We start from the raw sequence: 72,089 nt of genomic DNA, 5'->3' as shown, positions 1-72,089 counted from the left end.
TCAAGCTAGAAAGATCAAGAAAAGAAGAACCGTTCGAGACTTAGACGTTTTCGATTATTGAGAAAGAACAATAAAATGATGCACAGAGAGTCTTGCGCTTGTTCCAAGACGGAACTGGATATGTTTACCATGCCCCCCACCATGATGACGATGCAGGAATCCCAGTGGGTGGAATTTCATCCCGTCTCCTTATTGACCGATTCCGCTCCCATCGAGTTTGAAATCAAAGGACAGCCCGAAGATTACATCGATCTGAATAGCAGTTACCTATACTTAAAAGTGAAAGTGATGGAATCACCCAACGATAACCTAGCCGATGATGATGCAGTAGCTCCCGTCAACAATTTCATGCATTCCTTGTTCAGCGAAGTGGACTTGTACTTGAATAGCAAACTAGTCAGCAGCAGCATGGATACTTACCCTTACCGAGCCTACCTGGAAAATCTCTTGACGTACGGAAAAGAAGCCAAGAACACTCATCTGGATGCTTGCGTGGTATGGAAACCTGACCAAGTGAATAGGTTCAACGCCGTTACAATTGCTGGGGATGCTCAAAATTTATCGGGATTTGTAGAACGACGAAAGAAAATTGCTGAAAGTCGTAGTTTAGAACTGATCGATCGCTTGCATTTGGACATGTGGTTACAAGGAAAGTATTTGCTGAACGGGGTGGATGTCCGCCTGAGACTGAATCGCAGCAGTGCCGCTTTCCATTTGATGGCTGCTCGTGATGCCACTTACAAAACCGTCATTCAAGAAGCCAGACTTTACGTGCGTCGTGTGGAAGTGTTGCCTAAAGTGGGAAACGACATCAGTCAGACGTTGAGCAGAACGACCGCCAAGTACCGATCCGACGCGTGGAAGTGAAAACCTTCACCATTCCTGCTGGACAGCGATCCATGATCGAAGATCATCTGTTCCAAGGACAGTTACCCAAGCGTTTGATTGTTGGTATCGTCAGGAATTCAGCCTTCAACGGAGCCTACAACGAAAATCCTTTTGATTTTCAACATTACAATGTGTCCAAGATCGAAGTCAGTCGCGACGTCAAGACCTTGTGTACCCGACCTTTTGAGCCTAACTTTGGTGCAGCGAAGAATTACTTGAGATCGTACTTGTCCCTGTACGAAGCTACCGGACAGTTAGGAACCAACACCAGTCACGGCATTACGTACGACGATTACGCAGGAGGCTATGCTTTGTGGGCTTTCGATTTCACTCCTGACCAAGGCAGCGACGAGGGACATTTCCACCCTATAAAATCTGGCCAGATTCGTGTGGAAATTCAGTTTGCGAGTGCACTGGAAGCAGGGAACACAGTGAACGTCCTCCTGTATGCAGAATTCGATAATACGATAGAAATCAACAGTTTGAGAGAAGTTATTCTAGATTACTAGAAGCCATGGAAGACTGTTATCCCTCTTTACCTAGTGGAGAAACTTTGGAGATGGAATGTGAGGAGACCATGGAAAAAGAAGAAGTGATCATGATGAAGTCAAGATGGCCAGAACAAGAAGCCCATTTAGTCTCCTGTTTTGCCAAACACTTGGTCGAAAAAATGACGGAATTGATCAAGAAAGAGTGCTATGGATGTCAAAACGCTCATCCCAGTCAAATTCAACACGATAAATGCCTGATGTTAAGTCAAGAAGAAAAATTGGACGAATATCTGGACGAAGCTTGGAGTCTCATCTCGGACGAAGGCGTGGTACATCAGTGGTATAAAGACTTGCGTGAACATTCTTGTCCACCATTAACCACTGAAGAGATCCATCGTATCGAAGCTCTCCTGAATCAGAGTGAGGAGCCGAAACGAAGAAACGGTTATTTGTCAGACATTTTCAAGCAAAAAGTCAGGATCGAATTGACGACTTATTATTATCTGTGAAGAAGAAAACAACACACAAATGGACACCTGGGAACTTTATTACCTTTTGAACCACAGTTCGTATACGGCTTCTTGGAATCCTGTCGTCTGTGCTAAAGATGAACTCCCTCATCGCAAACCTAAAGACCATCAAGCTTACGTGATCAACACGGACGACAGTCATCTACCAGGAACCCACTGGGTAGCCGTCTACTTTCCTCAAGAAGGATGTGTGGAATATTTCGATTCGTACGGATTGCCCCCTTTGGAAGACGATATTATTGACTTTATGAGAAGAAATGCTCAGACCACCCGATTCAATAATGTGAAATTACAAGGCACAGATTCCTTGGTGTGTGGACAGTACTGTGTGTATTTTCTGCATCATCGCAGCCTTGGCTATTCCTTAGAACATTTAGTGACTCATTTTGATCCTCGTTCTTCTTCTAGAAACGATGTGAAAGTAGATCGATGGTTTTGTGACCATTATGCTTATCTTTTGTCTCAAGCTAGGAAACGTAGTGTCCATCAATGGCCTAATGATTTCCAACAGTGGAAATCACAATTTCATTCACAACGTTGTCAGCCCTGTTTAAAGTAGACTGTCAATTGAAAAAAATTGTTTGATGTTATAATGTTGGATTATTGTTAAAAAAATGTTAGAGTCGTTGTTGGTTAGTGTTAAGTGACTTTTGAATAAAAAAATGTTGTGTTTTGAAAAAAATGCCTTTGTCTTTTGTTTAGCTATAAGAATGTTGGATTAATGCTTTTTAATTTTTTACTATCCCTCTCATGACACTCACTGAACGTTGCGGCTCGAAAACCGTGAAGGGGATGTTTTCCTTCACGTCCGCGCTTTGACTTTAAGAACCGGGGAAGTTTCTTTCTAACCATCCATTGTCGACTCATCCTCCTACGAAGATGTGCTCCAAACTAGCTAAGCTCAACGAAGCCTACGTGAATTTGCATAGGGTCAGACACAGTCTGATACCGAAGCCAGAAGAAATAGAGAATGTGAGAATGCTAAAAGTCACTGAAGACCTGATAGAAGAGCTCTTCAGAGAAGAAGTGAACAGGGAAAAAGAAGAATGGACAGAGAAGTACAGACTTCAGAGACAGCAGCAACAACAGCAGCAACAGCAGCAGCAACAACAACAACAACAACAGCAGCAGCAACCTGAACCTGACAGAGGCTTTGTCGATTGTCGTATCGACACCAAAGAGTTCTTCTTCTCTTTCCGAAGAAGCAGACCTATCGCCAGAAAGTCTATCCTCAGAGGACATCGCATTCTTAGAAACTAAAAAAAGATTGCCATAGCAAACAAAAAAACAAAAAACAGCCCTTTTCAGGGCTACCCCAATACTCTAGAAAAGAAATAACCATCAATTTGCCTATGTGTGTAGGTAGAGTAGTGTGAATATAAACACTAACTCTTTTTTAAAAAATGTGAGGGTATGTGTTTGTGTATAAGATTGTGTGTTGGCAAGTGCTCACGTACGTTGGTGTGGATAGTAGATCAAAATGATTTTTTTGGTGTTTGAGGTGTGGGAGAGTAGATTTGGGGTTGGATTGCTTTGCGTATGTGGATAGTCTATTGAAGTGGTTAATGAAAAAATTTTTTAGAATATTAATGGGTACTATAAAAAAGTGAGTGAGTGTTTCTTTTAGGTCCGCGCGTTGTTTTTTCGGTCATGATCTAGGTAAGATCAATTTTATGTTTTTAGGGGGATGTTTTCCTTCACGTCCGCACTTTCAGTATAAATTGAAACTCGTTCGGCAGTCCAGCTACCCTTGTTGATTGATCAACACCAGAATGAACACGAGACTGGCGAAACTGTTGGAACTTCATGTGCATCTGGAATATGCCAGGCGCCTGTTGAACGAACTGGCCGCGGAGGCCATTGTGGAAGAGGGCAGGATGAGAGAGGAGGAGGAAAGAAGAAACAAAGAAGAGGAGGAGAGAAGATACAAAGAAGAGGAGAGAAGATACAAAGAAGAGGAGGAGAGAAGATACAAAGAAGAGGAGGAAAAGGAGAGAAAAAGAAATTTCAGAATCCCAGAGAGCGAAAATTGGGATTCTGAAGCCACATATCCTGCCTCTGCTCTCTCCCCCAAAAAAGTAAAAAGCAACTGGGGGACAAGATGTGTATGCGGCGCCAGGCCTGGAAGGTGCCACCATTAACCAGGTGTCCATGAAGTTCCAAACAAAAAAACAACCCTTTTCAGGGCTACCCCAATACTCTAGAAAAGAAATAACGATCCATTTGCCAATGTGTGAGTGTGTGTGTGTGTAGGTAGAGTAGTGTGAATATAAACACTAACTCTTTTTTTATAGTGCGAGTGCATGTGTTAGTGTGTTAGTGTTAGTAACTCTTCAAGGAAGATGGTGTGAATAGTAGATTATGGGTTCCTTTATTGTTTCTTAGCGTATGTGGAGAGTATAGTTTGGGTTTTATGATATGAAATGAGAAAGTAGGGGATGTTTTCCTTCACGTCCGCGCGTTGTTCGGTCATGATCTAGGTAAGATCAATTTTATGTTTCTAGGGGGATGTTTTCCATCACGTCCGCGCTTTCAGTATAAGAACCCACCACGTTCGTCGTTGGAACCATTCTACGGAATAAAGACAAGGAAGATGGTAGCTGTAACAGAATTGTTTAACCAGTTGAAGGACATTTGGTATTGGATGGTGGATGGAGCTTATGCTGTGGAAAGGATTGAACGAGAATGGAAGCATGAAGTTACCCGAGATTTTGTCAGAAGACAAGTGACCAACCTGAAATTAGCTATGGATCTGGTGAAAGAGATGATAGAAGAAGAAGTAAAAAGACTAAGAGGCTTTATAGATCCAGAGTATGTAAAGATTGGTCACTTAAAGGAAGCCATGGATAATGTGATAGAAGTAATGTGCTTTTTGGAAGACGTAATGGAATGGACAGAGTGGTCCTTTGTCAAAAAAGGCCTAGACCAGCTTAAGAAATCGGAACAACTTATGAGAAAAGTAATGGAGGAAGAAGTAAAGAAGATCAAAGACAAATGGAATAAAGAACGAAAGGATAAGGAAAACTTAAAGAAAAAAGAGGCCTTTGACAAACTCAACAACAATTGGATCAAGATACAAGAGAAGTTCAGGGCTATGGGTCACCCAGACTGGTTACCTGAAAAAGAAAAGAGGAAGAACAAAGGAATTTGGGGAAAGATTAGGGGCTGGATGAGGAAATGGAGGAAATAGAAGAAGAAGCAGAAGAAAGCCAAAGGCCCTTTTCAGGGCCAGCCATATTTCTCGAAAAGAGAATGACTTTTCAATTGCCTACCCCTTTTTTAAATTTTTTTAAATAAAAAAAAAATCCCATATTCAATTCCCCTTGTCCCTAAACAATCCCAAACTCTATTCCCCATGTTAAATTCCCCTTGTACGTAAAGTGACCCACGATTTATTCCCATGTTAATTCCCATTGTACGTAATCTGACCCACGATTTTTTGCCATGTTAAATTTCCATTGTACGTAATCTGACCCAGGGGTCTCTGTAATGCTAATTTCCATTGTACGTAATGTATCCCTATTTACTACTACTAATGGATAATAAAAAATGCCAGTGATGTGTTAGCCACCTGTGCAATTGGGTCAAATCGAAACAAGTTGTACAATTTTATTACGTCCTAACAATCGGAATAATTCTAATACATAGTGTACAATGTAAATGCCCTACACATTGTTAAAAACTAATATGTCTGAGCGACATATAAAAGGTTAGGCCATCAAAGGTTTGAATTTTGAAGTGGTGGATTGAAAGATCAAGTTAGTGTACATACTATGTTCATCGAAACGGAATACCAAGCCAAAATGGTTCCCTGGATAAGAGGCAATATTGGTAGCCCTTAGAAGGCTTTTCAAGCAAAAGTTCCCCAATTTTCTTCTGCTTCTTTACATTTCACCGCAGTTCTTTTTCTTCTCAGGTAATTTCGTGGAGTAAATGGTTGCTGTGTAGCGTAGAAATGTAGTTAGCTCCTTCTACTAGCTGCTGGACTGGGTAGTTCCTGAATGCCCCTTTATAGAATTGTGTGAGGATTCTGACACCATAGTGCCACTCGATTAGTTAAGTGGGATACCCTGGCGACAATGGGAATTAGCATTACAGACCCCCCTGGGACCATATAGCGACAATGGGAAATTTAACATTACGAAAGCCCCTGGGACTATATAGCGACAAGGGAAATTAACATGGGAAATATATTTTGGGACTATATAGCGACTAGGGAAATTAACATGGGAATATATTTTGGGACTGCATAGCGACAAGGGAAATTAACATGGGAATATATTTTGGGACTGTATAGCGACAAGGGGAAATTAACATGGGATTTATTTTTTTAAAAATAAAAAATTAAATAAAAATAAAAATAAAAAATGGGGTAGGCAATTGAAAGTAGATCTCTTTTCGAGAAATTGGAGTGGCCCTGAAAAGGGCCTTTGGGTTTCTTCTTCTTCTAACTCCTCAACTTCTTTATCCATCCCCTTATTTTTTCCATCATTCCTTTCTTCTTCTTCTTCTTTTCATTTTCCGGTATCGAGTCCGGGTGACCCATGGCTCGCAACTTCTGTTGGATTTTCATCCAGTTAGCGTTCAGTTTCTCTAGTTCTTCCTTTTTCTTTCTATTTTCTTCTTCTTTTCTATCTTTTGCCCACCTGTCCTTTATTTTCTCACTTTTTCATCTATCACCTTTCTCATATTTTCTTCCCCTTTTTTCAATCTTTCAACACTCCTTTTGACAAAGGGCCACTCTGACCTTTTTTTTTATCTCTTCCAAAAACCTTCTTACTTCTTCTACCTTCTCCATTGCCTCTTTTAATGTCCCCAATCTGACATAAGGGGGATTTATTAGCCCTCTCAATCTCTTCACTTCTTCTTCAATTAATCCCTCTATCATCTCCCTGGCTAATTTTAGTTCGTTCACGTAGTGCACACTTGTTCTTAACCTCCAATCTCTTTCAATCCTTTCAACTCCATATTCACCATCCACCATCCAAAAATAAACATGCCTTAAATCATTAAACAGTTGGGACACTTTCATCTTCTTTTTTTATTCCTTAGAATGGTGCGAACGATTTTGTTGTTTGTTGTTGACTTGAATTATAGTGGTGTTCGCACACGGTGCACTTATTGATTACTCCTGAGGGGAGGAATGGTGCCGCACCCCTCAGGCATTTATGTACTCATAGAGTACTTTTTGATTGGGCCGTTAGTTTGTGGACAGTAGTGATGTGCCCAAACAAACTAGTTGTAAGGCCAAGTCATGAGTAGGAATACTGCAAACCCACACTCATGTATTTCAGCTGCATTGCATTGAGCCGCCCCAGGTGTCAACCCAAGCAGTATGTAACGCCAGCTGCCATTGGTCGGCAGCTATGACGTCACATTAGGACACCTGGTCTTGTGGCAAGTGGAAATCGTTCCACATCTTGCCACTTCTATACGAAATCCGAGCGTGGTAAAGGAGGAAAGGTGCTCGACAAGCCAGCCATGGACATTGTGTACTTCCTGAAACGCTAGCCCGTACTTATTTCAAATCAAGTCCAGTTGTACTAATGGACATAAAAATACCAAGAATGTGTTTTTTAAAATTTTTGTGTACATAGTGTACTTACAATATCCCAAAAATTAAACCAATCGGCTAAGTCAAAGTGACTTGTAAAGATTAGAATCATGCATAATATACATAATCAGTAAAAAATTTTGACGGCGGTACCCAAGCATGAAATGTGCTGGGGATGCCAGTATTAGTGCCATTCTGGTCAAAGTCAGTCAGGCTATAAATTATAAATCAATGATTCAACTGACAAACAAATAGGGATGTATGGTCAGACTTTTGGCGCGTTTTCCTGGTTTCTTTCTTTTAGTTTCATTACTGCCACAATAACAAGCAAACATTTGTTTGGCCATCCAAAGCAAGCCGGTTATACCATTCATCAAAGAAGTCAGCACCATAACTAGTTAGATTCAGATGTAGTCGGTTTTACTGGCTTCTTTCTTTTGATTGGACGAGCTCATCAGCTTTGGCCAATCAAAATGTTCATTACACTAATTCACGATTTTTTTTAAAAGGACTGTTCAGCCAATTGAATTTTGGCTACATTGAACAAGTGCTCATTCTCTGTAGATAGTGTGCGAAAGTAACAAACGCTCGAAGATTCAAAATTTGTTCAGTCAATTTGCATCATCGGTTTTGTTTCACCTTCTGTTTAAAAATGTCAGGTCTTTGCTCTTTCAATGATATATGGCTTGAAGAAGAGAAAAACAAGGTACATGTATTGCTGAAAATAATAAAACTTGTAAACCAAAGGCGTTTTGTACATTGTGTAAAAAGACTATCAACTTGGCTTCGATGGAGAAGGAGCTCTTACAAGTCATGCCAAAGGTAAGATGAAAATTAGAACAAGTAACTAAATACTGTTATGATTTATGTGTGAGGCAGGAAGAGAAGTAGAGTCCCTATGTGATTTAATATTGACTCAGTATAGAAAATTAGTGGATGAAGTTATCCAATCGGACAATCATCCCTTGAAATGCTTCAATAGAACAGATGACAGCCTTGATGAAGTGTTTAATTCTGTCCTTTCCAAAAGAAAGGAATACATTGATCTTTGGAATGTTCTCCAGAAAATGTTGTTGCTGTCATATGGGCAACAGTGGTGAAGGATTTTCTGTCAACAAACAGGTAAATGTTGAGGACCTCAGCAGAGAAAGTCTCAGAGCTTAAAGGCTAATCATTGACACAATGAGAAAAGCAGGTGGACCTTTGGAAATCATCATTAGCAATGAAATGATGACATATGCCTCCTCTGCAAGACATTAGTACAATGCCTATTTGGATAAGAAGAAAGCAGAAGAGGAGAAAATCAGAAAAGGAAAGAAACAGGAGTGAGCCATGGATTAAATGGAAGAACTTAAAGACAAAAAGCTACATCTTGAAGCTGACATTGCCAGCCTACATGCTTTCTCAGTTCAGAAGGAAGAAAAAGCAGAGTTAAAAGGACTCGTTGTGCTAGTAACAGATTCAAGTGCTCTTAGGTAAAGAGCAAAGGAAAAAATGAAATTGGTGGTTTTTCTTTCCAAAATAATTCAAGAGAAAAAATAGCAACTATAATAATGCATTTAAAGCAGTGCTGATGTCTTATAAGAGAATAGTTTATTTTGTATTAAATCTGATGCATAAGTTACATATTTCTAAAATAACTTTGAATGTTAACCTATCTTCCAGATTATTATCAAGCCATTTTAGGAAATTAATTATACTTTGAATTTCATCATTGAACAGTATTGTAGCATTTTGCAATCATTGTTTTCTCATATAACCTGTATACAAAATGTTAGCGAAAAGATGTCTTTAAAATCTATGTTTATGGTCTTTGAAAGTTTGGGGAAAGTCTTTGAATTTATCAGAGTTCAATATGAACCCTGTGTAAACATTGATATTGATAGCAGGGGTAGCGATATTGAAGTTGACGATTTGGATGATTCTGATGATAACATTGGCTTAAATGATCGGTTAGAATTGATTCAAGTTGATGAAAGAGATGTTGCATGGCTTCATGCATTTGTCAACAGTGATTCAGAGAATGAAGCTGCTTTGAAGGCATTCAAGAAGAATGGGTACATGATGATTTTTCACCTCGGTTGCAGCCACGATTTAAATTGATAGAAGGGGCAACTGTTCAACACCTAGACGAAGTCAGTGCACAACATTACTTTGACTTACTTTGGGATAATTTGGAAAAAACTTGTTGATGAAACAAACCATTACGCTGAACAGGAGCATCGAGAAAATCCCCCCTGCTGCTGTATCATGCTCCGTTTTACCACAATGTAGTTAGAATTGGTTCTCAGGAATCAGGCACTGCAGTTGAAATTGGTAAAACAGGATAAAATGGGTTAACAGCTCAAATTATGGTCACATAATTAACAATAGAAGTTTGGTAATTGATCCTAATTAATTTGACCCTAATGTTGAAATGAATGATACTATGGGTGGTATTACACACATGTAGACAGATGTAGGACTACAAATAATCTGGACTTTCTACTCTCATTACATCATAATATAATACAGAAGAAAAACTGAGACCCAAATTGTTTACACCAATGATGAGTCCAATCAGCAAGAAAAAGGGCAAAAATGCAAATATCTCCTGGGCTGAATGAGTTAAAATGATTCTCTTGTATTAGTTTGATATTTGATCCCACTAGCAGCAAATAAAGAAAGCCTAAATTATAATAAAATTTTGTTTTCAAACTCTTTTTGTATTTATAAAATGATAAAAGATATTAAAGAGAACAAAAGTATTATATCAAATAATTTTGATGGATCACGGGATTGCAATGGGCTCAGCTGATCTTATTTTGAAGAGAAATACATGTGTTGCCAGGACTTGATGAAGAGGGTGCATATCGTTTGTGTTCTCATTTGTTGCCATGGATATTAAAACAATGGGCCCTGAATTTACCCCACTCCCTCCTCCAGTTAAACTCCCAAATTTGTTTATAACCAAGATTAATGGTTTGTCCAACCATGCTCCCTCCCAGAAGCTGAAGTGCCACAAGCTTCCTAAGCCTTAATCCAGCCCTGTGTGTAGCCCTCTTCCACTTTATTAAGCCAAAATATAGGTTTTTAGAAGTACACAACCCTCCAGCCCTTTTCAGAATCTATGAAACCATCAGTACACAAGAATTAAGAAAACGTGTGTTCTTTTTATACATAAATTAACTCTTGAAAGACCTCTATGAAAAGGGGGCCCCGAGTAGTCCAAAGCGCTCTCCGTTATGGATCACTGCCATCTCACCTCTGTCTGCATGGGTTCTAGTCTAGGATTCGGCCAATGTGGGTATGTGAGAAAGCGTGTCAGTAGCTTATCGTGGGTCGGTGGTTCTTCCTGGGGTTTTCCCAGTTTCTTCCTCCACCATTAATACTGGCCGCCATGTATAGCCTATCATGTGCTGAAAAATGGCGTTAAACCCCACAACAGCAACAACAACCTCTATAAAAAGTTTTAAATTCAGATTTTCAAATAAAAAGTGAATGGGGAATTGAACATAGCAACATGGGATTGGGGCACACTATCCTCAATGGGACCTTGATGTTAAATAGGGGTATATCCACTCTAACCTCAAGGGGAATTTAACATGGGGAATTTTATATCCACTCTGGGGACAATGGGAATTTTACATGGAGAATTTTATATCCACTCTGGGGACAATGGGAATTTAATATAGGTTTGGTTTGTATAGGGACAATAAGAATGATGATGTCAAGGTACTAGACTTTGGCAACAATGTCCACAAAGCATTATATAAAGTTGTATGTCCCGCTCCGCCAGGCGTTATATAAAAGTATATGTCCCACTCTGCCAGGTGTTACATAAAGTGATATATCCCGCCCCACTAAGCATTATAACTTTTCATGGTGATTCACGGACAATGGGAATTACCATTACAAAGCACCGTGGGACAATTCACGGACAAGATTTATATGGACAAGGGGAATTACCATTACAAAACACCTGGGACAATATACGGACCAGGGGAAATTTAACATGGGTGGGACTATAGAAGCATAAGGGGAATTTAACATGGGTGGGATAATCTATGGACAAGGGTAATTGAACATAGGGAATGTATAGTGACAATGGATTGAGACCTTCTATGGACAAGGGGAAATTGAACAGGAATGGGATATTTTATGGCCAATGGGAATTACGTAGATAAGACCCTCATGGAACGTTTACAGACAAGATTTACATAGACAAAAGGTTGGGTCTGTATAGGAACAATAGGGATGGAACAGGTTGGGTAAAGTCATGGTACTGGATGTTGGCAACAATGTTGCAAGTGGCTGACCTCAATCAGGCAAAACAGTGAGTGGAAAAATAAATTAAAACGCCTGGTGAGGCAGGACATATACTTTTATAGACATAGAATCGCCTACCGAACAATACATTGTGTTGAGAGTGCTAAACAAAACACAAACTAACAAAATCTACGTTATTTACCTGTACTATCAATACACTGTGGAGAAGATTTCTTTCATCTGCAAAACACACTATTACCCACAATCGCCTCAGCAAAAGAGTTAGTGGTTTGAGTCACTCTACTCCACATTCTCACAAAACAAACACATTTAGCAGAGACAAAGGTTTTTCTGTTAAGCGGAAAAACAAAAAATGCATACGCACATTTTTGTTAATGGATAAGCTTTTTGGTAAGGGAGAGTAACACACACTGATGTTTCACTTGTGCCGAAACATGCAACCAAGACCAACCTTGTAAGCACACCCATGAAGAACATACCATGACAAGAACGTGGGTCAGCGTGGAATTGTTGAAAGCTCTGGACCTGGGATACCAATTGGCAAAATGATACGACATGTACCACTTTCCCAACAGAGAACAATACCACAAGGGTGACGACCCACAGAACGGTATTTTCGCACAATATGTGTATGCCTTTTTGAAACCGAACCAAACCAGCGGATATCCTTCAAAGAGAAATGCTTGGAGCAGGAGGGCATGCCGTTAGATCACATCGATGTTAATTTTTTTGTGGGGCCAAATGGCACAACTACCGTGTTTACCCAAGACAGAGTATTTTTCCTATCCTTCCCACGACTTCCAGATGATTTACAACAAACCTAAAACCACGAAACACATGGACATACTTTGTGAAAACTTGATCTTAGTTAATTACGAAGAACTTGGTTAAAAGTGTAAGAAGCTTTATCGCTGTTAGGAGATGGTGTGCTGTGTTTTGACATGGACAGTTCCATCTACATCGATCGCCTGGGTCAACCTCACCCTAACATCGAGGGGCATCGAGTGGCCGTGTGGTCTAAAGCGCTCTATTACGGATCACTGCCATCTCACCTCTGTCTGCGCCAGTTTGAGTCTCACATTCAGCCAGTGTGGGTATGTGAGAAAGCTTGCCAGTAGCTTCTCCTGGGTCGGCGAAACTTTCCGGTGGGTTTCCCCATGTTCTTCCTCCACCGTTAATACTGGTCGCCATGTATAGCCTATCGCGTGCTGACAACAGCAGCAACCCTAACATCGAAGTAGACCGTTTATGAGATTGGACGGAGGAGCACCCTAAGGACAAGATTCTAAGCTTTGCTAGTGGCGGTGACAAAAAGTACGGCTACAAATACCGGGACCCGCAGGAGAAGACTACACCGAGTGTAAAGTGATAGGATTGACTCTTAATTATCGCACCAGTCAAGTGGTGAACTTTGAGGTATTGAAATAAGCTTTGGAGCCTGGAGAGGATGAACATTTTAATGTGAATACCTAAGAGCTTCACAATATTATACATTTTGCTAAACTCCAAATTGTCAATCGACCTTTAGAAAAACTGTATCAAATCGTGTACCGCAAGCAAGTGTGACTTCCCTTACCACTTCACTTTACCTTACGGACACATCGATAATGGTCAGCATATAAAAAAGGAAAACCTCCAAGACTGATAGTTCATTGTGACTACCAGACTGGCATACACATGGGCATCTTCGAAAGACCATTCCTGGAGAGCTCCTCTGTGACTGTGCCCAGTGGTGCAGAGACTCTAATAACATGACAAACTGACTATTGGACACCTCATTCTTGTTACCAAACATGTTGTACAATGACGTGTTTATATTCCAATTTGATCGTTTGTAAAGTGTGTTTTATCGACATATTTAACCCTTTCGCTTTTATGCATTCTTGACTTTCGTGTTGCATTTTAATTTTTTTGAAATAAACGTGTCCTGAAAAGTGTAACAACTTGTCAATGTTAGTTTCAAAAGTGACATTCCCTGCACTATGGCTACCTCTACTGCCACGGCTATCTCTTCCTCCACTTTCACGGTTATCGACAAAAACTTAACTGCTGGACCTAGCGGTTAAGACAAAACCGACTTACTCAAACATTTTATCAAACATAAACGTAATTTCATTGACCGTCCACCTCAATGTATCGCGTGGAGTTACATAGAGTGGCAAGCTGTGTGTAGCCTCCTACGAGAAAGTCAATCGTGTTTGTTGAAGGCATTCCTGACGAAGACGACGGCATCGTGTCTGATCCCAGTCAAATTCATCTGGTCAACTTCGTCGACATAATAGGAGAAGACGAAGAAGAATTTAAACTGTTTCACGCATGTGTCATGTACATCTCCCACAATTTGTTTCAACAAAGTAAAGCCCGTCGCATCACCAGTCTCAATGCTCACTATGTGATCTTGTTTAAAAGCATTAGAGATAAATCCTGTTCTTCCCCATTTGGTGAAAAAATGGAAACCCGTGTCTCCAGGACCTTCTCCTCCAGAGGCGACACCATCCACCTCTCTAGCTGCTGTGGCATCTGCCCACAAAGAACCTGCCCCAAAATCAAAGTTCAAGAGAGATTGGGTATGGTACCGAGTTTACTGGTCTCTTCAAAGCAAGAACTGTCCCGATTTAGTCCGTTGCGAACCACTCCACGTCGAGTGATGCCTGTCATCAAGTTAATATGACGTAGAGATAATTAGTTAAGATGCATTCCACTATAAAAAGACCTGAGGCAAGTGATGGATATCGGTGATTTTGTGATCCGGAACCAACAAAGATGTCACCCTCCAGAAATCATTCTTTTCTGCCCTAAAGGAAATAAAAGGAAAGGACTATCTCCTCGTTTAGCCAAACAATAGGACCTGTTGTACGTCCTTTCAAAAGCAAATCAACCCACGAGAAAACAACTCATTCAAATCGTCTCCAAAGACATCGTCGATGCCGTGTACGAATTTTGCTTGAATATCTTGAAAGGCACGATATCTTTGTCTCAACATCGGAAAGATAGCTTATCCAAGCAATGACACGTTCTTCGCCGAAAGGTCCACACAAAAACAGCCATCTGTCAAAAGAAAAAGATGTTGGTAACATGCGGAGAAAGTTTGCCCATGTTGTTAGGATCCTTGCTGAAATGAGTATCAGGAACAATGCTGGGGGTGGGGGACTACTCATGGAAGCAAGATAAAAAAAGGACCAAGAGGATAAAATGGACCTCTGAGCCCAAAAGATCTCAGACGTGACCTTGGAATCCGATGGAAGGACGAAAACCGATTTTAGTGCCTTACAAACGATGGATGGAATTTCATTGTTGGCAAGAACGGACCCCGCATTTATCTCCCAATCTTCATATGACTGAGATGTCCCAGTTACAACACGAATTGCAATCACTGATGGATCTCAGCGATTTTTCAGAAACGGGAAATTAGTAATGGTACAATCAAGTGTTGTAGCGACTTCAACAATTTCACCAGAAAGCTTTTGACAAAACAGCTCGATCAACACTGAAAGAGTTTAAGACCTTGATGAACGGTCCATCACCATCACCGTCAGTGCTCAAGACAGATACAGCCACACGGTTTCTAGATGAAGAAGACGTAAGAGAAGTTTTTCAAAGACCGTCAGCAGCTCCCATCCCACATAAGATTTCAGCGTCCTTGTTGACCCCTTCCCTCAAACCTCAATGAGGAGAACTTAAAGCTGGGGTTAAAGAGATGATGTCCACTCATTCTTCGACATAAGTAAAATAGAAAGAATGGAAACCAGACATGAAAAACGAAAACAAGACCAAAGCCATATCATTACCACCACCACCACTACCCTCGACTTCTACTCCCGTGGCACGTCGGACACGTAAAGCCGTTTCCAAACCGCCATGTCACCCCATCCAATGTAACCTCCAGCGAAGAGTGGGTGACATATTTTTTATAAAAAAATGGAGAATGTGTTAGCCAGCATTTACTACGATCGATCCCATCCTGCGGGTTATGGAGTTCAGAAATTGTATCGTGCTGACAAAACCCAACTGAAAAAATGTCCATTTACCTCAAGTGTAATGATGTTCACAAGAACAAGCCACGTCCACCTTAAACAAACCTATTCGACGGAAGTTTTCCAGAAATCGCACCGGAGTGGAGGGCATCGATCATCAATGGCAGGTGGATTTAGCCAATGTCTCTCATTTGGCCACCTACAGTTGTGGCTACAAATATTTTACAAAGTTTCTTGGGTTGTACCATTGACGTTCAAATCGAGCACTGAGTTAGTGCAAGCCCTCCTACTGGTGTTGACAAAAAGCGGTCGTCACCTTCTTCGATTGCAATCTGATAAAGGCACCGACTTACTGAACCAAGCTTTCCAAAGAGAACTGAAGAGAGGTGACATTCATTTTTTCACACCGAGAATCTCGAAACCAAAGCCAGCATAGTGGAACCTTTTCAACCCACCTTGAAAGAACGTTTGAGGAAATATTTTGCGCATCAAAACTCTCAATTTCATCGACATCTTACTGTACCTGGTCAAAGCGTACAACCAATCTTACCATCGGAGCATTGGATGTCCCTACCCCCAAGAAGTGACTCCCGACAGCGAAGTTACCGTCTTTGAGCGCTTGTTTGGTACGTCTCTGACTGAGGATACCCACAAGAAAGGTGGAGAGCTGACGACGAGAGATTGGGTGCACATTGGCAAAACCAAATGCACGTTCGACAAAGGTTGCTTACCCAACTGGACCAACGAATTGTTTCATGTCACTGGACGAGTGCGTGGCTGTCATCATGTCCTCTATAAACGAGACTACATGCACGGAGAAGTGTTAAACGGAACGTTTTACTTGCCCGAGTTACAACGCGACACCAAAAACGAAGAGAAAGTGTACAATATCGAAATTATTATCGATCAAAGAACATTAAAGTAGAAAAACGTCGTGTCAAAGAAGTCAATGTACGTTCGAAACGATATCCTCCCAGTTCCGACTCTTTGATCGACGCTTTGCAGGTCATCGACTATAAAAAGAAGTGACCACCATCATGCCCTAGAACACAACCTCAACCACCACAGAGAGCACTCATTCACCCAGTTCTTCTCTTCAAGATCTACAAAAGCAAACATTTGTTGTTGTTGTATAGAGGACGTGTGCCTAAAACGCAAATAGTCTTTTTCTGTCAAACTTTTGTGGGGTATCGTGTCATCGGTGCTGACATTGCCAATGTGAGTTTGCAACAAGGAGACAAACAATTGTGGACCATTTTATTGAGCAGCTGCGTCGGTTACCTTCACCGCAATCCTTCCCTGAAACGCTGTAACCGACACAACAGGAGTCTTGCAGACAACGTCAGTCACTCTTCCAAACAACCATAGCAATCCTCTGGTGGACACTCTTCTTACCGCCAGTGACCCCTCGGATAGCAGAATTCTGGAATTATGAATAACTAATATTACTTAACGTTACCCAGTGACAGTTCCATGGATGTAGTTCTCCTCAATACTTTGTGCTGTTTCACGGCCATATTACATCAGGTCATCTAATTGGATCAAGAAGCCCATTGGGAAGTGGTTTTGTTGGAAACGATTCACCCTACACAAATCAAAAACCTCACTGAAAATCAAAACACTTTTGAGATCGAAGTTCTGAACGACCTTGTGCATCAATACTTGAACAAAAACGAACCTGTAGATGCCTCTATGAAACGACAAGTATCCCCCGAAACTCCACGGTACATCTATCTGTTGAGAATCCCTGCAGGCTATTATTTTAACGGTCAGCATCTGGTGGACATGATTGAAGTCAGATTCAATGCGCTATTTGGTGAAACCTTGGATAAAACCAAACGTAGTGTCACCCTCGAGTACCTTAAAGTGGCTCGTTGCCTGCTGATTAAATTTTCGGATGGGAAAAACGTTGTCCTTTACATTTTGTCCTGAATTGTTTGACATATACGGTGGAGACCTCAAGATCGCCAAGGGCCCACTCATACCCCCCATCACCAACAACTGGACTTTTGAAAGATATTTTAATTCCTCTGTAGAACTGAACGAAGGATTAAATTTGATCTATGGTGGAGTACAACGTGGTGAGACACACCTTCCTACCGTTACTGCGTGTCATTCCTTTCAAAGTGGATTCTGCCGGGGCTAATAACGAGTAAGGTGGAAACACCTATTTTGTAGATTCTCATTATTTACTCATCAATAAATCATATTTCGACAATAGTCAATATTGCTATAAAAGGAGATCTTGGACAAAATATTCCATTCACCTAAAGGGAAGGTCACAGTGAAACTCCATTTTCGAAAACGATTCTCTAACGATTTGAAGTCACGTAACCAGTGTACCGAGGAGTCGCTCGACAGCGAGGACATTGCTTAGGACATATCGGCGTTTCGCTCAGTGGCCACCGTTTTGAAAGCAATGGGACACGAGGATTGAAAGCCTTGAAAGATTCATCTTTGACGCACGACAAAGAATTTCTACAAAATGGCATCATTGACAAACAAAATCCAAAAGCCTTGTTGAAAGCAGGCAAAAATATCTTGCTTCAAATTGGCAAAGAGATTTTAGGCCAACGAGAAACTCCTATAAATGCCTATGGACACTACAGAGTCAGGCATTTATGTTTCCCTAGCGCCACAACAAAAGACAAGGTAGAAAGAGACGACGAAGACACCCCTCCAGAGGCCTTCATACTCCTGGATCTAGACTGAAGAAGAGAATAACCGTCCGAGAATTGGACGTTTTTGATTATTAAATCACAGAGAAAACAAAATGATACATCGAGAGTCTTGCAATTGTTCCAAGGCGGAACTGGATCTGTTTACCATGCCACCCACTGTGATGACGATGCAAGAATCCCAATGAGTATAATTTCATCCCGTCTCCTCTTTGACGACCACGGGGCTCATAGAGTTTGAAATCAATGGTTATCCCGAAGATTACATCAATCTGACTGGCAATTACTTGTATCTGAAAGTCAAAAAGATCAAAACGGAAGAGATCGCTCCGGGAGCGGGTGCTAGAGTAGCTCCTGCCAACAATTTTATGCATTCCTTCTTCAGCAAGGAGGATTTGTAATAACAAACTCGACAGCAGCAGCATGGATACTTACCCTTACCGGACCTACCTGGAAAATCTCTTGATGAACGGAAAAGAGGCCAAGAACACTCATATAGATGCCTGTATGGTATGGAAACCTGACACAGCAGCCATGGACAAGCTTAACAACACAGTCCTGACAGCGGATGACGATCCTCACAATGTGGGTTTTTATGACCATCAAAAGAAAATCCTGCAAGGATGTATTTTAGAACTGACAGATCACTAGCATTTGAAGTTGTGACTGCATGAAATTATTTGCGGAACGGGGCGGATATCCAGCTGAGACTGAACCACATTTGTAACGTTTTCCATTTCATGGCTTATACCAACGAGTATAAAACCATCATGTAAGAAGCTAGACTGTACGTCCAACACGTGGAAGTGTTACCTAAAGTGGGAAATGACATCAGCAACACTTTGAGCAGAATGACCGCCAAGTATCCTATACGATGCGTGTAAGTGAAAACCTTCACCATTGCCGCTGAACTTCAATTCGAGATCGAAGATCATCTGTTTCAAGGATAGTTACCTAAATGTTTAATCATTGGTATCAGCAACAAAGCCCTCAATGGAGCTGTCACTACCAATCCTTTCGAGTTTAAGCACTATAAAGTGTCTAAGATCGAAGTCAGTTGCGATGGCAAAATCTTGTGTATCAGACCCTTCAAACCTAACTTTGCCCAGAAGAGTTACTTGAAATTGTACCTGTCCCTTTTATGAAACCACGGGACAGTCAGGGACTAACAGCAGTCACGGCCTTTCGTACGACGATTTTATAGGCCTTTGATTTCAGTCCAGACCAAGACAGCAACGAGGGACATTTCCACCCTATAAAATACAGTCAACTGCATGTTGAACTTCAGTTTGCTTATCCACACTGGGATTCCACCATTTTGGATTTTCTAGGTAAACCATAGTATCATACTTTAAACACATTTGTAAAACTTGTTTATTTCTATTACAGAATGCTTTTTGCATGATAAACATGCCAGTAAAACTCAGTTAAGTAAAAGAGTGCATGTGTTAATTTATAATATGGACATAACATTATCCCTGGCATTCAACAGGTCAAACACTGTTATCTGATTCATTCAAGTAGGGATTAATTCAGTTTTTATTCTTTTAGACCTTTGCCTTTGATAGCCAAGAAAATCATTCAAGCCTGCAACTTTTGTTTTAAAACGAAATGTTCATAACCAATAACATGCTGAAATGTATTCCCAAGATTTTCCAAGATTCATTTTGAGAAATTACACTGGTCAACAGTGAAATCATTACTGACTTGAAAAGGCCCTAATCTGTAGTATTTTGGTGTGCCGAACACGAATATAACCGTGAAAAATTTGTATTGGCTCTCGTTTTGAAGATATTCATATACCTCATTTTCTATGTTTCACTGTGTAAATTTCTCCAGTAGGACTGCAGCAACATCCGGAATAATGATGTAACATTGCATAATACCATCATGCTCACATCATCCACAGTTGATTGCATCATTTTCTGATGCAATGCAATACTAATGCCATGCGGCTGCTGAAGTAAGTTGACGTCAGCAGTGTACTATACATGTGTAGGCCTATTATACTAATGCCAGGCGGCTGCTGAAGCTGACGTAAGCAGTGTACTATATAAAGCCCAATCAGATAGGTTCAGCATTTAAAATATTTTAGACGTTGTGCGAGACAGTTCAAGCTACTGTTACATAAAACTTATTATTTTATCCATTTACGTACAATAAAGAACAGTAATGCCTCGAGAGTGTGTTAATACCGCGGACAATTTTTGCTATATTTGTGGGGAAGTGACATTTGCCAACCAGAAGAAAAGTATCAATTCTCAAGTGAAGAAGGCATATCATCTTTACTTCGGATGCAAGGTTGGTGACCAAGACAAGCCTTGGGCTCCGCATATATGCTGTGCTACATGTACAACACAGCTTTCACAGTGGTTGAATTGCAAAAGGTCATCAATGCCATTTGCAGTCCCAATGGTGTGGAGAGAGCCAAGCAACCACCTAAATGACTGTTACTTCTGCTTGGTTCCTCCTCTTTCCGGCGGAATAACGAAGCGAAAGAAGTCGAGAATAGTCTACCCAAACATTCCGTCTGCATTGAGACCAGTTCCACATGGTGAGGGACTTCCTATTCCAGAACCTCCAGCAGAATATTCTCTTGATTCATCTGACGAAGACAAAGGTGAGTCGACCTGTTCTTCTCCTGGTCCATCAGCATGCAGTGATCCAGATTTTCACTGTGGTGCATCATCAACCCCACACAGAATAACACAGGAAGAACTAAATGACCTGATTCGTGATTTGGACTTATCAAAGAACAAGGCAGAATTGCTAGGATCAAGACTCCAACAATGGAATCTTCTAGAAGAAGATGTCACAATTACTGCATATCGAAAGCGCCACCAGCAATTGGAGCCTTTCTTCAGAAAGGAAAGTAATCTGATATTCTGTTCCGATATTGAGGGCCTCATGAATGCTTTAAAAATCACTCATGACCCACAAGAATGGAGACTATTTGTGGACTCTTCGAAACTGAGTCTCAAGGCTGTGCTTTTGCACAATGGAAACATTCTTCCATCTATTCCAGTAGCGTATGCTGTCCACATGAAAGAGACATACGATAACTTAAGGCAGCTACTGAATTCCATTGAGTATAACAAGTACAGCTGGCACCTCTGTGGTGATTTGAAGGTAGTTGCCCTTTTAATGGGACTGCAGCAAGGATATACAAAATACATGTGTTTCTTATGCGAGTGGGATAGCCGAGCAAGGGAAATGCACTACATGAGGAAGGAATGGACTCACAGGCAGAATGTAGCCATTGGAGAGAAGAATATCCAACACCCAGCTCTGGTTGAGGCTCAGAAAATCTTGCTACCACCCCTTCACATCAAACTAGGTTTGATGAAGAACTTCGTGAAAGCCATTGACCGGACTTTGCCAGCATTCCGATACCTGCATGAAAAATTCCCTCGACTCAGCGAAGCAAAGATTAAAGAGGGAGTTTTTGTGGGTCCTCAGATTCGAGAGCTTTTCAAAGATGACTGGTTCAACAACTTGCTGGAAGGTGACGCGAAACAAGCATGGAATGCTTTTGGCCTAGTTTCTACAAACTTCCTCGGAAATGTTAGGGCAGAAAACTATAAGGAACTAGTAGAAGACATGTTGATGAAGTATAAGAAACTTGGCTGCAATATGTCTCTAAAGATTCACTTCCTTCATTCCCATTTGGATTTCTTTCCTAGCAACTGTGGTATTGTTAATGATGAACACGGCGAACGTTTTCATCAAGATATCGCAACAATGGAACAAAGATACCAGGGAAAATGGTCCACTACAATGCTGGCTGACTACTGCTGGACACTCCTCAGAGATGCTCCCGAACAGCTGTACAAGAGACAGGCGAAGAAATCTAAGATGTAGTCAATGACTTGATTTTTTATAGGTAGGCTATTACAGTTGACCTTTTACTATTGGAATGCATTTCGTTATGTAAACATTAATTTCTTGCAGATTACAAAAAAACTAGAGCCAATTTTGCAATTTGACTGTCATATTCGTGTTCAGCACATAAAAATTGATAAGAATTGACTAATTTTATTTCAGTAACATGACTTTTGTAAAAATTTGTTGTCCAGTATTATATGATGAAATTAGGCACTTTAAGGATAAGACCAGAGTATCCAAAGGTTTCCAATTACTGGAACTGGCCATCAAGCCTGTTCTAGCATGTAAGTAGAAATTATCAATCAGACGTGAAAGGGGCCTGGTGAATTATATCTGATTACTACCTGTGGATTACAATAATGGTAGTGACAACAAATGCTAGCATATAACGGAAAATGGAACTATACTTCCAATCATCATACAATGCAAAATAAATGACTCAAAAGTAAAATTTTCCATAATAATATGTTTTTTTTAAAGCAAAATCTCTAAAATTCTGAGACTTTCAATGACCTAAGTGAAATATCAATGACTTTCAAGGTCTTGAGTTCAGGTGTTTATTTTTCAATGACTTTTAATAACCTTAAATGACCATGCAGACCCTGTCATTGTAGTGTTTGCTTCAGGTTTCAGTGCTCAAAGGAAAATTTCTCAACATGTGTTACTGATCACCATAGCAACCTCCCTAAAAGCAGTTCCTTTATGGAGTATGAAAAGAAAGTGTGTTCTTGGACAGATATGCCATAATAGTTCATTTCCATAATTGCAGATGTTGTAGAAAGAGACTATGAAACCTTTGGATAAATTAATTACAGTACAGTCGGCTGACAGTTGTACACAATTATCAAACAATATGCTATGCAGAATTAAAGGTCAAGCAACAGATCACATTCAACTTGAGTAGGAATCAGAAAAATCTTGTAAATAGTTTTTGTCTTGCAAGCCAAACACGTGAGACTTATTGCCAAAGTGGCAATTAAATTTGATCAATCAGCTAATTTTTATTCGTCTTTTTATAGCACTGTTTCTTATAACCAGAGACATCACAAACCATATGTAGGATTAGTGATCTTATCTTTCTACAGGTTCTTGCTTGTTAATAATTGTTAACTATAACAATAACACGGTTAATGAGGAAATAATTTTTAATCAGACATCTCTATTAGAGATTGTCATTTCATCTCCATTTTAAGATCTGTTTCACGTACTTGTTTTATTTCCCTTTTATTACATTTAATCATTTTTATCACTACAAATTTGTAAAGAAATAAAGTAGCAAAAAGGTAATGTGCAAGATCTGATACCATCATGTAAATTACATAAATAAATCAAAGAAAATATTTTTCATATTTATTAATATGTCAAAAAAATTATTACAATTTCATAGATATTGACATACAACTGAAATAGTTTTCTAGAGATGTCTACAGTCACTATGGTCACGTGCTGGAAGAACTGTTATTGTAAGAGTCATATTATATCCATCTAAGGATCACGCTGCAATAAATGTCTTTACCTGAATTTAATGTTAGAATGGCTTAACAAAAATACAAATGATCAAATTAACACAGAATGGTGTTGTTACTATACTTCCATTAGATACATGGTATTAGCTTTTAATTTAATATTTTTGAAATTTAAATTTACAGCAGTCAAGATTCCAAGTGACACATTTTGTAACTGAAGATAAGAATGACTTAAATGACTGATTAACTGTCAATAACCTTCTCTTCCTATTAAATTCCTATTGAACATTTACCTAGTTGTCAAGGAAAATGGTACTAGGCTAAATTATAGGAATTTCTTTTCCTAGGAATGCCCTACTACTGGGTCATAGAACCTCTAGGAATCCTGTAGGAATCTTGTAGGATCCTATATTATAGGATTCAGTATGAGGATTCTGTACAGGATTTATTATGCATCATAAGATGCCTAATTAGGTCTTTATGTTTGTCAAACATTTTATCGCATATTTCACATTTAAGTAGTGTTTCTGCAGTGTGCATCCTCATATGCATTATTAGATTTCCCCCATTAAACATTCTATACATTTTTCACACTTAGTTTTTTCTCCAGTATGGGAGTGTATTATCATGTATCATGTGTCTCACCATATGCCTGCTTTCACTAAACATCTATTTTCTCACTTTAATGGTTTCTCTCCAGTATGTACCCTCATGTGGATTTTTTCATTACGCTGACTAAACGTTTTATTACAATCTTCAAACTTAACTAGTTTCTCTCCAGTATGTATCCTCATATGATTGCTGAATCTCTACATACAATAAACCCTTTATCACATACACATATTATCACATGTCATTCCTCTGATGTCACTGCTTGAAATTTAATGATAACAATAAAACAGTCTTTCATGCATGGCATTAATTTATACAAGTTTGGCAGGAATATCTATGAATATAAACAAAAAATGTAATGCAAAATAAAGAAATAATTCCAATGCATCCAGCCAAAAGTAGACACAAAATGCAATCCTGGGCAAAGAAAGCATGCAAAGGCAGAACAATGTATCACACAGGAAATGGCAATATTGGCCAACATTAACCACGGATGTTTAAACTGAACCACTTGTCTACTGACGATAAATGGTTACACATTTCTACTGTTACAATTTATGAACTGGTTTTGTGTAAATATCTTTGTAAAGTTTTAGAAATATTTAGTTATCTACAACACAGGTTGCAAGCATTACTTGTATTATGTAATTACCTATGAGACAGGTTGCAAGCATTACTTGTATTATGTAATTACCTATGAGACAGGTGGCAAGCATTACTTGTATTATGCTTATTGTATTAGTACACTGTTAGAAAATACACAAAAGACAATTTAGTGGAATCTCAGAAGCTGAACATTGATACATTTTATTTTATGTTTTATAACTACTGCTTCATAAGATTTTGAAGTGCGACACCACTATAACACGGTACTTAGATAGAACCATGCAATTGATTATAGTGATTGATGTGGTATTTTCAGTTACTCATTGCTTGCAATGTTGTTTGCATGTTTAACTTCTTTTTTTTAAATCCTATTTGATAGATATGACATTGATGGTCCATTATTTACTTCACATGATTTATAAAAATGGAGAATTGAAAAAACATGTCAAGAAGAAATAGAATAGATTGCTATCATTATAGCAACAAGTAATTGCTAATAAATTCAACAACAGATACAGGTACAAATATTAATAATGTATTGTATACATTATTTTCTTCATCTCCATTGATATGCATAGCACTTATGGTCCATTGCTTACTTCACATTGAGTCATTTGGAACATATTGAGTGGGTCTGCTTTGACTTGATAACCAGCACTGGTGATATATCCAGTAAGATTTTTGGCCTCTGTCTCATTTTCACCTTTTCTACACGTGCAATGCAGCATAATTTGTTTTCTGTTTCTACAAATTAGCATAGTCTCCAATTTTTCTTGTGGTTTTGGGTGTTTTTTTCATTCACATCATGTTAATTGTGGAGTTGGACAAGTTTTAGGTGAATTGTGAGGTTGCTTTTACTAACACTTTCTTCAATCTTACATAGTTTTTTCTCCTGATTGTCCTCATGTGATTTGTTAAATCTCCACCTCAAGTGAAAACCTTTTTATATACTTCACATTTAAATGGTTTTCTCTTGTATGTGTCCTCATGTGATTTGGTACATCTCCACCTCAAGTGAAGACTTTATTATATGTTACATCCTCATCACAATTCAAAACTGTATTACATACTTCACATTGTAATGGTTTTTCTGCAGTATGTATTGTCATATGCCTCATTAGATGTCTGTCCTGACTAAAAATGTTATTACATACTTCACACTTGAATGCTTTTATCCAGACTATACCATATATTATATATTACACAGTATTTTTCTCAAGAATGTATCGTCATGTGTCCATACAAAGATATATTTTCATTTAACCTTCAACCACATATTTCATAGGTAAATGCATTCTTATGTGCTATCCACCCTGACTAAACATTACACTGAAATGTTTTCTCCAGTATGTATCATCATGTGTTTATTCAAATCTTCAATCTGACTAAACCTTTCAGAACACATTTCACACTTAAATTGTTTTCCTGCAGTATGCATTCTCATGTGCAATATTAGCTGTCCACCCTGACCAAACATTCTGTCACATTCTGCACATTTAAATTTTTTTTCTCCAGTATGTATTATCATGTGTTTATTCAAATCTCCAATCTGACTAAACCTTTCAGCACATATTTCACACTTAAAAGAGTTTCCTCCAGTGTGTATCCTCATGTGCTCATTCAGAATTTTACTGTAAGTAAAACTTTTACCACATACTTCACACTTATGTGGTTTTTCTCCAGTATGTATCATCATGTGAATCTTGACATGTTCACCTCGAGTCAGCATTTTATTACATACTTCACACTTAAATAGTTTCTCTCCAGTATGTATCATCATGTGACTTTTCAGATTTCCTTTTTGACTAAACATCTTATCACATACATCACACTTAAATGGTTTTTCTCCAGTATGTATCCTCATATGCTCGTTCAGAGATTTACTGTGAGTAAAACTTTTCCCACATACTTCACACTTATATGGTTTTTCTCCAGTATGTATCCTCATGTGCTCATTCAGAGAGCCACTGTGAGTAAAACTTTTACCACATACTTCACACTTAAATGGTTTCTCCCCAGTGTGCGTCCTCATGTGAATCTTTACATGTTCACCTCGAGTCAGCATTTTATTACATACTTCACACATAAATTGTTTCTCTCCAGTATGTATCATCATGTGACTTTTCAGATTTCCTTTTTGACTAAACTTCTTATCACATACATCACACATAAATGGTTTTTCTCCAGTATGTATCCTCATATGCTTATTTAGATTTCCACTGTGACTAAACATTTTATCACATACTTCACACTTAATTAGTTTCTTTCCAGTATGTGTCCTGGTGTGCTTATTCTTTAGATTAAACATTTTTTTCACATACTGAGTATGATACTTCAGTCTTCATACGTCAATCGTTCTCATTCAAATCTCCACTGTTGCAAAAGTTTAATAAATGCAAAATCACACATTAAAGGTTTTTTCTCCTGCATGTCCCATCGTGTGATTATTCAGACTCCATCCTAGGCTAAAAATATCATTACATACTTCACATTTAAATGGTTCATTTCAAGCACTTTTATGACAGTGTACATTTTGGTGACCATTATAAGCGAAACATTCGACACAAGCATTACACTTATATAGGGTCAGACTAGTTACCGGAACAAATTCAAACTAACCGTAACAAACGAAAATACCGGTACAAAAAATAGATAATACCGGAAGAAAGGTTAAAACACAAATTCTACTTACTTTTATAACTGCTATACTTTTATTTCCATTAACTTCAAATTAATTCTATACTGATATTGCTTATTTTATTTTAGTTTCGTTTTTTGTTATGTGCTACTGATACTTTGCTGTGGGAGGGTTGATTTTTCAGGGGCAATAACTCTTATGTACTGCACAGATTTTCTTCAAAACGAAAAGTTTAATCCATCTTTTGGTTTAGATTTTTAGATGATATATTTATGATCTGGAACCATTCATCAGAAGAACTGAAGGAAAAAAAAAATCATTTATTGATTGATTGATTACTTGGTTTTACGTCGCGTGAGCCCCAAAGGGCATGTGCGACGGGTTTATTCCCGCACAGCGGAATGCTAAATATTCCTGGGGCAATGAATTAGTGCAACATCCCCCAGGCGTTTATGTGCTCAAGGAACACTGCCAATTTAGCCGTCAGGTCGTATGACTGTATGTCCCTAACGGCCTGAATGAAGGGTTTTCTTGAGTGGGAATGGGCCCAACACACCCTCAGGTCAACAAAGAGTTGGTTTCAGTCCCTTATTGACTGTACTATGTGTCGACCCAAGCAGCATGTAACACCTGTTGCAATTAGTCGCAACGATAAAGTCACATCGGGACACCTAGCTTTAGGAGGTGGATATTGTTCCATATCTCCGCCGTTATACGATGTCCAAAAGAGGCAAGAGGGCATGGAACTCGGCAAGCCAGCCATGGATATCGTGCACTCCCAAGAACGCCAGCCCATTACTTAGTCAAATTTAGTCAAGTTGTACTAATGGATAATAAAAAATGCCAGTGATGTGTTAGCCACCTGTGCAATTGGGTCAAATCGAAACAAGTTGTACAATTTTATTACGTCCTAACAATCGGAATAATTCTAATACATAGTGTACAATGTAAATGCCCTACACATTGTTAAAAACTAATATGTCTGAGCGACATATAAAAGGTTTGAATTTTGAAGTGGTGGATTGAAATTTCAAGTTAGTGTACATACTATTTTCATTGAAACGGAATACCAAACCAAAATGGTTCCCTGGATAAGAAGCAATATTGGTAGCCCTTAGAAGGCTTTTCAAGCAAAAGTTCCCCAATTTTCTTCTGCTTCTTTACATTTCACCGCAGTTCTTTTTTTTCTCAGGTAATTTCGGGGGGTAAATGGTAGCTGTGTAGCGTAGAAATGTAGTTAGCTCCTTCTACTAGCTGCTGGACTGGGTAGTTCTTGAATGCCCCTTGACAGAATTGTGTGAGGATTCTGACACCATAGTGCCACTCGCTACTCATTTATATTTATTTATGTAAGGTGTTTCATGCGCGCGTTGCACGCTTATTTGTGTCCGACTGAGACAAGGGAGGAAGTGACCAGGAAGGCAGGTGTCCATCTGCAGGCAGGAGTGCACTCATTCCAGGGTACTGATCTAAATGGATGTACTTGCACAAATTTTGAGTTTGGGTTCTTGTGTCTGAAATTGTTTTAAAGGTGAGCTAGGTTGGATTGGATGGAAAACTCGGTGCTGCTTTAGTGTTAGCATGGTCTGTATCACAAACGTAGGTCGCAGTATTACCTTGGCTGTCTTTCATGCTAGGGTTAGATGGAGAAACAGAAAAGAGGAGTATGTTTTTTTAATTATTAACTATTAGTTTCTTTTCTAATGGAATAGAGTATCATGGCTTTGGTAGTGGAGTTCCAGTGCTCCTGCCATTTCTGGTTAATATGGTTTCCTGTTATGCCTTGGACTTCTGTTATACTATATTAGAGTGGGGCAGCGTTAGGGTTTCCTAACATGTTTTTTTGCGACTTTGTCGGCTAGCTCATTACCAGGGATTCCTATATGCGAAATTATCCACATGAATTCAACTATCTGATCCACTGTGGATAATTCCTTAAGCATATAGAAAGCCCTAGCCAAGAATTGCTCTCTTTTTTTGGTGATGTGAGATTTGATGGATTCTTTTACACTAAATGAGTCGCTGATGATAACTTCTTTTGGAACTAGTTGGTCTTTAAAGCGTTTTAATGATTCTATTATTGCCCAGAAATCTATAGTGAAAGTAGAGCAATGGTCTGGTAATCTGGATCCTATTTGTATGTTGAATTCGGGAATAACCACTTCAGCTGCTGCTCGGGGATAGGGGGTTGGTTGGTTGGTTGGTTGTTTTGGACCAGTCAATAAAACTCTGTACGAAGCCAGAGTAAGTGTCTTGTATTTCCATTGCTACGATGGTTTTGAGTTTAGATTCTTGTCGGGGTGGGGCCAGGGGCGTGAGTGTACTCTTCTTGTAGAGCCTGTGTCGGCAGCTTTTCCCTGAGTTCTAGGATTTGTTTGCCACCTGGCGGGTTAGGAACTAGTTTGCGGCATTTGTTGCATTTGCTAATGGTTACGTTTGTAGGATGCGAGTTGTGGTAATTTGTGAATCGTTTGGAGTAACGGAGGAATATTTCCTGTCTTATTTTTAATGGCAGTTTACCGGCGAGGACTTGAAGCTCCTCCAATGTTTTCGATGGCAGAGTGCCAGTGCAAACAGATAATGCTTTCCTTTGGATGGTATCGAATTTGTTCAGTAAAGTTTGTTTCGCTGAGCTGTAAACTTGGCATCCATAATCTTGCTACGACCTTACAAATGATCTTTAGATGATTAATAAGGTTTCTAGATTGGATCATCAGATTTCTTAAGAGATTATTATCTTTATTGCAATTTTGAATTAGTTGTTCAATTTGTTGTTTCCAAGTTAGATGATTATCGATGAACATACCTAGAAATGCTTACTACCTTAACATATTTGATTAACTGGTTTTGAATATAGAAGTTGGGATAAATTATCTGGTTATTGCGTTTAGGGGAGAAGATTATTGCTGCGGTTTTTTTCATGTGAGATCTTAAGACCCCATTTATCTGCCCATCTCCCTATGTTATCTAGGCTTTTCAGGATTTCTTTGACTACTTTATTGCTAGCGGGGTTCCCTGCCGTACAGATGCCGCTGTCATCAGCGAATTGGGAAATGTTGACATCGTTTTGTCGCTAGGTTGAGGTCAAGGTCGTTACTCATGATGTTGAATAGCGTAGGACTGAGTACACTCCCTTGTGGGGTTCCGTTTTTGAGGAGGTATTCTTTTGAGGTGGTGTTTCCGACTCAAGTGGTTATTCTGCGACCCGTTAGAAAGTTTTCGATCCAGTTAAACATGCGTCCAGTAATTCCGAAGTGGTTGAGTTTTGCCATGAATCCTTTGGTCCAGACAAGATCAAACGCTTTTTCAAGGTCAAGGAAGACTGCTATAAGTTGTCTTTCTGATTTTCTTTTGGAATGGAATGTTATTTTTGATATGCGCTTCTGGTCTTAAAAGTTGATCTGTGGAGGAGCGCCTGCTGCGGAAGCCACATTGGTTTTCTGATAGGAATTTGTTACTTTCTAGGTGATGTTTAAATCTGTTGGCTAGGTTTGTTTCCATCATTTTTTCATATGTTATTAGTAAGGGAGATGGGACGATACGAGTTAATCTTATCAGGGTCTTTACCTGGTTTAGGGATTGGGATGACAATTGTTTGTTTCCAGCTGAGTGGTAGTTTTGCACTTTTCCAAATTTGGTTGAGCAGTTTTATAATGCTTGTTGTAATATTGTCTGGAAGATTTTTGTATATGATATGTCCAGTTTGATCTTTCCTTGGTGACGTTTCTTTTTTAGAACATAACGCTATTTTCCATTCCTATAGGGTGATTTCGGAATTTAAATCTGAGTTCGTGAACTCTAGGTCTTTAAAGAGGTTAGAAAGTGTGGTTTCAGCTTTGTTTCTGCGTTTTTGGAAGTTCCTAGTGTAGTTGTTATTACTGCTCATGGCCGCGAAAGGGTTAGCAAGTAGGCCACCTTTGTCATGATTGGTTGTAGCATTTTTCAGCTTAGGTGTTAAGTTAATAGCTTTCCCCCGATAGATTGTATTGTGTCTCATACTTGTTTAGAGTTAGATTTGAGGTTCAGTTTGGAGCCAAATTGATGCCTGTTTTATCTTTGGCTAGTTTTATGATCCCTTCAAGATGTTTTTCTTTGTCTTTATATTGGATGAAATCTATTGAGTCTCTTGTTCGTTTATACTTGTTAAGTACCTTTTTTATATCTCTGTGTGCTTTGTGACATTGATCATCCCACCATGGTACTGAGTGTTTAGTCTTGAGTATTTGTTTTCTTTTGGCAATATTTAGGGCAGCTGCATTAAGAATGGTATTAATTACGTTGTCATGGAATATTGTTATATCTGGGTCTTCGAGTTCTTTGGTATTAATAGCTGCTAGGGTGTTTCAAAAGTTATTCAAATCAGCTTTATCATATCACCATTTGGGTGGGGCTTCGTGGGGGCTTGTGCTGAAATGATTGTTGGAGGGATATTATGATGGGCAAAAGGTCGCTACCTAATGTGTTACCTTAATCAACCCACCAGTTTGTAAGTTAGGCTAGTTTGGGTGTGTATATAGTATGATCGATTGCTGATAGGGAGCCATCCTCAGGATTAAGTTGAGTTTTAGACCCATCATTGAGTATGGTTCGGTTGGACTCGACAATCCATTCTTCAATTAATTTGCTTCTTTGATCCCTTCTACTTTCTCCACATAGTTCATTGTGGGCATTGCAGTCAGCACAAATGATTAGGTTTCCAGACTGGTTGTAGGTGATTTGTCGATAAGATTCAAAGTTGATTAGGTTGTCATTGACCCCTTGGTGATATATATTAGTTATTATTATACTACTCTATCCAATGTTGACTAATACAGTTTGAATTTCATTTTTGTTATTGATGTTTATTGGCATTGGGATCGTTAATGTTTCAGAGTAGGGAAAGGAGTCGATTAGAAATATTGCAAGACCAACTCCCTTTTTCCCATAGCTAGGACTTTTGAATATGCCTGGTGAGTATCCGGAGATTTTTGGTACATGTTTCAGGTTCTCTGATAAGTGTGTTTCCTAGAGGCCGTTTGTGCCAGGTTTATTAATTGCGTTATGTATTTTGTGTATTAATTCAGGTAGGTTTTTGGATAGGCCCCTGCAATTCCCTTGCCAGAATAGTCAGGTTTTTTAGTTGTGTTATCCATTGAGATTGGTAGTGGTTGTGGTTATGATGGTGGACTGAGGAGTAATTGTCATAATGTTTGATAACACTTGATGTAGGTGGTCTATTATTTTTTCTAATGTGGGGGGTCAGCTGCTTTGTTGGGGGGGGGGGAGTGTATGACTGTTTTTTTTGTGGTATTGTTATGACTTTGATTATTTTTCCTGACTGCATTTCTGCTGAGTGGGTTTCAGATTTTGATACAGTTTGGGGCGGATTATTTTTGTGCGGAGAAGGGGCCTTTATTGGCAGTGTTTGGAGTTGAGAGGTTAGTTGACTTCCTTTGTTCCAATTTGATGGATGTTGCATTGCTATTATCCATTTTATTTTTTGGTGCCTGGTATGTCAAATGTTTGGCATTCATGAGGTTAATTATTTGATTTTCTTTAATAGTATAGATGCATTCAGATGTTCTGGGGTGGTGTGGTTATCTGCAGTTTGGGCATTTGTTAATTACCATTTACTTGCCTCTCTATGTTGTCCCCCGCAGCGGTTCCATCTATATTATTATCGCCATTTGTTGGCGTAGTCTCCCCAATGTTGACAGTTGGTGCAGAATCGGAGTTTGTTGACAAAAGTTTCCATTCTTTGTCTTACTCCGGAGGGATCTAATTTTATCAAGGTTGTTAGGGGTTCTTCTGATACTATAACTGCTTTTGTGTGTGTGTGGGGGGGGAGAGTCCTTAACGATTTTTAAATCGGTATGCTTTTTCAATTTATGCACCATTCTCATTTCAGTTTTCTAAGCAGTGTTTGGTCATTTAGGTCTTTATTGTATCCTTTGAGGGTTAGTACTGCTTTGATGTTCCTATTTAGGGGTGGTTTGGCAGGTTTTTTTTGGTCCGTTTTGGATTCAAATGGGTTTTCGCTGTCAGGTTTAATAGGTCTATTTTGTATTTTGAGGTGCCTTTTGATTTTAACTCCAATGTGGCATAGGTCGTCCAGTTGCAGGAATTTTCCCACTTGGTAGTTCTTGCTGCAGTGAACAATTAGGTAGTCAGTGTTTGGTCTAAGTAACCTAATTAGCTCAAAGTGTGCTCGGGAAAGGACGCCTATAATGATGTCGTTGCTTACGTGGAGCAGTTGCCTGTCCCAACTGATTATATATAACGTATGTTCCACTGAATGAAAACTTGGTTTTTCTTCCTGGTTGTTGCCTGGGGGAGAGGCTTTGTTAGTACTTGTATACTGTTTCCCAGTTTGTGTTGGAGTGATGGTGGGTTTTGTTCTAACTGTTTATGCGCTGAACAAAAATAGTATTCTTACTTAACACGAGACTTTAGACACAGCATAATGTACAATAGAGAAAATATAATTCCTGCCACAACACAATATAATCCTTCGTTACCTAATATATGCCTTACAATAAATAAATATTGGAGTCTCCAAAATTTATCAAATAAATTTTTTAATATTTTACTGATTTAGGTTACATTAGAGACTTTTGTATCTTTTTTTTCCTGTCACATATATAAATTGTTATGATGATGCATATTATTCATGACGTTACAATAATGACGTAATTGTTTTTTTTAAATATAAAGACGTGATCCGATTCTTTCAAACCATTTTGTGCCTGAAGAAGCATGCAGCAAATGCGAAACTGGTTGCATAGAATTATCGGCGTTTGTGTTGTTTTATTATCCCAAGTCTAAAATATGAAAAAAACTGAAACTAAAAGCTACTATGCTTATATTGCATTCACATGAAGAAACCAATTCCAAGCTGAAATTTAATACCAAATTTATGCCTCAATCCTTCGTCGGTGTCAGTGCACGTGTCGGTGTCAGCGTCAGTCTGGTTTTGTTTAGGTTTTGCCGTTCGTGTTCGTTTGCTCGACGTTTCAAAAGAAAGGCATTCAAAGCTTAACAAAGTCATACAAAGTGATAATAAAAATGTGTACTATTGTAGTACGGTGCTTTTGCCGCATAAAGTACAAAAAGAAAAATATTGGATTTACTACGCACACCATAATGAATGACTGGAAACTGGGAAACAAATTACAAATTCACTGCATCTCAAAAAGGCATATAAAGCCTGACAAAGTCTTAACTGGAATGTTTTATTATTTTGAAATGTCTGTAGATGATATATATTATAGACAGAAATAGTTATTTTTCACACAGGCACACAATGTCATAAAATGGCAGAATTAAAATATTTTAACTGAGATTAAGGTAGCGCGGTCCTACTCACCTACTTGTAATTGTAACAGGCGTAGACGCATGCTAATGAAATACAGTAGCACTTCGCATTCATATGCCGCACATTATATATCGACAGTAAATATTTTCCAGTATTGTAAGTTTCAAAAACGTTTCAAGCCTTGTACTGAGTTAAATAGATTATTTAAAAATATAATGATCATAGACAAAGCAATTTCTAATTTTGTTTTATTTATTGATATAAAATTTGTATCAAAGCTACATATTTGTAAGTAATTGTCATGCATTTGCAAGTCGTGATCCTGTCAGTTTTTCCTACTGACACTTAACGTAATTAAATATATTTATAAACGGACGCGAGGATGTTTCGCTGTCAAACAAAAGGAGAATCAGTATAATTAACAAGTAAGAAAATTAAATCTCCATTTGGAATGATATTTCTATAAACTTGCACGAACCGTAAGCAAATATTTTTAGAAGCCTACAATATTGTACAAATAATGATAAGAAAAAAAAACATGTCTTGAGAAAAGGTATGATTTATTATTTAACGTAAGTCGCAATAGTTATATATGTCCTTGTGCGTCTTTGCGGTGTTTAGTAGGACCATTACGTATGTAAGAATAGTATGTACGCTGTATCCATAATACATACACCATTCGTTGTGCAAGCCTCGTTTTCTTTTAACAAGAAATGTACATCTCGAGGTATATGTTTGATAGGCGTACATAATATATATATATATATATATATATATATATATATATATATATATATATATATATATATATATATATATATATATATATATATATATATATATATATATATTACGCAATCATCAAAATATCAACTTTCATATCTATTAAATTATCACCCCCTTTCGAAAGAATACAATTTTAGTTTTTTTTATCTCCAGATTTGTACGTAATTTCCAGATGTTGCAGTCTTACATTAGTTGTTTTTTGTATAGAAATCTTTGAAGCTGATAGGCAGTTTCGTCTAAGGCTTACAACAGTATAAATAAATTACTAAACTCTGGGATACACCGTTATTCTGGTAAGAAATATGTGTCTTTAAATCGTTTATCAATAGCGAATATAAAATATGTGATAATACACATCTTTGCCTTATCTCGGCTGGGCAGTTAAATGTTTATGCCAATATATTTGGTTGATTTATATTATCTGATATTGCAACATAAATACACCTTCCTAATATGACTTCTTCTGGATATATAGATAAAAGTAGATACAAATTAATAACTCGTTATAACATATATTGGAAAATTTTATTTACTGTCCATAATCAGTCAAAAGAACAATTTATAAAATAATGACAAACATTTGAAATATGATTGTCTGAAGACCTTTCCAATACTTTATCAGTGTCCGAATTAGAACTCTTTCACCGTTTTGGGTAATTATTTCGACATAATGACGTTGAAAACAAGTTTTTTAGTTCGGTTAATGTTTTTCATCAATATAATTAACAATGTAAATATTATTATTTTTTAATTTGACTTTGCATGGTTTTGTGAGGCTTTGCATGGTTTTGTCAGACTTTGTAATGCTTGGACAGGCTTTGTCAGGTTTAGAAGTATTTAGTACTATTCGGCATTATGTCACACTCATGTGTATTTATATAGTCAGTGTCAATGTCCCCCGATTAATAAACTATTGTATTGAAATGCACTATTCAGGCGGCGAAGATCAATTTTATTATTTTCTGTTCCAGTGTAGTTACAAATAGTGATATATATCTATCTATCTACCTATCTATCTATGTCGTATAAAGAGAATAAAAGGCATATAGAATGAAACGTGGTTTCTTAATTGATAAAATAATCACTGTAATCGTTGCTCTTGTCAGGTAAATTATAATTCGTGTACGAGACAATTTCATATAAAAAAGATTGAAAATTAAATGCTCTGTATTGCTATTATGTCTCACCAGTTCTTCCGTTATACAAAAGCGTCAGACTAGATGAATATATACGAAGAAATATTCTGTAAAATAGAGTATTGCCTTTGATGCAATTAATCAATTACCAGTAACACGCTCCTATTAAAAAAGAAGAAAAATAAACTAATATACTTAAAATGCTTGAAATGGACGCTAAACAACGTCGATTATGTAAATGAAGTTTGTGATTATTTCGTGTGATACATACAGAAGATAGAATTACAGAACGTTTTATAATTATAGTTAACAAATATGCCAGGAAACAATAAAATAGTGAGTATTTTCCACTAATTGTTTATTGTATTTACTTTTTTCTGGTATTTTTGCCTTGTTCGGGTAATTTCATTTCGTTCCGGGTTGTTCCGATAAATAGTTGGATCCCACTTATATGAACATAGAACACAATTAATTTTACTATATGTTCTCTGCCTTTGTTTCTCAGTTCTGACATTTCCAATGTGTGACAATCAATATAAATCATTTATTAATTTAAAATACCTTATAAGATCATTTCACAGTGAAGTTTTTGTCAAAAGTTCCTCGGAATGTGTTTGAAAGGTTGGACTGTAAACAAAGCAACATGCAATGGAACACATATTTCACTTCCGGGTCATCATCAAGGCCTTATTGCTCACTGTGCACTGTCGCCTACATACACACAGATAACCGTGCCATAAGCTCACATTCTCAAAAATAAACAATCAGCTTTAAATTCCTACCAAAAATGCATAAATATAACTCTTATATCACCACCAAAATGAGAGACAAAATGTTCTAAAAAAAAGACTAGAACTACTTTCGTGGGTACTGAACTAGAAGTACCAATCGTGATCCGATTCCATATGGTTTTGCTCGTGTTAGTATAAAACTCGAAAAGGACTCATTCTTGTAAAAACGGACCTTTCCGTTTGGCTACAAGGGGTATGTTTTGATCACGACAGCTGTCAAGATTGGTATTTGAAGATCTAACCAATATGAATTTCAATCAACAAAAGTTATAAAGAAAAATATAAAGACAAACTTTGCTTTTGATCAGTATTTTGATGTTCAGCACAAAGGAAGTACGTAAAAAGGACTTCCCTACTGCAAACGACCGGGAAAAGAATCTTTATCAATAAAAACCTTCTAGAATTAAATTTCAAGTTATGGTAGAAACTGTTAATGACAATGCCAATTAACGTCTATCATTCGAAATATATCTTAAAAATATATTATTTCAATTGTTATTAATTGAGCAATTTTTCTGCAATCTGATTTGTTATAAATGGTCACTGATAGTGATATGGCATTATTTGCACATTGGTAAATTATGCGGACTACATTGGTTCCCATATTGCATGTCATATTATGTGAAGCTTATATATATCGATACCTTACAAAATAATACCCCAACCCACCCACCCCTCACACCGTGATGTCCAATGAAACTTTGCAACCCTCCTTGAAGTTAAAACAATACAATCGCATAGTGCTTCCTGCACTCCACAACATTATTCCAATGTTGCCAAAGAAAGGACATGGCATTCATTACAAGTTTGTCATCAGAAAGTATTACAACTAACATCGAGAATTCGATCTAAAATCAGTTATTAAAGTTCAGGATCACAATAGGAGCAGGAGATCTCACTAAAAATGGACAGAATTTTGCTTATGAAAGGTTAAGATGTGCAGAAGGCAACAACAATGAATGTTCAAAACAAAACGCCAAAAATGCAGGCGTAATGTTGGAAAAGAGAATAGCCTATTTGAAACAGCAAGAACCACAAGTAACTAAATATTATCCAAGGAAGTTTTCGAGATCATTGCCATGATCTGTTGTAACACTTTACCCCATAATACTGTACACGAATCAACGACTCTTGCCAACAAGATGGAACTATGTATTCTGGCACAGAGAAGAGGCTATAATAGACACACCTCTCCCCCACTACCGATTTAAAAACCAAAAGCAAACTTAGTCATTTCATTTACGCTTTTATAATAATAACCTGATAGTTTCCAAGGGGTCCTAAACACTGTCTCATGCAAATATGGCGACAGTGTTGCTAAAGTAACTCACGTTTGGTTCGAGTCGCCAGTATGTTGACAGTGTTTGGGATCCCCGGGCGACAATCAGGTTAGAACTGACGAGGCATTTTGCATATCTTTATCTTGAAGCCTTCTGTTTTTAAAATCGATTGGGGAGTGAATGAAATGGGATTGTGTGAGAATCATTTTATAATAGAAAATTAAGAGCTACTTAGATTGGAATTATGATAATTAAATCGTCAGGGTGGCGTAAATATCGAAATCTAAATTGTTACGTAATCAGTCAGAAAAGTAACATAAAATCCCCTGGACTCTTATGTTTTTCCATGATTAATAATTCCTGTATATAGGTACCAGTAGGTCGGCAAAACATCAGACAAACTACCTCACAGTTTCGGAATACACATTACATTACAGGGGAAAATGGTTGACACTAGTATATAGTATTAGATTCTAATTCTAAACGAAATACAGAATATAATAATGGCTGAGAGAGAGAGAGTGAAAGTGATTATTGTAACCACTTTATATATGAAAACATATCTACATTCAAACCCATACATATGTAGCCACATACATACATACATACATACATACATGCATACATACTGCCCATTGACATATGCATGCCAGTACTAGATTCAACATTCACTTATTACAAGTTTTATACAATAACTATTTTTGAAAACTCATTTCAAAATGTTTACCTTCTATTGTTATCTTCGGTCATTCAGTTATTATACGTCTATGCAATCACTTTGTTCTTTACTTATTTGATAATGCTTTTACATTCTAGTGTCATTTTCAGTAATTATTTGCTCTTCTTATCAATCTCCTAACAAGACATATACATAAATTAGGAAACAAATATTACTTTAACATTTTACTGCATTAATACCTTTGCAATCACTCTGCTTTGTAAACGTGTATATTATATAACTAATACATTTTTCCTTTCTAAAATACCTAACAACAAAATAAATGAAGATATACCTCTATCACTGCACATATGGTTAATTTCTTATATGGACGCATCTGAGCTTAATGTAATTTGCAATTGCGATTTTAAAATATAGTCGAATCATTAAAAGAGACCTTTGTATATTTGCCGTTTGTCATCAAACTTTTTCCATGAAAAATTTGTATATGCATAATATCTTTCTGGCGTGAAATAGAACTTAATCTCTTCTTCTAAATAACCAATATTTCGGTTTCATTGTTAAATATACATTTATTGAAATATAATTTCAGTTGCACGAAACGAAGATTGATCCCCGAATCATTTGTTTTACTTGATCAGACCAAACATCAACTCTCTTTTTGAAACGTGAAAATTATGCAGATGATTATAACACGTAACCCTTATCAATCCAATAAAACGTGTAAATATTTAATCAGGGTTTGAACCAGTTAACAAAAATATTAGATAAAGTCTCTAAGGAGTCATACATTAAGACCACATGCATGTAAGGACCTTTCTAATTTTGTTCAGTGTGTTTTGCTGGTAAAAAGTATATGCATTATTTTAGTCTGAAACAAGCTAAGTTTAGAAAATTTAGTTACTTTAAAAGGTAGAAAAGTATTCCTTCCAGTCACTCTCGTCTATAAACTGGTATTCTCGTTACCATTTCGATGACATAGAAGTATTATCGTTTAATTTTCATGTACACTCTTACAGCCCTTTTTTCCTTAACGAGCAAAATTACAGCTTTTTGTAAACATGGGCCATATAAATTTGAATTAATGATTTCCATGAAGTCTGTTGGGAAAAACTGAATGGCACTGAGCATGCCTTGAAACTCTAAGATGTTGACATGCATTCCAAATTTATCTTTAAAACATTGTATATTTTAATCCATAAATCGATTTTATTAACTAAATTGTTTACATATAAAATTCCATTTTTCACCCACTGAACGCTGAAAGAATTTCCATCATTAATATAAGGATTCATCCATATTTGAGTTTTATGAAAATAAAATCGAGTTCTCTTCATTAAATTTGAAATGTAATTCAATATATACTGCAAATGCATCAGTAGATAATGCATTCAAAATATTCCTCACCTTCGTCATAAAATCTATACCAAAAGTGAAATCATCTCTATAGTTGGCATGGACGTTGATCAAATCTATTTCCATTTAGGTTTACAGGTGACAAGTCTTCTCACCCAAGTGAGTATTCCTTCCAGTCACTCCCATCTATAAACTGTTATTCTTGTTTCTATTTTGATAGAGATGTTGACCTAGAAGTGTTATCTTTTAGTTTTTGATGTGTAATCTTGCAGCCCTTGTTTTCCTTAATGAGCAAAATTACAGCTTTTTGTAAACATGAGCCATATAAATTTGAATTAATGCTTTATATGAAGCATGTTGGGAAAAACTGAATGGCACTGAGCATGCTTTGAAACTCTAGGATGTTGACATGTATTCCAAATTTATTACAAAATATTGTATATTTTAACCCATGAACCGCTTTCATTAACTAAATCGTTTACATACAAAATTTTCTTTTGCTCCGACTGCATATATATAAAGCTTGAATTTCCATCATTAATATTAGAATTAATCCATATTGGAGTTTTAAGAAAATAAAATCGAGTTCTCTACATTAAATTTGTTATGTAATTCAATGTATACTGTAAATGCATCAGTAGATAATGCATTTAAAGTATTTATCACCTTTGTTATAAATTATATACTAAAAGTGAAAATATGTCTATATTTGGCATAGGCGTTGATTAAATCTCTTTCCATTTAGGTTTCGAGGTGACAAGACTTCTCATCGAAGTGAGTTTCAATGAACGTACAAACATGTTTATGTCAAACGTTTTCAACCCTCCTTGAAAATACACTTTACATAAGACCTTTCTTTTGACTTTATATTTTCCTTTGACCTTTATTTACATTGAGAATGATTAGCAAAATTTACACATCATAAATACTCAGCTATGATCATTTAATCCTAAATTATATAAAATTTGATAAAACCCAAGTGGTGACGAGCGCATGAGGCGTATGCGGAAAGAACATTGTATTTGTTTGGAAAATGGACATTGTATTTGTTTATAGAAGCTGTTCAGCGTAGTTTATAATTAAGAAATGATGTTTTGGAATAGTTATTAATCAATAAGGTAATAATGGAAAAATGATGAAAAATAAAAATCAAAGACTATTAGGAAGGAGTTTGTTATTGCAGGAATACAAACTTGATATCAGAACATCAAAGGAAAAGATAACAGCAGATGCACTTTCTCGTGTATAACAATATATTAAAATATGTAAACTGTGTAATTTATATGAGTTCTTCTAACCTCATTTACAATTAGTCTGTTGTAAAAATAAAGCTTTATGTATAAATCTTTCTTTTTCTGTATAGAGCATGTGTTTTGTATATTCGATTTAATTATATATGATTTAATATATATTTATTTCAAAATAATTGTTTGTCAGTTTTAATTTTTTTTATTTTTCATTACATGATATTGTAATGTAAATGTATTCGCTAGAGACGATACTTTTTCAGAAAATAACTTTGTCAGTTTATAAACAAAAGGTGTTGATCTAAATCCGGACCTTGTTTCAAAATTTGTGGCAATCACGTAAACAAGTTCTATCTTTATTTTAAAATGATGCGATGTTGTCGAGATCATGATGGGACTTCGTGTTTAAGATGCAAACAATTTTTGTATTTTTTATTCCTTAGTAAAATGGTTTTCGTCAGGGTCATACTGGGTCTACGTGACCTTTAGCAGGTATATGGTTTATATATGCTTCGAGATGATCACATGACCTCTTATTAACGTTGAGAAGACGTTATAACCTATGTTTTAGAGAATTATTCTCAGTAGAAGCTGGGCTGTTAAAATGCTGTTTTATTTTAAATTTGTGTTGTACTCTTTGGAGTTAGTTCAAATTACTTGGATTCAAAAGGATTAATTTGTCTGGAAAATAGATGTGCTCATGTGGGATTCTTAATCAAAAACAGTTCTTATAAGAAATTTGTTTTGATTTCTAAAACCGGAGTGATAATTCTTGTTTCTACAAGGAACTGTAGACTTCAACACAACATATTGCAGCATATATGATGGTCTTCCATCTTGGATTCTTAGTCGGAATTCGAACTTGAAATCAGAAGAACATTTTGTTATTAGGACTACTAAAATTTTATTCTTGGATTATTTTGGATTTGATTCTATAAAACCGTAAGCTTATAATACTTTCATTTTTACAGAATTTGTCCATGAAAATAAATTATTTTCTTCAAAGTTTGTTATTTTCTCTCTTTCTTGTGTTACTGTTTCTTCGAGTAACATAAGAATACACACACACACACACATATATATATAAACTACAAATTAACTGTATTGATTGTTTAAGTGTTAATTTGGATTTTAGATGTGGATTTTTTAACATAGTTTTTAACAGCTTTTCAGTCATATCGCTACGATATCTGCAGTGTGGCAGTTTATAGTGATGTCTAGCACTGGGTCATCATGGCGCAGACATGTAGCACGATGTCCCACCCATTCACATTCTCCTGACACCAGGCCGACCAGTCCTAACACTAACCTCTTAATGCTGAGCGTCAAGCGAGGCAGATGCTTGTGCCATTTTTGTAAGTCTTTGGTATGACTCAGCTGGGGATCGAACCCACGACCTCCCGCATCCAAGGCGAACGCTTTAACAACTAGGCCACTGGAGCGGTTTTAGTGTTAATAATTTGTAGAATTAGTTCTCTGAATTCATAATGTTCCATTTAATTTTCTGCAAATTATTGTTTAGTGTTAATAATTTTCTGAAAATTATATGGAACATTATGAATTCAGAGAATTAAATTATTATGCGATTCGTTAAACAAAGAATATTAAAATATATTTAGTATATATGTGTTACTCACAACTTATAATAGATAGCAGAATGTGTTGGATAAAGACTATTTTTAAACCAATCTAACAGAAGAATGAACATAATGAGACCAATACGTATAAACAAAATATTTACTGCATACGTCATAATTCCCCAACAATATAATAATTATAAGACTCGATTTATATGGATATATGTGTCTGACACAATGCGAATATTCACAGGACAAGTTGTAAAAGAAATGGGTTTATGAACACAAATATAAAAACAACCAACTGTTGGTCATGCCACCTGGAAAGAGTTATGGTCTTAGCTCATTATAAAATAAATTTATAAAGTTGTACCTGCTGAGCCTGGATTTGTCACACTCAGTAAAACTACCTGTAAGTGACAACAATGTATCTTCCACAAAGCTTCTACTTTTAATGTAGAGTTATCTTGAACTTTAGCTTTCTTCACATCACTTTCATTTTCCTCTAAAGATTCCTACTGTTACCATCTGATAATCCTAGCAAGTCACGTGGATACTCAACAATTATCTCCTTTGGAACTGTAAATAATGGAAAAATTAAATCAACGATTTATTATTCACTCTTTAAAAAAATAAAGTTTTAAACATCAAAAGTGTCGATAAGCTAGTGCATCCATAATTAGGTCAACACATTTTAACCTGAGCCAACCAGACTTAACACTGTGACCGAACTATAGGAGCTCAAATTAGTTTGTGTTATTAAAATTTAATAATTTAATTTGTTCCAGTTGCATAAGGAATGTACCAGTTAAAACTCATATAATTTTCTCAGCTGCTAATGTGTAGAGTTTTATTTTCATTTTAACGTATAACGTATATATCACATATTAACTGAATTAATGTAACCAGTGGCTCCAGGATTATTTACATATTTAAGGCCTGAGATCTTTTAAATTTTCACTTGGGGTAACAAGCTACAAATTTCTTTTGTACAAATCAACATTTTCCTGGGTTGGTCAGGCGAGTTGAACTACCTCAGTGATCTATTAGGTGGAGTGCACTTTGTCTTTTTATCCAGTGGTGGATGGGGTGAGGGCATGGTTTCCATCTGACATTGGTCTTCTTTTGTGATACCAGTAAACTACTCATGCAATTATACCAGGATTGTGCTTAATTTTCTGTTAAACCCAGGTTCCTGTTAAACTGAATTTTAATTATTTTCTTTCAACTTCCTCAACTGCGAATGCAGAGCTTGCTGAAATTTCTTAATAGTTTTAAAGTTTCCTCCTTCGAGGTTTTAAACCGATAAACTTCTTCAAATCTTAAAACTATACGATTGGATTAACCAATCTCTGGTTGAAATGAGAAAATTGAAACATGGAATTAATTCGTAATTGTATCCAAAAGATTCAATCAAGACGTTCACATAAATGATTGAAAACTTTAAAATACGTTTTTGAGCATGGGGAGAACTTTATAGAGAAATAAAAGCTGTTCTCTTATCTCTGCAGAGGCTTGAAACAATACAAAGGAATGACATTAGCAGCATTTTATCAGCAAACAAGCTAGTTTTTGTTCTCCCACCACTCTTCAACAGTTACATTTACCTTAACTTTCAAACTCTTCGATAATTCGTCTCCAATCTCTTCATCATGAACAAGTTTTACTCTTCACTGGCTTCGATGATGTGCTTGTCCTTGCCATATTAACGAATTAAGTTGAATATTCTGTTGAGTATTTTACAATCTCAAAGACTCGCTCAGGTGGTAGAATAAAGGCGTTAAAATGGCTTGAAAATGGCGCGTTATCTAGCCCCAGCTACAGGGTTCACTGCATCCATGAAGATAACTGGCATCCTTAACTCATGAAATCCGACGCTGTATACTTTAGCCTGCATATGCAGTTCCGCAACCAAGCATGTGCTACTTTTCAAGATTGCTGAGAGAACGATGGTTAGCACACGATACAAGTATCTTAGAACTGAAAACCCTTTTAATACATTGCCCCAGTCATTGAAACTTAATCTAACCGAAATGGGATTATTTCTTGATTTTGTGCATTGAGAATCTGTAAATGAAGTGATTCTTGTTTCTGAATTAACTGTATCGCATGTCATGAGAATGATCAACCTCAACTTGAAGTCCAAGGCTTTATCGATCACAAATTATGCAATTAATGTTAGTTATATATCAAAGTATGTATTTTTTCTTCTTGTCTTCGTTAAAAAAATAAGTGTTTGCAAAGATAATGTTCTTGATGCAAATAATTTCATGAGTTAAAAATATGTTTGCACCGATAGTAATGATTTATTGTTCGTTTCATATAGAATTTTCCCAATCTGTAACTTAGTAAAATTCCAGGTTAGCATCATTAAATGTAGACAACAGAATTCGTTTTCAATACTTCATGTGAAATGACTTAGGTTTCTTTTATCATCAAAACAAGATTTCCCTAACATAAGCTCTGCTAAAGTGTCACTTTCTTGAACCAGTGCCTAACTGACTAATATGCCATATTTATTATCTGTTCAATAAAGATGTATTACTCAGAGGTATTTTCTTTGTTCAGAGGTATTTAGATCAATTAAATATATTTACTTCCTAATTTCAGTTAGATTGTTTTTTAACATAATATGAAACTTTATAGGGATATATGTAACTATGCTCAACTTCATTTTAATTATGCACAGTTAATTCAAAAATCATTTTCAGGCTAGACATATCAGCTAAAACTATCTCTTTTAACACCTTTCTAGCTCCAATAATATGATATACTTCTTCAGCCAGTATTTGCTAAATGAAATCATCATCTAGGATGAACCACGCTGGGATTCAGTCATTTCAGATTTTCTAGGTAGCCCATATTTCAAACATTTGTAAAACATACTTGATGCATGGTTCAATCTATGACAGAATGCTTTTACAGGTCCCAATGTGCCAATTAAACTTAGTAAAGCAAAAGATTGTGCATATGTTAACTGAAAATATCGACATGACATTATCCGTGGCACTCAACAGATCAAACACTGCTTTCTAATTCATTCAAGTAGGTGGTTGGTTCAGTTTTTATTCTTTTAAAACAGTGTCATTGATAACCGAAAAATCCTTCAAGTCTGCTGTTTTTGTATTAAAACAAAATGTTCATAGCCAATAACATACTGAAGTGTATCCCCATGATTTGCCAAAATTCATTTTGAGAAATTATATGATGATAAAATGATGCACTTGTAAGAAGAGATGAAGGTTAAGACCCGAGCAAACCGAAGGTTTCCAACTACTGGAACTGGGCATCAAGCACGTTGTAGCCAGCAAGTAGAAATTATCAATGACATGTGAAAGGTGTCTTATGCATAATATCCAATTACTTCCTGTGGATTACAATACTGATAAATAGTGACAACAGAAACTAGCATATGATGGAAAATCAAAGTGTACTTCCAATCATCATACAATGCAAAACAAATAACTTAAAGTTTTCCACAATATTTTATTTTATAAGCAAACGCTCTAAAATGTAAAGACTTTCAATGACCTAGGCAATAATACCAATGACTTTTGAGGCCTTGGATTGAGGTGTTCATTGTCAATGACTTTCAATAACTTTTATTGGCTGTGCAGACCCTGCCAATGTAGCGATTGCTTCAGGTTTTGGTACTCAAAGGAGAATTTCTCAACATGTGTTAATGATCACCATACCGAACCCCCTAAACTCGTTTCCTTTATCTGGTATTAGAAGAAAGTGCGTTCTTGTACAGATAGGCACATATAGACTATATATTTCCAGAGTTTCAAATTTTGCAGAAAAAGGCTAAGTCAAACCTTTTGAGACACATAGATGTACAAATTAATTAATGTACAGTCAGTTGTACATAATTATCAAACATTGTAAATAGACATTGTCTTGTAAGCTAAGAATTATGTGAGACAGACACTATGAATAAAGTGAAAATTAATCAATCATTTTTTTTTAGATTTTTATGGCATTGTTTTTATAATCACAGGTATCAAAAACATATTGAGGGATTAGTAATATTTTATAGATGTCGACCTTTGCATATTAATAATTAATAAATATCATGACAATAATTTGATGAGGCATCTCTGTTCAAGATTGTCTTTTCATCTCCATTCTAAGGTATGTTTCCGGTACTTTATTTTTAGTTTTGTTTTCCAAGGATCATGTTTGGTCATTTTTATCACTGCATATTTTTAAAGAAATACAATAGCAAATAAGTAATGTGCAAGATCACAAACCAATGTAAAATAAATAGGTGACAAATTATATAAAGTATATTTTGCGTATTTATAAATATGTCAAAAAAGTATTACAATTTCATAAATATTGACGTACAACTGAAATACAGTTTCCTAAAGATGTCTACAGTCAACAAGATCAAGTGCTGGATTCTGGAACTTACCTTTTAATCCAATATCTCTGTAATGGGAGGTTTAGGGGTTCTCCCCCAATTGGGTCTCGAGGGGAAGTGCCCCCAATCGAGGGATCCAGGGGACAAAAGGCCACTGACAAAAAAATGCATTTAACACTCATAACAAACCTCTGCTGGTGCAACTTATGATCATAAAATAAACCAAAATAATCATCTGAAAAACTAATAAGCTGACCAGAAATGTTCAACTTGACTTCAATAATTTCAAAATATTTAGAGTCACATGAATTTGTTCTCCAATACTATTGATGCTGAAGTGATTTCATGTGGACGTCAGTGTTCATAGCGCAATTAATTCACAATAATTTGTCCACTTTTGCAGGAAATATGTTATACGTCTCTCATAACAAATCTGCAAAATAAACACCCAAGTACATCAACTATAAACAAATAATCCCATACATTCACTTGCCTTTTTCTTCAATGGATACAACCTGTTGATATACCAATCGAGCTCTTTTTGCGGCTTTGGCAAATATTTCTTTAGCCTTCCTTTATGTCACCGCTTACTTTTTTGGCTCAATGTGCAATCATTTTCTTTTCCTTCTCAATGAGAGCCTTTTACCTTTCAAGCTTGTATTGATGACATGCAGTGCACATAATCTGACAGAGGGTTACATCTGTTCTCTCATGCAAAAAATCTTTCTTCTGATAGTAATTACATGTAACTGCACTCTTTTCAGATGCCTTCTGAGCTTCAATGTTTCTGTATGCAACTTCATTTGTAGGTGCTGTTCCAAACTCTGCCAACCGTGATTACTGTAATTCATATCTTTCTTGCAGAGGTCACAAAATGCTAGTCCTCTAGCATCCTCTAAGTTTCCTATAAAATGACGAACTAAATTTCTGTCAACTTTTTGCTGCAGCCACTCCCATTTCCATATGTTTTTTTTAAACCTTTATCTAAACTTTTCCTGCCATGGTCTCTCTCAACAACTCGGGATGCCATGTTTTGCAAGTATGCTTCTTCTTTCCATTACGATCACATTCCATCACATGAAGATTCATTGGATGAATTTAAATCTTTGACCAATGAGAATACTCTTTATGAGACTCATGTGCTAAATAATATAGGGAACGAATAATTTACATGGGTTTTTGCAGAATGGGACCAGTAAGACCGTTTTAAAAACTCCGGATCGGAGATGATATAGAAAACAGAATATATCAACAAAAATCTGATTCAAATCAATTGAAAAGCAGAATTATGCTTTAGAATGGAGAAAAATCATGTCTGCGTACAGGAATTATCATGTTTTCTAAGATGCCTCATTAGGTCTTTATGTCTGCTAAACATTTTATCACACATTCCAAACCTAAATAGTGATTTTGCAGTGTGTATCCTCCTGTGCATCATTAGATGTCCACCCTCACTAAACATTCTATTACATATTTCATACTTAGTTTTTTCTCCAGTATGTGTGTATATTATCATGTGTCTTGCTAGATGTTCGCTCTCACGAAACATCTTAGTACATTCTCCACACTTAAATGGTTTTCCTCCAGTATGTACCCTCATGTTATCTATGACAGAGGTTGCAAGCATAACTTGTATTTTGCCGATTGTACTAATACACTGTTTGAAATGTTGATACACTGTATATTACGTCTTGTAACAATTTATGTGGTAATTTCAGTTTGTCATTGCTTGCAGTGTTGTTTACATGTTAAACTTTAAATTTTTTCATCTATTATTTACTTCACATGATTGATAAAAAAGAAGAATTGAAATAAAATGTCAAGAAGAAATACAAAAGATTTCTATCGCTGTAGCAGCAAGTAATTGCTAATAAAATCAAGAACAAATACATGTACAAATATTGATAATGCCTTGTATATGTTATTTTTTCACCTCCATTGATATGTATGGTACTGATGGTCCATTACTTACTTCACAATGATGCCATTTTCACTTTCTGGTTCTACAAAATAGAATACTTTCCAATTTTTTGGGTGGTTTGGGGTGTTTCCTTTCATTCACATCATGCTGGTTTTGGAATTTAGCAGGTTCTTCAATCTTAAATGGTTTTCCTCCTGTATGTGTCCTCATGTGATTAGTTATATCTCCACCTCAAGTCAAAACTTTATTACATACTTCACATTTTAATGGTTTTTCTCCAGAATGTATCATCAATTGCCTCATTAGATATCTGTCCTGACTAAAAATGTTATTACATACTTCACACTTGAATGCTTTTATCCTGATTACACCATCTATTACATATTCCACACTTGAATTGTTTTTCTCCAGCATTATCATCATGTGCTGATTCTGAGTTATATTTTCATTTAAAATAAAACCATATATTTCACACATAAATGGTTTTTCTGCAGTATGCATTATTATGTGCAATGTTAGTTGTCCCCCTTGACTTAAATGTTTTGCTCCAATATGTATCATCATGTGTTTCTTCAAATCTCCAATGAGACTAAACCTTATTTCACACATAAATGGTTTTTCTGCAGTATGCATTCTCATGTGTAACTTTAGCTGTCCATTCTGACTAAACATTCTATTACATTCTGCACATTTGATGTTTTTTCTCCAGTATGTATCACCATGTGTTTGTTCAAATCTCCAATCTGACTAAACCTTTCAGCACATATTTCACACTTATATGATTTTTCTCTAGTATGCATCCTCATGTGCAATATTAGCTGTCCACCCTGGCTAAACATTCTATTACATTCTGTACACTTAAATGTTTCTTCTCCATTATGTATCATCATGTGTTTTTCAAAATCTCCAATCTGACTAAACCTTTCAGCACATCTTTCACAATTAAATGATTTTTCTCCAGTGTGTATCCTCGTGTGCTTGTTCAAACTTGCATTCCATCTAAACATTTTATAACATACTTCACACTTATATGGTTTTTCTCCAGTATGTATCCTCGTGTGGTATTTCAGAGGTCCACTTTGAATGAAACTTTTACCACATACGTCACACGTAAATGGTTTTTCTCCAGTATGTATCCTCATGTGCTTATTCAAATCTCCATTCCATCTAAACATTTTATCACATACTTCACACTTACATTGTTTTTCTCCAGTATGTATCCTCATGTGCTCATTCAGACGTCCTCTTTGAGTAAATCTTTGATCACACACTTCACACTTAAATGGTTTTTCTCCAGTATGTATCATCATGTGAATCTTTACATTTTGACCTCGAGTCAGCATTTTATTACATACTTCACACTTAAATTGTTTCTCTCCAGAATGTATCACCTTGTGACTCTTCAGACTTCCTTTATGAGTAAACTTCTTATCACATACATCACACTTAAATGGTTTTTCTCCAGTATGTATCCTCATGTGCCCATCAAGATATTTACTGCGAGCAAAACTTTTACCACATACATCACACTTACATGGTTTTTCTCCAGTATGTATTCTCATGTGGTCATTCAAAGGTCCACGTTGAGTAAATCTTTTACCACATACATCACAGGTGAATGGTTTTTCTCCGGTATGTATCCTCATGTGATTGTTAAGATTTCCATTTTGACTAAACTTCTTATCACATACATCACACTTGAAAGGTTTTTCTCCAGTATGTATCTTCATGTGCCCATTGAGAGATTTACTGTGAGTAAAACTTTTACCACATACTTCACACTTATATGTTTTTTCTCCAGTATGTATCATCATGTGAATCTTTACATGTTCACATCAAGTCAGCATTTTATTACATACTTCACACTTAAATTGTTTCTCTCCAGTATGTATCACCTTGTGGCTCTTCAGATTTCCTTTTGACTAAACTTCTTATCATATACATCACACTTAAATGGTTTTTCTCTAATATGTATCATCATGTGCTAATTCAGAAATTTACTGAGTAAAAATTTTACCACATACATCACACTTAAATGTTTTTTTCCAGTATGTATCCTAGTGTTTATTGCTCAGATTTTCACTGTGACTAAACATTTTTTTCACATACTTCACATTTAAATGGTTCTCATTGAAATCTTCATTGTACATTTTTTAATCATAACAACATCACACATTAAAGGTGTTTTTTTTTCCTGCATGTCCTATCGTGCGTTTATTCAGATTGCATTCTAGGTTAAACCTTCACATGTAAATGGTTCCTTTCAAGCACTGATACATGACAGTGTACATTTTGGTGGCCTGTACCAGCGAAACATCCGACACAATCTTTACACTTATATAGGGTGAGACCATCGTTTTCCTCGGGTTAGTATAAAACTCAAAAAGGACTCCTTCTTGCCAAAACGGACGTTTTCGTTTGGCTTGAAGGAGTTTTAATTGCTTACAAAAGCTGTCAGTATTGGCATTTGAAGAATTATCCTCTATAAATTTCGATAAACAAAATTTAACAAGAATAATATAAAGGCAAACTTTGATTTTGACCAGTATTTTGTTGTGCAGCACATAACAAGTACGTAAAATGGTCTTCCATACGGCAAAAGACCGAAAAAGTTATCTTTATTTATCAGTAAAAGCCTTCCGGCATTACATTTTGATTTATAGTAGAAACAACTGGTAAATAAAAATGTTGATCAACGTTTATCATTTGAAATATATCTTAAAAATATATAATTTCAATTGTTATTAATTGAGCGAGTTTTCTGCAATCTGATTGGTTAGAAAATGTGACCTGATACTTATCTGATATTTTTGCACATCGTTAAATTCTATGGACTACCTTGGTTCCCATTTTCCATGTCATTGTATGTGTCAATACCTTACAAAATAATACCCCAACGGAACCATCCACACCCCGTGGAATGAAATTTTTCAACCCCATTTGAAGTTAAACCAATAAACTTCCTGCACTCCACGACTACACCGCATTTTCAGAAGAAAGCATACGGCATGCATTGAAATCCTGTCATCAGAAGAAAGCATACGGCATGCATTAAAATCCTGTCATCAGAAGAAAGCATACGGCATGCATTAAAATCCTGTCATCAGAAGGTATTACACCTAACTTCGAGAATCTGAGCCACAAGCAGTTATTAAAGGTCAGGATCACAATAGGAGCAGGAGATCTCACTAAAAATGGACACCATTTTGCCACAAGCACTTGATTCTGGGGAAACTAATGTGTACACTCACCATATAACTGGTGAAAGCAATACAAACTAAAGTTCAAAAAAAAAAAAATTAAAAAAAAAAAATACCCCCAAAAAAAAAAAATTCAGGGGTAATGTTGAAAAAAGAATAGCCTATTTTAGACAACAAGAACCGCAAGTAATTAACAATAATCATAGGAAATTTGGCATGACCCGTTGTAACACTTTACCCCGTTATACTGAATAGGAGTTGACGATTCTTGCTAACAATATGGGGCTATGTATTCTGACACAGAGAAGAGGCTATAATAGTCGCATCCCCCCCCCCCCCATTTAGTTCTCTCCCCCACTACCGATTTAAAAACCAAATGCAACCTTAGTTATTTTATAATAATAACCTGATAGTCTCCAAGTTTTCCTTAACACTGTCTCATGCAAATATGGCGACAGATTTGCTTTAGTAAAGGAAACGAGATTATTTGAGAATCCTTTAATAAAAGAAAACTACGAGCCAACTAAATTGGAATTATATGGATTAAATTGTCAGGGTGGGATATAGTCGAAATGTAAATTGTTACTTAATCAATGACAAAAGTAATATAAAATCGCTTGGACTTTTTCTTTTCTTTCCATGTTTATTAATTCCTGTTTATAGGTGGCAGTAGGTCGGCAAACCATCGGACTAACTAGCTCACACTTTCGAAATAAATACACATTACAGATAAAAATGGTTAACACTAGTACATAGTGTATTAATTCTAAATCCAATACATAATTTAATATTGGCTGATCGAGAGAGAGAGAGAGAGAGAGCAACATAAAGTAATTATTGTACCTTATGAACACATATCTACACACATACCCATACATATGTAGCCACACACACACACACACACACACACACACATATACATACATACATACATACATACATACTGCCCATGCACAAATGCATATTACTACTAAATTCAACATTCACTTATTACAAGTTTTAAGCAATATCTATTTGTTTCACTCATTTCAAAATGTTTACATTCTATTGTCATTTTAGGTCATCCACTTATTATAGGTTTTATACAATCGCTTTGTTCTTCACGTTTTTAAAAATGTTTTTACACTCTATGATCATTTTCAGCAATTATTTTCTCTTATTATCAATCTCATAATAAAACAGACACATAAATAGGAAACAAATATTACTTTAACGTTTTACTGCATTAATACCCTTGCAATCAATCTGCTTTGTAGATGTGTATATTATATAACAAATTCATTTTTTCTTTCTAAAATACCCCAAAACAAAATAAATTAGGCCATACCTCCATAACTGCACATATGCTTAATTTCCTATATGGGCGTATCTGAGCATAATGTGAATTGTAATTGCGTTTTGAAAATATAGTCGAATCTTTCAAAGAGACCTTTGTATAGTTGCCGTTTGTCATCAAACTTTTTATATGAACAATTTGTAGATGCATAATATTTTTCTAGCATGAAATAGACCTTCATTTCGTCTTTTAAATAACCAATAATTGGGTTTCGTTGTTAAATATACCTTTATAGATATATTATTTCAGTTGCAAGAAACAGAGATTGATTCCAAAATCTCTTGTTTTGATCGATCAGACCAATCATAAACTCTCTTTTTGAAATTTGAAAATTTTGTGGATGATTACACGTACCCCTTATCTATCCAATAAAACTTGAAGTAATTACTCGGGGTTTGAACCAGTTCCAAAACAGATTAGATAAAGTCTCTAACAAGTTATGCATTAAGACCTCATGCATGTAAGGACTTTTCTAATTTTGTTTAAAATGTTTTCCTGGTAAAAAGTATATGCATTATTTTAGTATGAAACAATCTCAGTTTAGGATATTTAGGTATTTTAAAAACCAGGTAAAAGTATTCCTTCCAGTCACTCCCATCTGTAAACTGTTATTCGAGTTACCATTTTGATAGAGATGTTGACCTAGAAGTGTTATCTTTTAGTTTTTGATGTGTAATATTGCAGCACTTGTTTTCCTTAATGAGCAAAATTACAGCTTTTTGTAAACATGAGCCATATAAATTTGAATTAATGCTTTATATGAAGCATGTTGGGAAAAACTGAATGGCACTGAGCATGCTTTGAAACTCTAGGATGTTGACATGTATTCCAAATTTATTACAAAATATTGTATATTTTAACCCATGAACCGCTTTCATTAACTAAATCGTTTACATACAAAATTTTCTTTTGCTCCGACTGCATATATATAAAGCTTGAATTTCCATCATTAATATTAGAATTAATCCATATTGGAGTTTTAAGAAAATAAAATCGAGTTCTCTACATTAAATTTGTTATGTAATTCAATGTATACTGTAAATGCATCAGTAGATAATGCATTCAAAGTATTTATCACCTTTGTTATAAATTATATACTAAAAGTGAAAATATGTCTATATTTGGCATAGGCGTTGATTAAATCTCTTTCCATTTAGGTTTCGAGGTGACAAGACTTCTCATCGAAGTGAGTTTCAATGAATGTACAAACATGTTTATATCCAATATTTTCAAACCTCTTTGACAATACACTGTAATAAGACCTTTCTTTTGTCTTTATCTTTTCCTTTGGCTTTTATTTACATTGAGAATGATTAGCAAAGTTTACACACCATACATACTCAACCATGATCATGTAATCCTAATGTAAATAAAATTTGATGAAACCCAAGTGTTGACCAGCATATGCTGAAATGACTCATGATTGAAGAAAGGACATTTTATTTGTTTATAGAATCTGTTCAGTGTAGTTTATAAAGCAAATAATTAAGCAATGGTGTTTTTGAATATTTATTAATCAATACAAAAATAAAACAATGGAAAGTGTCACAGTCCCTCTACATTATTATGATTAATACGGCAGAACGTGAACATTTAAATTTTGAATGACCGAACCATCAATCAGCAATGTCGACAGCCTAATTACATGAAAACTCAAGGTAAAATATATAACAATTTAATAATTATTAATAATAAAGAAAACTATCCAGGAAATGTCTGGAGATAAATCTTTTAATTACGCTCCACTCATAAATTAAAACATTAATTTTGGTCTGTTAACAATTGTCTTTTTTATTCAACATATGAAAGTTAACGTTCTAATGTTTGAGATTCTCCTTTCTGTGAGTAATCTGTATTCAGTCTCTCTTCTTCTAGTATCCCTTCTTCCACCCTCCTGCACTCTTCCTGTGCTATTCTTTATACCATTTATCCTTCTCTTGCACCCTTCCTGTGCTATTCTTTGTATCATTTATCCTTCTCTTGCACCCTTCCTGTGCTATTCTTTGTACCATTTATCCTTCTCTTGCACCCTTCCTGTGCTATTCTTTGTACCATTTATCCTTCTCTTGCACCCTTCCTGTGCTATTCTTTATACCATTTATCCTTCTCTTGCACCCTTCCTGTGCTATTCTTTGTACCATGTATCCTTCTCTTGCACCCTTCCTGTGCTAGTCCTTGTACCATGTATCCTTCTCTTGCACCCTTCCTGTGCTAGTCCTTGTACCATGTATCCTTCTCTTGCACCCTTCCTGTGCTAGTCCTTGTGCTCCTCTCTTCGGTACTATTCTCCAACTCCCTCTCTTGAGAGTTTAGTTTTGTCTCTTTCGTGCGCTCTGGGAGCTTCCGGAAGAAAATATAAGGGACGTGCATCCTGTTCTCCCTATACACATCGTCGTAATCTACCACACTCTCACGGACTTCTCATCAGACAAATGGCGAACACTTTACCAGGCCCTTCTTACACACACTAACGTCTCTCATTCCATACATACCTTGCTCTGCATAACAAATAATATTACTTAACGAAGTTTCGTAACACTTGCACACACACCCTCTAAATGTTACTTCCGCAACAACAATCTAGCGTTGTTACGGTAGCCATTGGCATTGCCTATGTCCTACACATTATATCATAATACACAGAAATGCATAGAAATACGTTAATGCATATGCATATGTATTTACGTATTTATGTGTATTTCTTGCAAATCCACTCTATCGCATATACTTCTTAGTCTGCATACTGGTAATTGCAACACACATCCCGATACAATTTAATAATATATTCAACTATACACTGTGAGGTAATATTCTCTAATAATTCTATAATTTGTTATTTACATGTAACAATAAAATATCCATACGTTATAATACACAAGCTTCCAATCCCATTCTACGTAAATGAACACAAATATTTGACTGAGACATTTCGTATCTGGTGTAACTTTATAGTCTTTCCCAGTTCAATTCCTATTTCCATTTTTACGATTCGCTCGTCCGGAGTGATCCTTTCCACCTGAATTCTTTTTGATACTTCCTTGCATCTTCCAATCCACCCAAACATCAAGAAACCACTGATTACATTAACACTGGTAAGCTATATATTTCATTGTATCCCTTGTCTGTGTGATACATTATCTTCTACTACTGGTAGATTATTAAATTGTATCCAATTCCGATTGGCTGGAACGCCTCGTTTGATGTTTGGCGGTGCTTGGCCAAATCTTTTACATGCAGCTGTGAACGTAGAAATCTGAACATCGTATCGACACAAAGAGCTTAAATCACTTTGAAGCGACTAGCTGGCTCAACCGTCTAAGTACTGAACAAACCTATAGCAGGTCATCCACTGTTGGCTTCAATCCAGTAGCCAACTGTCATAAACCTTACACAACCCTTTAGCCAAAATCACGGCCGTAAAGCTGGAAAATTTCTGACTATAGTTCCTCACACTTGTAAATTTAGATTTAACCAAATGTGTTATATAATGGATTCGAAGATGGAAAATGGACTCGTCATTGCAAAAAGGAGTTTTTATTTATGAATAATATAATTCAAAGTTGTTAGATTATGGTTTAAATCACACAACTCTTTAAACGTAACACATAGTATAACGGTGATTATTCGAAAAAAGTCTTTAATAAACTTCTAATAAACTTTCATCTAACTAAAATGGTTCTATTACAGAAGGTAGTCATACGCGTGTTGTTTAGGGTTCGTAAAGACAAAATCATTGGGACATATATAAAAGAGAACAGATATTGACTATCAATATATTTAAAACCCAATTATCTCTACTTTCGTTGTATCGAAAGCCGGTATGTGTCGAGCGCTTTGGTCTGGTCCCGAACAAATATTTTCCCTGCTTATCTCAACTCCTGGTAAGTAGATAACCCCGTTATGTCGGGCATAAGTTTCGGTCCGAAGTAGCATGCGGACCCGCTTATTTCGACGAAATGCAACTTTTAATGTCGATGTAGGAGAAATTTTCCAAGAATTGTCACCAACAGCGACCTATTTTCATGCACAATTTTGTTCATTTAAGGCAGCCACATGTTTATTTCGTGTTACTTTTATTTTCGGTTCGTAAGATTAAATTAATTTATTAAGAGTATATAATGTTCATTACATAACATATTCAAGGATTCACAAAAATAAGATTGTAAATAAATAACAATGTAACTTTATTTAAAGAAAACGTAGAATCGTAGACATTAGATAAGTGTATATTTTTGTCATTTCTGTTTCGTCGGTTAAGATTCAACTAAGGTTGATCTATGTTTAGGAATAAAAATATACAAGAAACAACAATCAAGGAAATACAAGCAATAAAATATTATGTACATGTAAAAAATAAATAATTATTATTTGGGCGGAAATTGTTGACTGGCTGAATACACGTAATCTAAATATGATTTATTTTATAGCATTTAATAACAAAATAGAAAATCATGTACGCACTATTTTCAAAATATCTTTTAAACTGAACGCAAAGTAGATGAAATACAAATATATACGTTACAATTTCGTATCCGTAAATGTGAATTCATATACTAGACCATAATGCATTCAGTTTTGTTCAGTTTGAATCTACATGTACATATTAAAACTCAAAAGTATTTAAAAATAGCTTAATGTGCACTGCATTATTTGTTTGGTAAATATCAAGTAAGATCAGTCTGACTTTGCTTAATTCCAGTGTCGATTTATAACAAACTACTCACGAGCACTTATATTTTCATACATATGCTCAGCGTCGGCAACTCTAAAAACAATCCATTTCATTTTTTAATACATTCAGGCATTCCACTTTAGCTTGGGATAGTGATATAATGGTTATCATCAGCAGCAACAGCAGCTTCTTGCTAGCATGATTGTGTCTGCTTGGTTGTCAACGACTGGAGTATTTCCTCATCAATAAAGTCACCACAGGCACTGGAATCATCTTCCACGTGTACATAATCAAAACATTGGTCTCGAGAACTGTATATGGAGTCCGTGATCTCAGCCATTGATTCAAGGCACATTTCTGACTGTGGCCCCTTCAATTCTTCTGCAGCCAAACAATACTGGCAAATATCTTCAAAAAATGATGGAACCTACAAGTTTGAATGGCTTTTGGCGATTCACCGTAAAACAAATCGGCACACTTTAAAGAATCCAAAACTCGGCATCCTGAGACAACTTGCTCTGCAATACAATAACTTTTGTATTTGATATCCTGCTGGTAAGATCAAACAATTCTTGGCCGCTGCTGTGTTTAATAACCACCCAGGCATCTGTTTGTCGTTTGGAATCATAACTGATATCAACTGGCATTGAAGGGTAAATAGTATACAGAACGTTCACTTGCTTTAAAAATACTTTTTGGAACCCAGTCTGGCGAAAGGATTAAAACTTACACTCACATTCAATGTACATGTACATGCATTTCCAAATAGATGTAACGATTCCTTTCTTTTGCGAGATAATGACATACAGTTAACCTGAATATAATACAATCTTGGTTACTTTGCACCTTACACCGTAAAATGCATGAATTGCAGATGCTTTTAAGCAATCGGTTGGTATTTTTATTTCCTTGTCTCGTTTGAGATTTTGTTGGATCCAGTTTCAGTCTGATAAGATATTCAAACCTCTTAGTACATCCAAACAAGATTTGGTTGTCGATATTCACATCAATGAACAATGTGTCTTGTGTTATCTGACATAAGAGATATACATTATTTTATGGATGCATACGTTACGTAGAATATGTGGAATTATTGAAAATATAACTGACATAGAAACAAACCCAAATTGTAATTGAAAATATGAAGTAAAGGCCGCAGCATTAACTCACTGCCAATATTTTGTGATTTCCTAGGTTAGGCACATGTAACGAAAATCGCTACAGCAATCAAAATCTCGTATTTATAGATTATGAATAGGTTTAAATACATTTACGTCTCTTTAAAATCAAACAAATTGTTTAATCCACTTCACATATTAAAAAGCCTATTGTTTGAGGTGATTAGTATGGTCCTTTTATTCAATGGGAATTCCTTGTGTAACATTAAGTTTCATTAGTGTTCACATAAATGGTCCTTTATCTTCACAGAAAGTAATTTTATATTAACTGATTTGTTCACACAAATCCAGTATAGAATACAAATGTTATTTTCAACTCCCTTTAGTACAATCGGAAATTCGTTTTGCACACAAGAAGTCCTTATCCAACAAACTGGCTACTATAGTATTACTCTTTTATACATGAGAAAATCATTTTTTGCAGATAGGTTCTTTATGGATGATGAAATATCTTGCAAGTCGTATTTTAATGCTATTTTCCTTGTACAAGTCACATTTTGCAACTCGTATTTTAATGCTATTTTCCTAGTACAAGTCACATTTTGGCAACTCGTATTTTAATGCTATTTTCCTAGTACAAGTCACATTTTGGCAACTCGTATTTTAATGCTATTTCCTAGTACAAGTCACATTTTGGCAACTCGTATTTTAATGTTATTTCCTAGTACAAGTCACATTTTGGCAACTCGTATTTTAATGTTATTTTCTAGTACAAGTCACATTTTGGCAACTCGTATTTTAATGCTATTTCCTAGTACAAGTCACATTTTGGCAACTCGTATTTTAATGCTATTTTCCTAGTACAAGTTACATTTTGCAACTCGTATTTTAATGCTATTTTCCTAGTACAAGTCACATTTTGGCAACTCGTATTTTAATGCTATTTCCTTGTACAAGTCACATTTTCACCTACAGACTGCCATAGTTGCTCAATGTGCTTTGAAAGTTCATACAAAAATATGTCTCAACATTTTTAACAATTTACAGATTTGCATGGCTCTTCTCCAAAGTTTATTCACGTTTAGCATTTCATTTTGATTCTCGACGTACACGCATTTTATCCTTTCGATTTACAAATTTGCAAAAGTATCGGACAGTCGTCGTGCTGCTTCGAAACCAGGCCCCGGTAAAACTGTCCTTTTCCATAACCAATATTAACACAGGAAAGCTCAATCGAAACAATCTCTCTCTAATACGAAGAATGCTTATGTTGGAAGTTGGCGGAGCAATTGACAGTAAAATCATACACATTCTTTGCCAGGAATTTGTCACTAAAGAAACAAATCACATCTAGTTGCATTACGTCAGCTATATATTGTATAGGATTCACTCGAGGATTAATAGATGTGGCATGAAACAGAAATCGTTAAACCCTTAGTTTCTTTGTCAATCCTTGTTTCATAATCAACCAAAATAGTCCGAATGGCGGGTATCGATATACTTTCGAGAGATGATCCTTGGAATTGAAATCAATGTGAGAAAGCAGCACTATTGAGATTAGCAGGACCAAATGAGCCGAAAGGAGCCATGCAACGAATTATCAGTTTACGTATCTGAAATGTAGACAACACTTAAATAATGGACCGATGCAAAGGATGCCTCCCCTTCTCACTTAGAGAGGTTTATGCCTTTAATAAAGTGTAAATGGGAGGGTTTCATGTTATTTCCTTATTTTATGAATAATTGAGTTGCTATCGACTCTTACTAATAATTACGTTATTTGTCGCAGCGTGTTGCACAATCATGAAAACATTTCTTTGTATGCTCACCTAAGTCATAGCAGACACCAGAATGCGCATCGATATGACTACATGCATAAATGCCCAATGTAAATTACGCATGCTGAGGTAAGATAGAAAGTATATTTATTTCACAAAACAATAGCATTGAATTCTATGGAAAAACAATTGGTACCGTGATATGTATATCAGCGAAAAATGTTGTTATTATTGTTGTAGGGTTTAACGCCATTTTTCAGCACACGATAGTCTATACATGGCGGCCAGTATTAATGGTGGAGGAAGAACCCGGGAAACCCCCAGAAAGAACCACCGACCCACGAGAAGCTACTGGCATGCTTTCTCACATACCCACATTATCCGAATCCAAGACTCGAACCAAAGCAGACAGCGGTGAGATGGCAGTAATCCGTAACGGAGAGCGCTTTAAACCACTCGGCCACTCGGGGCCCCGCTTATTTGTTTTAAAGCCAAATGAACGTTTGACTAATATCTGAAACAAAGATTTCTTTCATGAATCTATCCTTTCCCTTATGAATGGGATGTTATATATATATATATATATATATATATATATATATATATATATATATATATATATATATATATATATATATATTCTGTGCTTGGCATTTTTATTGAAATTTGAGTTCAAGACCTAACCTTATTTATGAGCTCTAAATGGAATTGGATAGAAATTTCCATTAGAAATGACCTACATGTAGGGAATTCCAGACCTTCAATTTTGTCAAAGATCCGGTGTCAGCTTGTATATAACTACAGGTTCTGTAAACAAAGCATTCATTCCTGTTTCATATAGATCCCTGGGAATCTATGAATACGAGTTGGCAGTTTTGTTCAGATATAGTTCTAGATGAACGAATTAAATTATTCAGTCAAATTACAAAGTTCTCATTTACAATTGGACTTAACCACATCTTTGTGAGGATCATTGATGACTCGTTTAAAGATATTTTTTGATTATATCATTGTGATACAGAAATTCATTCAGAACACTCTAGGTTTTCTTCGATTGTGATAGGACACTTAGAATTGTTTGGAATTTAATTCACAGTATTGTGTTTTGAATTTTCACTTTATGTTCGAGGGAACTATATTTGTGGAATGTTCTTTAAATTGTTGGTTTTTCTTTCTGTTACCTAGAAGATCATGCTGTTGTAACTTCACCAGTATGTGTCCTTGCATTCTAATTAAAATTTCCATTGAGACAACACATTTTATCACATACTTTGCAAATAATTGATTATCTTTTTGCTGTCCACTCCAATTGACATTTTATCACATCACAATTTAAACGTTTTTCTTTTCTTCTCCAGTCATATCTTCACGTGCTTACTCAAAGTTTCACTGAACCTTGGCCTTCATCACATACTTCACACTTAAACAGGTTTCTCTGGTACAGTACAGTTCATTTGTATTTATGGATCTCCACGGATTGCGGTAAGGGGTGAAGAGGATTTTAAAAAAGCTATCCACAGTCTCTCCGCGAGCCCTGTCAGAATTGTGGCGGCGGCGGCAGCTTGCAGATAACTGCTCTGCACACCACGCTTTTCACAGAGTCGTCTACGATGACCACCGCATAGTGGTTGTGGTCTCTATCAAATTGCGTGGTTTACTGACTGACACCTGAAGTCAGCTACGTTGAAAATCTAAATCACAAGTGTTATGTTGTGCTGTGAATAAGATTGTAAAAAAAAAAAAAAATCTGGATTAGAATAGACCAGGCATAAACGTAAGTGTCTCTTCGTTTTGATTTTCAGAATAAGAATCTAAACTCACGCACGCACACATTCACACATACATAGGGGTAAAGAAAAGGGCTTTTTCAGTTTTAATTGATGTTGGCAATTGAAATACTATCTCTTTTCGAGAGAAATGGGTGGCCCTGAAAAGGGCCTTTGGGTCTTTGTTGGATTAAGTCAACTTTAACTGCCTTAAGCCTTTGCCACGGCCAAGGCCTACCTCTGGTTTGCCTCCTGTCGATGATGTTTGGGTAGAAATCACTTAAGGGTGGTACAGCAGGCGTAGTCACAGGGTTGGGTTGTTTACATTGGGAAGGTCCTACTCTCTTCGGTCGTAATAAAGAACTCTGATACATTTGTTTCAGACTTCTTAACTCTGCTAAAATGTCTAAAAGTACCGTGACCGTTTTATTTTCACACCCTTGTTTCTTCGCTGCTTCTTCTTCCTGTCGTTTCCTTCTTGCATCTTCTTCTCGCTGTTGTTGAAGAAGAAAAGCTTGTTCTGCTGCCTTTTGCTGCTGTAAAAATTTCTCCAATTATTCTTTCTGTCTCTGTTTGAAATGATCAGTGAGTGGTAAAGAAGGAGAAGGTACTGGCAAAGGTACTGGTACCGGAACAAATTCTTGCGAGGTAAGAAAATCCACAAAATACCATTTCAAAGTAGCTTCTTCTGGAAGTAGGTTCGTGTTCACTTGGGTAGTGGCTGCTATTTCATCGCTTCTCGTCTCCACGATCGGTGCACCCCCATTCATTGTCTTCTGAGTTTCCTTCATGATTGAAAACGGTGTCGCATGGACTGACTGCACACAAACGCTAGCACCTCTATATAGGGGATGTGACGTCACGGACTGCTCTCATCGGATTGGACGTGGGGTGACTGAATTTTGTAACGCGTGTATGGATCGGTCAACCAACTCAATCCGTTTCGGTCCTCCTTTCCTCTACAAATAACTGCAGTTCACCGCATTCCTTCACCTGTTCTCGTCACCTACATGTGGACCGACGCAGAATCCTCTATTCTCGTATCGTCATGCTGTTCCGTACGGACTTACCCATGTATGTCAGATCATCGTGGGTCATTGTCAGGAGGACAGATATAAGCGTTTGGAAAAGAAGAATTTATGTGGAGAGACAAGGCTGTTTAAAGAGAGTGATGATCTACGGACCAGGAGTCAGACAAAGTTTGAGGAAAAGAAGAAGACTAATGTCATGTCCTCTATGTTAACCGAAGGATTTTAACATAAAGCCAAAGGCCCTTTTCAGGGCCCTCATAGGCCTCGAAAAGACATGACTTTCGTGCCTCAAATTTTTTTAATGTAGTATCAGTGTTTGTCTATTTTCTGTGTTATCTCCATCCTCCATGTTCAGTTCCCGTTGTCCCTAGACTATCACATCCATATTCATTTTCCCTTGACCCTATACAAGCCCATTCATGTTCATTTTTCCTTGTCACACTAAAGGCCCTTCCATGTTAAAATTCCCCATGCTAAATTCCTATAGACCCCATAGTGGATATACCCTGTTTGTAATGCTAATTCCCATTGAGGCTATAAATTTTGAGGCTATAGTGGCCCGGGGGGTGGGGGGTCTTGTAATGCTAATTCCCATTGAGGCTATAAATTCTGGAGCTATAGTGGCCAGGGGGGTCTTGTAATGCTAATTACCACTGAGGCAATAGTGGCCCACTATACTACTGCTGTGGAATAGACTTCAACGTTTTAACGAAATCAGGAGTATCTTTAATGTATAGAGGAAACGATTTCATTAAAGGTTGTAAACACTATCAATTTGGATAGGTTTTCAGTACATGAATTAGAATCTGACATAATGGGTCGTCCTGGATAATTTAAAGGTAAATTATGGTCAGGATTTTTATGAGTTTGGGTAATTTGTAGAATAGAGGTGTGCGTATTTTAAGAGGAAAGGTATAAATTCCCCATAGACGGGATTATGTTTTAGGCGATATCATTAATGCATGTTGAAATTTTTGAAATAATTTCTATTGACGGGTCTTTGTTAATATGTTTGTCGTATTTACAGTGTAGTGTAAATTTATACTAACAACTTTGCAGTACATTAGATTAATTGCCCCCGAATAAAATCGCCCCTGCCACAGCGAAGTATCAATAGTACATAATTAAAAACGAAACCAAAATAAAATAAGCAATATCAGTATAGAAATAATTGAAATTCATGGAAATAAAAGTATAACAAGTTATAAAAGTAAGTAGAATTTGTGTTTTAACCTTTGTTCCGTTATTATCTACCTTTTTGTACCGGTATTTTCGTTTGTTCCGGTTAGTTTCAATTTGTTCCGGTAACTAGTCTGACCCTTTATTAGTATAATGCTTGTGTCAAATGTTTCGCTGATAATGGTCACCAAAATGTACAATGTGATGCAAGTGCTTGAAATGAACCATTTAAATGGGAAGTATGTAATGATATTTTTCGCCTAGGATGGGGTCTGAATAATCATATGATGGGACATGTAGGAGAAAAAACCTTTAATGTGTGATTTTGTATTTATTAAACTTTTGTAACAGTGGAGATTGAATGAGAACCGTTGAAGTGAGAAGTACGTAAAAAAATGTGTAGTCACAGTGGAAAACTGAAGAAGCACACGAGGGTACATACTGCAGAGAAACTATTTATGTGTGTAGTTTGTGATAAAATGTTTAGTCAAAGTGGAAATCTAAATAATCACATGAGGATACACACTGGAGAAAAACCATTTCAGTGTGACATATGTGATAAGAAGTTTATTCAAAAAGAAACTCTGAATAGACACAGGAGGATACATACTGGAGAGAATCCATTTAAGTGTGATGTATGTGATAAGAAGTTTATTCATAAAGGAAATCTGAATAGACACAGGAGGATACATGCTGGAGAGAAACCATTTAAGTGTGATGTATGTGATAAGAAGTTTATTCATAAAGGAAATCTGAATAGACACAAGATGATACATACTGGAGAGAAACTATTTAAGTGTGAAGTATGTAATAAAATGCTGACTCGAGGTGACTGTGTAAAGATTCACATGAGGACTCACACTGGAGAGCAACCATTTAAGTGTGAAGTATGTGGTAAAACTTTTACTCACAGTGGATCTCTGAATGAGCACATGAGGATACATACTGGAGAAAAACCATTTAAGTGTGAAGTATGTGGTAAAAGTTTTACTCGCAGTAAATCTCTGAATGAGCACATGAGGAGACATACTGGAGAAAAACCATATAAGTGTGAAGTATGTAGTAAAAGTTTTACTCACAGAAAGTCTCGGAATGAGCACATGAGGATACATACTGGAGAGAAACAATTTAAGTGTGATGTATGTAATAAAATGCTGATTCAAGGTGAAAATGTAACGAAACACATGATGATACATACTGGAGAAAAACCATTTAAGTGTAAAGTATGTGGTAGAAGTTTTACGCAAAATGGAACTCTGAATGAGCACATGAGGATACATACTGGAGAAAAACCATTTAAGTGTGAAATATGTGGTAAAAGTTTTGCTTACAGTAAATCTCTGAATGAGCACATGAGGATACATACTGGAGAAAAACCATTTAAGTGTGAAGTATGTGGTAAAAGTTTTGCTCACAGTAAATCTCTGAATGAGCACATGAGGATACATACTGGAGAAAAACCATATAAGTGTGAAGTATGTAGTAAAAGTTTTACTCACAGAAAATCTCGGAATGAGCACGTGAGGATACATACTGGAGAAAAACCATTTAAGTGTGAAGTATGTGGTAAAAGTTTTACTCACAGTAAATATCTCAATGAACACATGAGGACACACACTGGAGAAAAACCATTTAAGTGTGATATATGTAATAAAAAGTTTATTAAAAAAGGAAGTCTGAAGAGGCACCTGGTGATACATATTTGAGAGAATCTATTTAAGTGTGAAGTATGTAATAAAATGCTGACTCGAAGTGAAAATGTTAAGAAACACATGATGATACATACTGGAGAAAAACCATTTAAGTGTGATGTATATGGTACATACTTTACTCAGAGTGGATGTCTGAATGAGCACATGGCGATACATACTGGAGAAAAACCATATAAGTGTGAGGTATGTTTAAAAATGTTTAGATGGAATGCAAGTTTGAATAAGCACATGAGGATGCATAGTAGAGAAAAACCATTTACATGAGGTATATGTGCTGAAAGGTTTAGTCAGATTGGAGATTTGAAGAAACACATGATACATGCTGGAGCAAAAACACTTAAGTGTGTAGAATGTGACAGAATGTCAAGTCAGGGTGGACAGCTAACGTTGCACATGAGAATGCATATGGCAGAAAAACCATTTATGTGTGAAATACAGTTATATTTTAAATGAACTCTGAATTGGTACATTATGATACTTATCATTAGTAATGGAGAAAAACAATTTTAGCGTGGAATATGGAATAAATGGTATAGTCAGGATAAGTGCATTCAAGTGTGAAATATGTAGTAACATTTTAAGTTAGGATAGACATCTAATGACTCAAAAGAGGCATTTGATAATCCAACTGGAGAAAAACCATTAAAATGTGAAGTACATATATAATGAAGTTTTGAATTGTGGTCAGATGTAACAAATCACATGAGGACACAATGAGAAAAACCATGTAAATGTGAAGTATATAATAAAGTTTTGACTTGAGGTGGAGATACAACAAATCACATGAGGACACATATAGGAGAAAAACCATTTAAGATTGAAGAATCTGCCCAATTCCACAACCAGCATGATGTGAATGAAAAGAAGCACCCAAAACCACCCAAAAAATTGGAAAGTATCCTATTTTGTAGAAACAGAAAGTGAAAATGGCATGATTGTGAAATAAATAATGGATGGTAAGTGTCATACATATCAATGGAGATGAAAAAATAACATATAAAAGGCAGTATTAATATTTGTAGATGTATTTGTACAAGTATTTGTTCTTGAATTTATTTGCAATTACTTGCTGCTACAGCAATAGAAATCTGCTGTATTTCTTCTTGACATTTTATTTCAATTCTTTTTTATCAGTCATGTGCTATATCTATCAAATAAGATGAAAAAAATAAAAGTTTAACATGTAAACAACATTGCAAGCAATGAACAACTGAATTTACCACATAAATCGCTATAATTGATCTCAAGGTTCTATCTAGTTACCATGTTATAGCGGGGTCACACTGTAATTACAATGATTATTATTAAGAGTCTTATGAGGCAGTAGTTATAAGACATAAAATACAGTGTATCAACATTTCAAACAGTGTATTAGTACAATTGGCAAAATACAAGTTATGCTTGCAACCTCTGTCATAGATAACATGAGGGTACATACTGGAAGAAAACCATTTAAGTGTGGAGAATGTACTAAGATGTTTAGTGAGAGCGAACATCTAGCAATACACATGAATCATGTCATGATAATACACACACATACTGGAGAAAAAACTAAGTATGAAATATGTAATAGAGTGTTTAGTGAGGGTGGACATCTAATGATGCATAGGAGGATACACACTGCAAAATCACTATTAGGTTTGGAATGTGTGATAAAATGTTTAGCAAACATAACGACCTAATGAGGCATCTTAGAAAACATAATTCCTGTACACAGACATGATTTTTCTCCATTCTAAAGTGGAATTCAGCTTTTCACCTGACTTGAATCAGATTTTTGTTGATATAGTCTGTTTTCTATATCATCTCCAATTTGGTTTTTTTAAAACAGTCTTACTGGACCCATTCTGCAAAAACCAGTGTAAATTATTCGTTCCCTATATTATTTAGCACATGAGTCTTGTAAAGAGTATTCTCATTGGTCAAAGATTTAAATTCATTCAGTGAATCTTGATGTGATGGAATGTGATCGTAATGGAAAGAAGAAGCATGCTTGCCAAACATGGCATCCCGAGTTATTGAGAGAGACCATGACAGGAAAAGTTTAGATAAAGGTTTAAAAAACATGAAAATAGGAGTGGCTGGAGCAAAAAGTTGACTGAAATTTAGTTTGTCATTTTATAGGAAAATTAGAGGATGCTAGAGATCTGGCATTTTGTGACCTTTGTAAGAAAGATCTGAATTACGGTAATCACGGTGGAAGAGTTTGGAACAGCACCTGCAAAAGAAGTTGCATACAGAAAAATGGAAGCTCAGAAGGCATCTGGAAATAGTTTAGTTAATTACTATCAGGAGAAATATTTCTTGCATGAGAGAACAGATGTAACCCTCTGTCAGGATATGTGCACTGCATGTCGCCAATACCAGCTTGAAAGGTAAAAGGCTCTCATTGAGAATGAAAAAAAATGATTGCAGATTGAGACAAAAAAGTCAGTGGTGACAAAAAGGAAGGCTAAAGAAATATTTGCCAAAGCCGCAAAAAGAGCTCGATTGGTATATCACCAGGTTGTGTCCATTGGAGAAAAAGGCCAGTGAATGTATGGGATTATTTGTATATAGTTGATGTACTTGGGTGTTTATTTTACAGATTTGTTAAGAGAGAAGTATAACATATTTCCTGCAAAAGTGGACAAATTGTTCTGAATTAATTGCGATATGAACACTGACATCCACATGAAATCACTTCAGCATCAGTAGTATTGGAGAACAAATTCATGTGACTCTAAATATTGTGAAGTTTATTAGTTTTTCAGATGATTATTTTGGTTTATTTTATGATCATAAGTTGTACCAGCAGCGGTTTGTTATGAGTGTAAAAAGCATTTTTTGCAGGGGGCCTTCTGTCCCCTGGATCCCTGGATTGGGGGCACTGCCCCTCGAGACCCCATTGGGGGAGAACCCCTAAACCCCCCTTAAAATATTTTCAGCTTTTTTTTATGGAAGACTAAAATCATGTCTGTGTACAGAATCCTCATTCTGAATCCTATACTACACGATCCTACAAGATTCTTACAGGATTACTAGAGGTTCTATGACCCAGTAGTAGGGCATTCCTAGGAAAAGAAATTCCTATTATTTATCCTAGTACCATTGGCCAAGTGGTCTAAAACGTTATCTGTTACGGATCACTGCCAACTCACCTCTGTCCGCGCCAGTTCGAGTCTCAGATTCAGCCAGTGTGGGTATGTGAGAAAGCTTGCCAGTTGCTTCTCATGGATCGGTGGTTCTTTCCAGGGTTTTCCCGTGTTCTTCCCCCACCATTAATACTGGCCACCATGTATAGCCTATCGTGTGCTGAAAAATGGCATTAAACCCCATGACAACAACAACCGTTTTCCTAGGCAAATAGGGAAGTGTTCAATAGGAATTTAATAGGACTAGAATATGGAGAGAAGGTTATTGACAGTTAATCAGTCATTTAAGACATTGAGTTACAAAATGTGACTTGGAATCTTGACCACAGTAAATTTCCATTACAGAGATATTGGATTAAAAGGTACAATCCAGAATCCAGCACATGATCATGTTGACTTTAGACATCTCTAGAAAACTGTATTTCAGTTGTATGTCAATATTTAGGAGATTGTAATACTTTTTTGACATATTTATAAATATGAAAAATAATTTTTCAGCTATTTATTTTGCATTGGTTTGCGATCTTGTACATTACTTTTTAGCTATTTTATTTCTTTAACAATATGCAGTGATAAAAATGACCAAACATGATCCTTGGAAAATAAAACTAAAAATAAAGTACAGACAACATACCTTAGAATGGAGATGAAAAGACAATCTTGAACAGATATGTCTCATTAAAAACTATTTATTTTCTCGTTAATCAAATTATTGTCATGATATTTATTAATTATTGATATGCAAAAGTCGACATGTACATAACACGACTAATCCTACAGTAGGTTTTTGATATCTGTGATTATAAAAACAGTACCATAAAAATCTCAAAAAAATTGGTTGATTGATCAACTTGATTTCCACTTTAGTAATAAGTCGCACATAATTCTTATGTTACAAGACAATGTCTATTTACAATCTTTGATAATTATGTACAACTGACTGTACATTAATTAATTTGTACATCCATGTGTCTCAAAAGGTTTGACTTAGCCTTTTTCTGCAAAATTTGAAACTCTGGAAATATATAGTGTATATGTGCCTAGCAGCAGAGGGGGCGAATCCGACATTTTGTCCAATCGTCATTTGGCTTAATTAATACTTTCTGCAACTCAACGATCTAGCGTTGTCAGCGCCTGGT

The 72,089-nt window shown here is 36.2% G+C and overlaps 2 protein-coding genes across 2 annotated transcripts; one reads left to right on the top strand and one right to left on the bottom strand.

The window, feature by feature from the left end:
* Nucleotides 1-23,606: 23,606 nt before the first annotated feature.
* Nucleotides 23,607-52,340, bottom strand: LOC149783738 (uncharacterized). The gene is made up of 4 exons (XM_089932895.1): nucleotides 50,690-52,340; nucleotides 50,360-50,456; nucleotides 48,155-48,257; nucleotides 23,607-27,292 (listed from the first exon to the last, which is right to left on the bottom strand). The coding sequence occupies exons 1-4, from the start codon at nucleotides 51,836-51,838 to the stop codon at nucleotides 26,278-26,280; spliced, it is 2,364 nt and encodes a 787-aa protein (XP_089789021.1). The 5' UTR covers nucleotides 51,839-52,340; the 3' UTR covers nucleotides 23,607-26,277.
* Nucleotides 52,341-66,278: 13,938 nt separating this feature from the next.
* On the top strand, nucleotides 66,279-71,440 carry LOC149783737 (uncharacterized). Its single transcript, XM_089931976.1, has one exon. It carries the CDS (start codon nucleotides 66,500-66,502, stop codon nucleotides 67,808-67,810), a length of 1,311 nt encoding a protein of 436 aa, XP_089788102.1. The 5' UTR covers nucleotides 66,279-66,499; the 3' UTR covers nucleotides 67,811-71,440.
* The last annotated feature ends 649 nt before the right edge of the window (nucleotides 71,441-72,089 follow it).

Source organism: Sinohyriopsis cumingii, chromosome 14, assembly GCF_028554795.1.
Source record: "Sinohyriopsis cumingii isolate HCF-2022 chromosome 14, ASM2855479v2, whole genome shotgun sequence".
Lineage (NCBI taxonomy): Eukaryota > Metazoa > Mollusca > Bivalvia > Unionida > Unionidae > Sinohyriopsis > Sinohyriopsis cumingii.
Note: the sequence above shows the minus strand (reverse complement) of the source record. Positions and strands in the feature narration are given on the sequence as shown.

Bases quoted from the DNA above. Each gene is read 5' to 3' on its own strand.
- LOC149783738 (XM_089932895.1), bottom strand. From the start codon at position 51,838: ATGATGATACATACTGGAGAAAAAACATATAAGTGTGAAGTATGTGGT. The intron at 50,457-50,689 runs GTCAGAATGGAC...AATATAACTCAG, and splicing joins AGAATGTAATAGAATGTTTA to AATCAGCACATGATGATAAT. The intron at 27,293-48,154 runs GTAAGTTCCAGA...TGACGTATGAAG, and splicing joins CAGAGATATTGGATTAAAAG to ACTGAAGTATCATACTCAGT.
- LOC149783737 (XM_089931976.1), top strand. From the start codon at position 66,500: ATGTGTAGTCACAGTGGAAAACTGAAGAAGCACACGAGGGTACATACT.